The sequence below is a fragment of the Nicotiana attenuata genome, chromosome 6 (genome assembly GCF_001879085.1).
Source record: "Nicotiana attenuata strain UT chromosome 6, NIATTr2, whole genome shotgun sequence".
Taxonomy (NCBI): domain Eukaryota; kingdom Viridiplantae; phylum Streptophyta; class Magnoliopsida; order Solanales; family Solanaceae; genus Nicotiana; species Nicotiana attenuata.
This window is the reverse complement of record NC_031994.1, coordinates 19,635,320-19,707,408: the sequence shown is the minus strand read 5'-3', so window position 1 is coordinate 19,707,408 and position 72,089 is coordinate 19,635,320. Positions and strand designations below refer to the sequence as shown.

At 37.7% G+C, this 72,089-nt stretch overlaps 4 protein-coding genes across 4 annotated transcripts in view; 1 reads left to right on the top strand and 3 right to left on the bottom strand.

The window, feature by feature from the left end:
- Positions 27,833-28,685, top strand: LOC109228196. The gene has a single exon (XM_019393363.1). The coding sequence runs from the start codon at positions 27,920-27,922 to the stop codon at positions 28,394-28,396; it is 477 nt and encodes a 158-aa protein (XP_019248908.1). The 5' UTR covers positions 27,833-27,919; the 3' UTR covers positions 28,397-28,685.
- LOC109226678 (CASP-like protein 5A1) lies at positions 29,916-37,794 on the bottom strand. The gene is made up of 3 exons (XM_019391504.1): positions 37,412-37,794; positions 35,136-35,268; positions 29,916-30,393 (listed from the first exon to the last, which is right to left on the bottom strand). Exons 1-3 carry the CDS (start codon positions 37,612-37,614, stop codon positions 30,202-30,204), a joined length of 528 nt encoding a protein of 175 aa, XP_019247049.1. The 5' UTR covers positions 37,615-37,794; the 3' UTR covers positions 29,916-30,201.
- On the bottom strand, positions 39,935-41,298 carry LOC109227670 (polyubiquitin-like). The gene is made up of 2 exons (XM_019392869.1): positions 41,287-41,298; positions 39,935-40,643 (listed from the first exon to the last, which is right to left on the bottom strand). The coding sequence occupies exons 1-2, from the start codon at positions 41,296-41,298 to the stop codon at positions 40,176-40,178; spliced, it is 480 nt and encodes a 159-aa protein (XP_019248414.1). The 3' UTR covers positions 39,935-40,175.
- The window catches only part of LOC109226679 (ubiquitin-like), a 16,764-nt gene continuing 2,101 nt past the window's right edge, over positions 57,427-72,089 (bottom strand). The window contains exon 2 of the mRNA XM_019391505.1: positions 57,427-58,076. Within this exon, the coding sequence (XP_019247050.1) occupies positions 57,615-58,076 (462 nt within the window). The 3' untranslated portion in view covers positions 57,427-57,614. The remainder of the gene's footprint in view (positions 58,077-72,089) is intronic.

The window sequence follows — 72,089 nt, the reverse complement described above, 5'->3', positions numbered from 1 at the left end:
AAAGACCATGGATAGGAGTTGAACCGCTCCAGGTTCACCTGAGGACCTCAGGGTAGTGTTAAACCGGTGTGGAGTGAAGAAGAGGCCAGGAGATGATGAGAGGCCATCGTTTCCGGCGAGGGAGGTGGCCGGAGAGGGTAGACAGGGTCCATCGGAGAGGGGGAGAGAAGAGAAGGTTCTAGAGAGAACCAGAGATAGAGAGAAGGAGATAGAGAGTCCGGTTGAGAGAGAATGAGAGGGGGGAATGAGAGATGGGGGTAGTCATTAGGGTTTAATATGGTATGGGGGGATCTGGATCGTTGATTAGAATTGACCAATGGTCCAGATTGGACCAGGGATTGGGTCGGGTATGGTTTGGGTTTGGGCTTGGGTCTGGTGGGTTATTTAATTGGGTTTGGGGTTGGTTTGATTTAGGTTATAATTGAAAAAATGGGATTGGCTATTTGTCAAATACCTAATTAAAATTAGATAAATAATTAATAAAAATAGCTAATGATTAGATAAAATGAAATTAAAGCTAAATAGGTGAAATTAAGGTAATTAGCTAATATTTAGAATATAAGTGACCGATTATTAAAATAAAATAGCATAAAGTGTACCATTAGGCTATAATTGCAAAATTATTGTAATTATAGCCAAACAATGCCAAATTGGCTAACTTCTGAAATAGTTAAATCCTAATAGGATTAAAAAATGATGTATTGAGCTAAGAATTACTTGTAATGTAATTTATGAATAATTATTGGATATAAAGTACTGAATAAATTAGAAAATAAATTGATAGCAATATGAAAAATTATGGAAAAATACCAATTATTATAAAAAGTAATTTTGAAGGCATATATGCAAATTGAAAAAATAGTTTGAGAAAAAATTGGATATCAACACCGCCCCCAAGATTTTAGCTAGTTCGAGACCCGCAATCATGGCCTCGTACTCGGCCTCATTGTTAGTCAGCTTAGAAGTTTTGATGGATTATCTAATAGTGTTGCCCGTGGGCGACTTCAAAATGATACGTAGCCCGGACCCCTTCACATTCGAGGTGTCGTCTGTGAAAAGGGTCCACACCCCCGATGATGTACCTAATTTTAACAAGAGTTCCTTCTCGACTTCGGGTACGAGGGTTGGCGTGAAATCGGCCACGAAGTATGCTAAAATTTGAGACTTGATGGTCGTTCGGGGTTGATATTCGACGTCATACCCACTGAGTTTGACGGCCCATTTGGCCAATCGGCCCGATAGTTCGGGCTTATGCAAAATATTACGAAGTGGGTAAGTGGTTAATACACATATGGGGTGACATTGAAAATATGATTTTAGCTTCCTAGAGGCACTTATCAATGCAAGTGCCAATTTCTCTAAGTGTGGATATCTAGTTTCTACTTCTCCAAGAGTTCGACTTATATAATAAACAGGAAATTGCGTACCTTGCTCTTCTCCAACTAGGACACCACTTACCACGATCTCCAAGACTGCCAAGTACAAGTAGAGTTTTTCATCTGCCTTTGGAGTATGAAGCAATGGTGGGCTCGAGAGGTATCGCTTCAACTCTTCTAACGCATGTTGGCATTCCGGGGTCCAGGCGAAATTGTTCTTCTTTTTGAGTAGAGGGAAGAATCGATGACTCTGATCCGACAATCTCGATATGAATCGGCCTAAGGCAGCTATCCGCCCTGTCAGCCTTTGCACGACTTTAATGTTGTCCACGACGGTGATGTCTTCGATTGCCTTGATTTTATTGGAGTTGATCTCAATTCCCTGATTTGATACCATGAAGCCAAGGAACTTGCCCGAACCGACTCCGAAAATGAATTTCTCGGGGTTGATCTTCATGTTGTATTTTCTCAGTATCTTGAATGTTTCCTGCAAATGTGTCAAATGGTCCTCTGCGCGCAGGGACTTAACTAGCATGTCATCAGTATATACTTCCATTGATTTATGTGTAGCTTGGCAAGCCGTCCCTTATGGGTTGTTGAAGCCAGCCCCTTTGTAGGAAAACTTTTGCGACTATAAGCAAATTAACTGTTTGTGTAGCTTGGCAAGCCATTCATTATGGGTTGTTGAAGCCAGCCCCTTTGTAGGAAAACTTTCGTATATATGATTTAGTTTACTTTCTTGGAGTCTCTTGCTCTGTTCCTTATACTGTGGTATCAGAGCCAGGTTATCCTTTCGGGGGGGAGGAACAGTTTACTAAATATGTTTGAGTCATTTCCATCATCCTCTTCCCTTGCAAAAATGAATATGTCCCCTAATTTATATAAAACCTTGTCCAAAAAATATGATCACCTCCATGAAATAGATATCCTACCCGATGAACAGAAAGTATCCTCCACTAAACTACCCCCCCATAAACCCTTACTCAGCTTTTGCCAAAAAATCGTTTGCACCCTAGACCCAAATTCGTTACTTAGTCCAACACAGACTAAAAGGAGTCAAAGAATATGTTGCTGCCTCAAAACCTGACCAGCATCCTATTCTTGCCACTCGAGAGGAACAATTTATTACCCTCCAAATTCCGGATGATTTTCCCAAACAATGGAGAAATCGCGAATTTACCATATCCATTTTGGTTCTATCTGAATTGCTCTGACTTATCATGGAAGAAAAGGTCAACCTGTTGTTGCTCGACTTTCTCTTCTAGATACGAGATACTTGGAATACCAACATGCAAATTTGGGTACAACAGAAGTTACCTTGAATGCAGGGACTGTCTTCATAACTATCTTTCCAAATTTCAACATGTCCCTTTATGACCCATACTTAACAGAAACACTAAAAATCCATGTCCAAATCCAAGGTGCCCCACAAGCCAAAGATTCTATCCAAGCCACTCTTCATCACCAAATGGCGTGGCGGGTCCAAAATCATGCCATGGATCTCTGCCTTCCCGGAGGAGAAAGTGCTTTACTCTTGAATATTGATGCTACCAAAGTAAACACCATGTGCACCCAAATACCCAAACAAATTTTCAGAGATGATCTTGTCAAAATTCTTCCTGATTCTCGGATCACAAATTATGAAAAGCTAAGGGAACCAGAGGAATCTCTGCAATCTGGTGAACCAACTTTTACCAAAAGAAATGACAAAACCGTTTGCATAAGCTTTGATCATTCCTATCTCAAAAAACCCAATAAAACTATCTTCTCTTGCCAAATGATTCAACCAAAAGATACAATAGATACATATCCTGAACCTGACAGAGAGTTCTTCTAGAACATACAAAGCATCATGCAAGAACATGACTGGTGCCAACACTTTGACAAATAGGGTAAACAAGTTTGGTGGTTCAAATGCCCCTTTACAGGACACTACCCATGGGATCTTGGTTGCGACTGCCAAGACTATTTCGAAGATCCAATTGGAGAATATGATGAATGCCACCAGCGTCATTGGGAAAGATTCCGCCTCAATGAAACCAAACCAAAATCCAAGAGAAAGGGGAAAACCACTGAAAAACAATTTCGAGCCAAATATGAAAATAAAGATCCTTCAATTGGCTCATTAATCCATCCAGGTAAATATGAATTTCTTGTCAGTTACAAACCCCAGGAATGGCCAAAATTATCAGAAAGATTCACTCCAAGTTGGGAAGATAGTGAAACTACCCCAAAACCCAAACCACCATCAGTCGGTAACCCAGAATCCAAAAAGCCACCTGAACCTAAAACTCCCACACACTCACAAATATTCATGTTGAGCCCTTCAAGTTCTAGCCATTCTCAAGATTTTCCTCCACTTCAAACTTTTGAAAAAGAGGGTATCAGCCATGCTCCAAAAATCCCCAAGAAAAACATAGTACTACCTTCTGGAGAAAAACCCCCAACGAGTGACATCGAAGTAACAATGAACTGGCAGTCAGAAAATTCCATCTGCCAAAACAAAGTGCTCAACAATATTGGCAACACCATAAAAAACGTGGCCCATGCACAAAATAAGTTAATGAGCAAAGTGGAAACAATCGAGAAAAAGGTGGAGCAGACATCGTCTGAGCATGCAGGACTAATCAAAGCCATGAAACTAAGATTGGAAAATTTACAATATGAGATTTGTCTGCTTTTCCAGTTCTTCCAGCAACAACAAAAGGAGACGATTTCAATCAAGGAACAAATCCAACTTTTGAGAAATGACCGCTTTGAGTCACAAAAAACCCCATTCTTCCCTTCAAAATCTACGTTCTACCCCATGTCAACACAAGCATATTCCCTACCAAAATTGGACAATACTTTTTTTGCTTTTCCTACTACCTCACAGAATCCTATCTCTTTCACCTAACCCTTAAAAGAAGAACCTGAATTCGACATTGCAAAATGGTTTGGGAAAGGAAAGATGCTCTTTCAACCAAAAAACAAACCAAGAAAAGGCGAGACCAAGGAGAAAGTTCAAGAGGGTCCAACCCCGAAAGTCTGATGATTTCTAATCAAAAGACTCCGGACCTGATGTCTCCCAGCCAAGAAACATGTCAGAAGGAGATACTACATGGTCAGAATCTCTAAATTCATCAGACGATGATACTATGGAGGATAGCTCTCAATCAAGCAATGATTCCACAACAAAATCTTCCGAGGATAACGATCCCCCAATATTTGTGAGACAAACGAGAGACCCAGAAATATCTGAAGTAGATGAGGAACAAGAAGGCATGATGGATGAACCAATCACAAAAAGAAGATATGAGCCTATGGCGTCAAAACCAGTTGGAACTGGTTTCCACACTTTCACCTTAGATGACGTCAAGGTTTCAAAATGGCCTCAAAGGATCTAAGACTTCTATACTTGGATGGAGACCAAAAATTTGGTGGAACGAGAAAAGTATATCATCCTGTCAGAACTAACTTCACGGTTCTCAGATATTGGTGAATTCATTTGGAATTCAAGACAAAAATACTTTCCTTACATCCTAGGATTTTGCCTTCAATATCAGGATCCTACATGAAGTTTTCAGTAGAGATACTGGTCAAAGACGGGAGAAAATGCGAAGACAACTCTTCGAGATGAAGTGTGTGTCATTCGACAGAAATGACATTGACGGGCATTTTCAAAAAATGGTAAAGATATACTTTGAAATCGGCGGAGACATCAACTTGAAGAAAGCCTTTGTCTCTTCCCTTCCAAAGTTATTGGCAAGTCGAACCATGACCATCACTGAAGAAAGTTTCAGTCAATAACAGTCCCACAAGTCGGCTACATCAGGCAAGCTATTTTTGTAGCATTGGAAGACATTTGTACAAAGCGCTCAGCCCTAAAACAAATTATCAACCATAATCCAATGCTTGACAAAGCATGTTGCAGATCCGATATGATCACCGGCGCAAGATGTTCCTGACATACATCTAGGCAACAGAAAGGATTCAGGAGATTTAGATGGCCAAGAATTCCAGATGGAAAATTAAGGTCCAAAAGACGCACAAAATATTTCAGACGTAGAAGGCCAGAAAATTTTGACAAGAAAAACAGATGCTTTGTTTGCCACAAGATTGGACATTTTGCTAAAAACTGTCCCCAATCAAGAAGATCTGTCAAACTCCTTGAAAAGATTGAAGATTACATTGGCATACATCTCGAAAAAGAGGAGGACCTTGAATCCATATTCTCTGTGGATGATGAACCTAGTGAAGAAACTTTATTCTCTCTTGATATCTATGAAGATCAAGTCAATGATCACTACCAAATTTCAGAACCAGTGATCGAAGCCCAGGAAGAGATCAACGCTCTCGTAGTCATTCCTCAAGTAGAACTCAAAGTCTATTCATCCAAATGGGATAAACCAACTCGAGTTATTGCTTTCATCGACACTGGAGTTTCTTCCTCACTCATAAATCCTATTGTCCTTCCTGAAGATCAATGCGTGGCGCATTTTAAGGATTTCAACACTGCATCAAATGGAATCTTGACCACAACTGTCATTACAAAGCACCCGGTCACAATTGAGTTCTTTCCAGGATTGAAGTACAGAACCAAGTTGATAGGGTCTGATGTACCAGGAAAAGATCTTATTGTTGGATTCGACATTTACAGACAACTTAGAGATCAACTCCAGACCAAGGCTAATGGGATAGCTTTTAAAAAGCAGTTCAAACCTTATTTTGAGATTCCAAGGCTATTCCAAATCACCAACGACGAACAAATCAAAGAGATTGAGCAAAATCTCATTGAACATTCATGTGCTAAATCCCACAAGGATTTCATGAACAAAGGGAAAAGCCCATTGTGGAAAAAAGGAAGTGTTTTTTATCAAGCTCCATTTCAAGAAGAATGAAAACATCAACTCAACAAAAACCAGTCATTCAGGCATGAATCCAGATCATCTTCAGCTTGCAAAGAAAGAATGCGAAGAAATTTTGAAATTTGATCTAATAGAGCCATCGGATTCACAATGGGCATGCGAAGCATTTTATGTCAACAAAAGAGCTGAGCAGACAAGAGGAAAACTCAGGTTAGTCATTAACTACCAGCCACTTAACCATTTCCTCCAAGATGATAAGTTCCCTATCCCAAATAAACTCACTCTTTTCTCCCACTTAGCCAAGGCCAAATATTTTTCCAAGTTTGATTTAAAATCTGGATTTTGGCAATTGGGAATCCACCCTGAAGAAAGACCCAAAACGGGATTTTGCATCCCCGATCATCACTTCCAATGGAAAGTCATGCCCTTCGAGTTGAAAACTGCACCCTCCTAGTTCCAAAAAGCCATGATAAAAATATTCCAACCCATCCTCCATACCTCTTTAGTTTACATTGATGACATCCTGTTATTTAGTGACACATTGGAGGAACATGTCAACTTGCTTCGTCAGTTTGAGGTATTGATAACACACTATGGGATCATGCTTTCAGCAAAAAAGATGGTTCTTGCCCAAAAGGAGATTGATTTTCTTGGAGTGCATTTTATCCAAGGTGCATACAGTCCAGGACCACATATATGTCAAGAACTACTCAAATTTCCAGATACCAGCCTCACAACAAAACAGATCCAACAGTTCTTGGGTATAGTAAATTATGTGAGAGATTTCATCCCAAATATCTCTACATACATTTCTCTACTCACAAAGAGGCTCAAGAAAAATGCTCCATCATGGGGAAAGAAGCAAGAGGAAGCAGTCAGGGAAATAGAGGAGATTTTTAAAAATGTCAAGTCCCTCTATATCCCTTCAGACGGTAAGAAGATACCGCAAACTGATGCTAGCAATGAATATTGGAGTGCCGTTCTATTTGAAGAAAAAGATGGCTAGAGAAAAATATGCGGATATGCCAGCGGAAAATTCAAAGAGGCCAAGCAACATTACCACTCCATCTTCAAGGAAATCCTTGCAGTAAAGAATGCAATCAAGAAATTCAATTTTTTCCTGATTCACACAGAGTTTCTGATAGAAATGGATATGAAGGCCTTCCCAAAGATGATTCAGATAAATGCAAAAATTATTCCCGATCCTCAGATTCTCAAGTGGGCTCAATGGTTCTCTCCATACAAGTTTCAAGTCAGGCACCTGAAAGGAAAGGATAATATTCTCGCAGATTTTTTGTCTCGACCAGAAGAATTCTCAAAGAGATTTTTCCCAGCAAAACTGAAGTCAAAGAAAAAGCTAATCAGCCACATCTTCATGCTTTCAAATATACCAGGAACAAGTTCATTGAAGCTAACAGATCATCCACCGGAGTTGTTTAACCTCATGGATCCATTTGATCCGTCAATTATTATGGAAACAAGAACTTATTATGAGATCCAAGTTTTCTGGCGACATGGAGGATCCATTCTCAAGCCATATGGGGTCAATCCAGAATATCCATTCTGCCATATATTCATAGCTCAAGCCAAGGATTTTCCACGAGAACTATTATAGTTTTTCTGGTACCTATGCCATCAGTATCATATTTGCATAGAATTCAAATGCAACGTCTTCAACGATTTTGATAACATTGCACCAGCTCTTAAAGTATTTTGCTATGGTTCAAACCTAGAAGATATTAGATAAAATGTTTCAACGATTCCTACACAGCAAAGGTATTCATGTTCCATAGGCCAGTGAAGATTATTAATGGAAAAGTCCAGGCGCAAGCAGAGGCATCATTCTGGTGGAAATTTCCCGTGTCCATTTTATTCGTGGAAGAAGAATATAGCAAGGCACAAAGAATCCCTTTCCAGCAAAACAAGTGCATCCCGAGGGAGATATGGCCAAAAGATTGGGCAAGCTGGAATAATACCAGCAATCATCCTCACTGGGAAAGAGTCCGGGAAGCAACAAAAGAATATCAAACCCCATACGAAGTCATCCGAGAAAAGAGTACTCACGACATTCCCAGATTAAGGCTGCGGATTACATCTCTTAATCCAAAAGAGAAAAAGCACAGCGAAGAAGGACCGTCAAGTTTCAGGCGTTACTATACAAGGTCTTTGGAAAGATTCCTGGAAGACAACCCTTGAATCAATGAAGGATAATTATCTAAATCCCTGCTAATCGCACCATAATCCTACATTACCTACCAAAAAACCCTCAAAAATCATCTACCTGTTGATACCCAATTTTTCCCTCATATATTTTTATATATGTATACATACTTTCAAAATATTGTACATGCATTCACAAACATGCACAAGCGTTTTTAAAATTTTTCTATAATTTTAAAGACCTTAAATCAATTTATATTTGCATTTTTAATTATATAAATATTCAATAGTTATCCCTCGTATTATTTTATGATGACTTAATCATCTAAATTTATCATTTTATGCTCATATAAGTGTTCAAATATTTTTGATTGCATTTTTCTACAATTATATTTGCTTTTTAAGCCTATAATTGCATATTTTGCAATAATACCCTATCCATATGCATATACATTACCTATACAGAAAATAACTTTTCATATTTTCATAATGCTAAGTAATTATTTTAGATCACATTCATGCACAAAAATCATTTTTCTCATTTAATTAGCTATTTTTACAAATTTTTTACTAATTAATTAGGTATTTAACAAATAGCCCTTTTAATTCCATTTTAATTAAATTACACCAGCCCAATATCCCCAAGCCCAACTCTGCACCTACCCGACCCAAAGACCTTGCCTAATCGTGGCCGTTGATCTCTAAGATCAACGGTCCACGTTATTTCTTACCATTTTTAATTCTAAGCCTAACCCTAACCCCCCATTTCCCCTCTTTTCCGCCGTCATCACTTTCCCTAGCCTCTCCATTCTCTCTCAAGCACCCCCTAAAACCTAGCCATCGTACCTGTAAAACTCCCCGTCCATGGGGTTTTTGTGTATTTTTCGGCCCTTGCCGGCCTGTTACATCTTCTGGTTGTTCGACTTCATTTATTTATGAGAGAATCTCAAAGAAATTCAACCGGGTTTTGTCGAAATCTATCTCACAGGCCTGTCTTTGGCCATTCTCGTTTGTGAGTACTGCTTCTTGCCTATTTTTGGTTTGGATCTATGGTTTTGGACCTAGTTTCTTTCATCTCTCCTATTTTCGAAAACCCTAGTCTTATAACTACTTGAGTATGTCCAGATCCTTGTAGATCTGAAAGGTTTTAAGTGCTATTTGATATTTTTCCTCAAAAATCTCATACTTTTGTTATTACTATTCCGATTTTAGTGCTTCTCTGAAATTAGGGTTTTCGTCCCAAGTTTCTTCAAAAGGTTTTCTTTTTTTAAACTTTCAAGTGTTTAATCTGATTATCCTTTATTCGTTTGGTTAATTTTGTATATGTTCTTTAAACCCTAGGTCTTGTTCTGTTATTGCACTGATTTCTTCAATTTTCTTCCCGTTATTTGTTTCTGTCAACCCAATATACTGATTGATTTTTATTAGGGATTCGAATCATAGTTTCCTATTAAAATCAGTATTTTCTGTGATTTTACCTATTTCCTTATTTGTGACATTGATTAGTTATACTTGCCTTAATTAAACTATTAGTATTGTTTGGGGATCTGATTGACTCCTATATAGTATGAGATTGATTTATTGCCTTATTTGAGCCCTAGTTCTGTACCGTTAATTGACCCTCCCCAATTTAAGGGGTCTCTTTCAGATTTCTCTATAGGAATTGATTCCCTAATTGGCTAATTGATTTTATTTGACTACCCTTGTTTTACGAACTGTGATTTCTTCTTTACCTTATTTGTTTTACCTCACTAAATGCTATATATATTCTCATTACTGATTCTTCAAGACACTCTCTGCTACTTGTGTTCATTGCACTGCCTAGCCGGCTGAAAGCCAAGGCTAGACCACTGAGTTCTGCATATCTTTCATCTTCTATTTACCATCTTTAACAGGTATGCCCCTATTCCTAATGTCGTTCATTATACTATGAAGCTTGAACCTATGTGCTCTCTCATCTGCTTCTTTACTTCTGTTGAATCCATGTCTCTTCTATATTTCGATTAGCATGTCTACTTCTATGTTTAACTCTATATCCTTCATGTTTATTGCTTTAATCAGCATGTCTAGTTCTATGTTTAAGCTTAATCCTTTCCTGTTTATTATCTTAAACCAGCATGCTTACTTAGGCATTTAGACTCTTATCATTAGTGCCCATTGGCCTTAATTAGTATGACCACTTCTGTGTAATTAAATCCCTGCCCTGTTGATGAACTAGCATAACTACTCTTGCATTTAAGTTCTATGTCATTCCTGTCTACTGTTTTAAGTCAGTATGAATCCTTCTAATCTATCCAGTGCTATGTAATCTTGCTCTTTAAACTTATGTGCTTACTATCTATTGCTTCTAATTAGCATCACTAGGTCCTATTGAGTGCTATGGAATTTGGCTATCATAATAGGTCAATTTGCTTGGTGTTAATCAGCATGCTTTTATTTTTGATTAGATTCACGTGTCCTGTGTTAAGGATTTCTATGTTCTTAACCCCTGCTACCCATTATCTGTATAGTTGTTCCCAAGATGCTATATGCCCACCTAGTGTTGACTAATGAACTAAGCTAAATCTAGGCAATAAGAATCTTTGCTTTGTGACTATGTTTCTGTTTGTCTGCTGAAACCTTTGTTTTCAGAATGCTTCTAAATTGTTTCACTTCTGAACTATTTTCACTTCTGAGTTGTTTTCACTTCATAGCTGTTTTCACTTCTGAGCCGTTTTACTTCTGAGCTATTTTCTTAAAACTATTTCTACTCTTTCAAGCACTATCTTCCACTCCTACTCTTAGAATATCTAGGATCATGCTCCTCCAGTGTGAGCACTACCTAGGAGTCCATGAGACTCATCCGAACTCTGACACATTGGGGCTGGCCCTTCCATACTGCACAAAAACTATTTCACTTTAAAAGGAGTCTTGGTTTGAGCATTGCCCGGGGTCCCTGAGGCCATTGGGAACTTTGATGCATCATGATACTCTCTTGGATACTATGAGATGTTGGGGCACTTCATACTTGGTTGAAGGCCTGGCTTCCAGGATTACCTTTTTGGGCCTATCCAGGCTCCCTATTGTATAGCAGTTCCATTCTGTAATTCATTTATATTTGGTTTGTAATAATAATTCCTTGTAAAACAGATATTGGGGTTATTAGTAAAAAAGGGAGGGATTCTTATATATATTTTGTTGGGAACGGGTAGAAATCATGTCTATAGGTTGCTGCAATGTTTGTTTACTTATGTGCATTAGAAACCATGCCTATAGGACTCATCTAATTCCTTGAATCCTGAATTTTCATCATTAGAAAACCTGCTTCTAAGTCGTTACTCAATTTTGCATCGATAATCATGTCTTCAAACCTTCATGTGTACATTATCAATCATGCTCCTGGGAATTTCTTGTTGATGTCCGCTTGACAATTGATTGATGCTTTACTCGCCTAGAAACCATGCCTATAAGGTTTAAATCAAATCCTGCATTTAGATACCATGCCTATAAGGTTTAAAATCAGGTTCTACATTTTGATACCATGTCTATAAGGTTTAAATCAGTTTTTGCATTTAGATACCATGCCTATAAGGTTTAAAATCAGTTTCTGCATTTAGATACCATGTCTATAAGTTTTAAAATCAATTTCTGCAAGTTTCTGCACTTAGAACTCATGCCTATAGGATTTCAACATGTTTCAGCACTTAGAAATCATGCCTACCGGGTTTAAGATAAAATCAACCGCTAAAATCAGTAATCAATTTACTGCTTAGACACCTGGTTTATAAAAAAAATCCTGTCCATTTATCATTTAGGCAATCTTGTAGGTTGCTTGAGTTCTGGGTTTAAAACTGTTATTTTCCTGCTGCTTGAAATTGCCCAGATTCAAGAAGTAATAAAACCAGTAGGCAAACTGATTAGGTATTTGCTGCCCCGCTTTAATAAAACTGCTGCATGTGTTGTGCTCATCTAGATATCCTGCTATAGGACCTTTAAATTGTTTAAAACTGTTTGTTTAAGGCGTGCAATTGTTTGTCTATTTGTAGAGGTAAATATGAGCCTTTAATTGCATCTTTATTTGATAGTCCTATCTGACTTTTGTTTGTCGCTTAGTTTTCTCCTTTTTAAACAACATTGGCGTGTCTAGAACTTCCTTAAATAGAGGTCCTAAACACCTCCAGGGCCATAGGCGAGGGACGGGTAATCCACGCATATGGCACGTACTGGATACTATGAGAGCGCTTAGCTAATAATAATTAAGGGGTGGGTAATCGGGTAGTAAAGGATATGATGACCTGTGCGCTAATGCTATGTGTAGCACCCCAACTTGGGGACAATTACCAAGTATTGCACAGAAGTGATCCTATAGGCTAAAAAAACTAGGACCCCTTTTACCCCTTGTTTTAAACATAATATCTATTTGTCTAAATTGCTTTATTTGCCTATAAGACTAATTCACCTAATTCGAGTTTGGCTGGGACCCACCGTTGTGGACCTCGAGGGGTGCCTAACACCTTCCTCTCAAGTTTATTTCGAGCCCTTACCCAATCTCTGGTAATGCAAACCGGTTTATGAGTTATTTGCTTTAGGTGCCCTAACGCACCTTAAATCCGTTATGTGGCGACTCTTCAAATTCCATACCTTATTCCCAAAAGGAAAATGAGTTGTCCCAAAGAATGTCGAAACCCGGACTCCGTGAGGAAAAAGGGGGCGCGACAGCATGGCGACTCTGCTGGGGACAATTAAGCTCTTACCATAACAAACTTGTTTTTGTGAATTAATCTTGAACATGTTTTATCCTGTTAATACATGTGCATCCTTTCCCTTCCCCCCTTATTTGAATTAATTGCCTATTTTTTTTAAGCATTTATGATTTCCTTTACTACAGAAACTGACTTGTCTCTTTGTTTTGTTTCTTAACTATCTTTCAATTATTAAATGCCTCATTTATCATTTTCAAACGTGCAAATACACGATAACGTGCTATTTATTGCTGCATAAATCATGCTTAACATCATATTCCACTCGTGCGTAATCAATCTTATAGCAACACTTGATGAGTGTTTGCGCTCTTCCTATATATATCACTCATTAAATGCGGAAAGGCGTATTTGCGGTAAAACTAGTCGATCAGCGGTGCAGTCGATAGTTCCGTGCCTTTCCCCCTCAAGTTGTCCGCTTGGGGGTACCGATCTAGACCTTTATAGAAACCTTGCTCTGATTAATTGTACATGCATCATGGTCAAACCTAGCCGGATTAATATGTTGTCCACATAATAACCCTTTAAAACAAGCCTCATCCAAAAGTCCATCGGGTTTTCCATAATCCCAACAGATGCAACCACGATTGTGTGCATTAATTTGGAGAAATAAGTGCCAATATGCTAATCATTGTTGTATAAATAGTCGGATCCGGAGGGGGAAAGGGCCTAACCATATTTGTTTTGCAGAAAAGGAGGCACAAAGTCCCCCGGTTCGGCATGGTCAGTAACATGCCATCACTATTGCTAGATTGGTGGAAGGATCTTCCATCAAGTGACCAAAATCACGTGAAAAGGGGTCTTAGGAAATTTGCCTTCTTTGTTGGACCTCCAGCCAAACAAAATGTTGATCGAGGCTGCCACAATGTTCTGGGACAAAGAAAGAGTCGTGTTCCGCTTTGGAAACATAGAAATAACCCCTCTCTTGGAAGAAATAGGGAGATTTGCTGGGCTACCTTGGGATAGCCCTAGTCTATTGGTACCTGAAAATCGCACTACTAGGGGATTTCTTAAGATGATGGGGTTAAAGAAGAATGATGACTTGGAGTGCTTGAAAAACTCTTACATACCCTTCGACTTCCTCTATGAACGATACGGTCACAACAGATCTTACCATATCTTCGATGATGAATTCTCCATCACCTCCTTAGGTTGGATTCACCGTATGGTCTTTGTGTTCATTGTTTGTTTCTTGGGTATGCTGGTGTTCCTGATCCAAGGGGACAGAATCCACACCAGACTGGCCATGGTAGCCAAAACTTTGATGGAAGGGATCGAAAGGCAGACATATACCATTGTCCCTATGATCATTGCAGACATCTACCGGGCCTTAGAGCGCTGCCAGAAAGGGTACAAATACTTCGAAGGTTGCAATCTGTTGCTACAAGTTTGGAATTTAGAACATCTCCAAAAGGGTCATCACCGTCAACAGTTTCCACAAAGGCCGTGGAACGATCACATAGCCTTCCGTCATCCCAAGAAAATGACCTATCTCCCAGACAAGTTTGCTCAACTAGAGGATGCTAAAGGATGGGTGCAGTTTTTCAACAATATGACCGAGGATCAGGTTCAATGAATGTTTGAATGGTTCCCTACCGACGAGTTCATTATCAGATCCAGGGACGTTCCACACTTGGTGCTAATCGGGTTGAGGGGCATATACCCTTATGCTCCCCTTAGGGTTTGAGACGGGCAGGCAAGAAGCGGGTCATACCACGAGTTGCTAAAATGAGTCACTTCATAGCTGATTTTCAGGGTGATGCCATTCCATACAAAAATTAAGCACAACACATGTGGTACTTGAAGATCATCGTGGAAAAGGATACCATCAAGCCGGATCGGTATCACGCCGGTCACGTGTACTTCTACCCCTCATGCTTGGATGATAACATAGGGGGAATATTCGATCCAATAGTTGGTCTAGGAAACAGGGTCATAGACGAAGTTGCCGAAGCATAGGTGAAATATAACAAACTGCGCAAAAGAATTCGCGAGTCTGAAGCCGAGCATATGGAGCAACACAAGGCTGATATGGAAATGATTAATAAGTGGAAAGAGAGGGCTGTTAAATCCAGCGAAAGGCTGGAATATTTGGAGTACAGTCTGATGGAGTTGGAAGAAAAATGAGAAAGAGAGTCACCGATTGCCAGAACGTCGAAGGAAGTGAAGGAGGACATCTGGCAAGGGCATTCTTACTGCTGAACCTGCGCGAACTGGGGGATTTGATCGACAAGAGCATCCAGCCTGGAGAAAGTCGTTCTGGGACCAAGTAGATTAGGTTTACTTGCTTTTCAAATGTAATAAGGCCAAGTGACATTAGTGACTTATCTTATTTAGTGTCGTTTTGGGTCGTCTATTTTTACATTAATGAAATGAGGCAATTATTGGCACTGAAATTCTCCAAATATATTTGTCGCTAGGCCTACCTCGTGCACAACGGGGCTCCCAAATTAGGACACGAATTTATATTCCTGCAATATGTGTTTAAATACTGCAAACATTGTTCAGAATCCTTACTAACTTGTTTACCTTTTGTTTTCTTTATACTTTAGTATTCTCATCCCTAAGGTTGGTTCGCACATACTTGCATCGTCAGCATATCACACCAGATCTCGAGGCCCTCGACCTCCTCCTCTCTGAGTGATCCGAAAAGCAGAGGAAAAGCTAATATGGATGACTTGAGTGGTATACGAAAAGAAAATGCCGAGAATGCAGGAACATCAGACGGTCGGAGTACTCCAGCCCAGAATGACTTGGTTTTGCGGTTGGAACAAAAGATACTGGAGTTACAAGGAGAACTTGAGCAGGTCTGCAACCTAGAAAACCTCTCCCTCACTTTAAACGTCCTAGACGTTAACCAGCAAAATGCTCAAAACCCGGCACCTCTTAAAACTATGCCAAACCAACATCCACAAAATCCTCCCGTACCCCATCAGTATGCAGCTCCACCTCAAAACCCCAATCCTTTACCGATACCAACTCCTCCACAACACCACCATCAACCAACCCAGTACCCATAAATCACTACCTATAACACCCCTTAGAATACACCTCACCCTATTCCCGGTCCTCAAAACTCCACCAATGATCACCACTATACCCAAATCCCTGGCACCCACCAAAACAACCCCATATACGTGGAAACCGTACCTCACTCCATTCAACCAATGTCTTATACACCAGAATCCACTGAAAAGGACCTGATCATCAAGAACATGGCCGAGGAACTCAAGAAATTGACAAGCCGAGTTCAGGGTGTTGAAGGAGGTAAAGGGATAGAAGGTCTGAACTACGAGGATTTGTGCATACAACCAGATGTGGAATTGCCGGAGGGTTACAAAACTCCCAAGTTCGAAATGTTTGACAAAACACGTGATCCCAAGGTTCATTTGAGAACTTACTGTGACAAGCTCATGGGGGTTGGAAAAGATGAAAAGATCCGAATAAAGCTCTTTATAGGGAGTCTTACCGGAGATGCCCTGTCCTGGTACATAAGCCAGAATCCTAAGAAATGGGCCAATTAGATAAGCATGGCATCAGAATTTATGGACCGGTTCAGGTTCAATACGGAGAATGCACCAGATATCTTCTATATCCAGAACCTAAAGAAGAAGCCAACTGAGACTTTCCGCGAGTATGCTACTCGGTGGAGGTCGGAAACAGCCAAGGTCAGACCAGTACTAGAAGAAGAACAAATGAACAAGTTCTTTACAGGGCACAGGACCCATAATAGTATGAAAGGCTAATGGTTATTGAGAATCACAAGTTCTCCGATATCATCAAACTGGGAGAAATGATTGAAGAGGGTATCAAAAACGGGATGGTGACATATTCGAGGCACTACAGGCCACGAACAAAGCATTGCAATCAGGTGGCATACCAAAGAAGAAAGAAGTGGGGGCAGTAATGGTGGCCCAAGGCCCAAAATCTCCGCTCACATACCAAACACCTCTACCTACATACCAAACACCTCCACCCACATACCAACCCTCATCTCCCAGATATTCTCAACCCGCCACCGCCTATCACACTTATAACACCCAGCCAACCTACTATCATTTACCTCCAACTAGTCCATATTACTAGAAACCCCGACCTAACTTTGATCGCAAACCACCCAGACAATACACTGCCATTGCTTAACCCATCGACCAGTTGTACGAAAGATTGAAGGCTGCTGGTTATGTCATCCCTATTCCTGCTGTGGCAATGGAGAATTCATCTCAATGGGTCAACCCAAATAAAACTTGTGCATATCATTCCGGTATGAAGGGGCACACTATTGACGAGTGCCGAACATTGAAAGATAAGATCCTGAAATTGATTGATAACAAGGTCATACAGGCGAAGAAAGTTGCACCTAACGTTCGCAACAATCCTCTCCCAGATCATAGGGGTGATGGGGTACATATGATAGAGACGGCTGAAGAATGGGATCCTAAGGGGTCAATCGGGCTTATTCGGGAAGGCGATGACTTTAAACCTGCAGTCACACTCACCCCTATTGTGGTACAAATACAGTCGTCGATCGAAGTTAAGGTAACTGCATTGGGTCCATTTGAGGTAGAGGTAGCACCACCCGCAGCCACACCCGTTCCATTTGAGGTAGAAGTGGCCACACCTTTCACAATGATAGTAGCAACCACACCTCCTTTCAAGTCCAACGCCATACCATGGGACTATGTTGCAAAAGCCAGGAGAAAGGGAAAAGCAAAGATGGAAGAATCCGGGGCCGCACAGGAAATGACCCAAACTGGAAGGATCTATACACTCGAACATCTGGGATGATCAAGCAAGGAGACTTCTACTAAGAAACCTATTATTGAAACTAGGCCAGACGATGTTTGGAGGAAAGTACAGGTGAGGGAATACTCAGTCGTCGATCATTTAAACAAGACTCTAGCCCAGATATCCATCCTGTCGCTACTGTAAAATTTGGAAGCACATAGAAGTGCTCTGATGAAGGTGTTAAATCAAGCTTATATGCCCAATAATATCTCTAGTGGAGAAATGGCCAACATGGTAGGGCAAGTGCTAGAGAGTTATAAGATCACCTTCCACGAGGATGAACTACCGCCTGAAGGGTTAAGTCACAACAGGGCACTACATATCACGGTACAGTTTGAAGACAAATTCATTGCTAGGGTCCTAATAGATAGGGGCTCGAGTCTCAATATTTGTTCGTTGACTACTCTAAAAAGATTGGCCAAAGATTTCCACGAGATACGGGCAGGAAGTATGAACGTGAAAGCCTTTGATGGGTCTCAAAGGGCCCCGATTTGGGAGATTAACCTTTGCCTGTAGATGGGGCCAACTTGGTTCGATGTTGAATTCCAAGTGCTTAACATATCAGCTACATACAATCTTCTATTGGGTCGCCCTTGGATACATGCCGCTGGGGCCGTGGCTTCCATGCTAAACCAGGCCGTGAAGTTCGAACGGAATCATCAGGAGGTGATCATTCACGAAGATGGAAGTAACCCCATTTACAGCAGTCAAACTATCCCGGTTATCGAGAATAGAAGAAGGCTAGGAGGGGAAACTTATCACCACATTGAACACGTCAATGCAGTTGAGAAAGACAAATGGTGGAGTAACAAAATAGAAAGAATACTAGCACGGTCCGGGTATGAACCCGGCAAAGGGCTTGGGAAGAATCTCCAGGGCATTACCAAGCCGGTACAATTGAAACGTCACGGCACAACTTTTGGGTTGGGATACCCATACACCTGGCAGGAGTATAATGACTGGTCGCCACCATGGCGTGGTCCCTATTACCCTCTCAAGCGACCCGTGCCGCATCTGGGTCAGACTTTTCATCAGGCCGATACAATATGGGGAGCTGCAGAGGAAGAAGCTTTAGCTGGGCTGAGGAATTTGTTCCTGGACGATGAGGATATGGATTGCAATGCGATAATTGAGGAGGAGGAGGAGGAGGAGGAGGAGGAGGAAGGCCCTCACCATTCAGACTGTGGAGAAGGGAGCTATTCTCAGGAATTGAACTGCCACACCATCCCGGGCTCGCCGAGTCCTTGGGTAGCTTGGCATTTAGCCTAATTTATTTCTATAGCCATGCTAGGCAGTTCAGATGTTTTCAGTAATTTTGTTTTGAAGACGCATTTTGTTTCAAAATAATTGCTCAATTCATCGAGCCGTACTTGTTTTGGATATTTTTAAAATTTAATCAATGCATTGCTATTTATTATTCATTATTATCTTTCACATTTTCTTTCTACAGCGTTATTATTACTTTTCCTGATGAACCGATGATTGTGACATGTAATGAGACAACGCAATATAAGGATAGTGACTCAGAAGAAGAGGATGAAATACCTGAGGAAATTGTTAGGGAGGTTGAGAACTTTGAGAATAAACCTAAGTCCAACCTGGACGAGACCGAAGCAATAAATTTGGGAGACGCTGAAACCGTCAAGGAAACTCACGTAAGCATTCACTTATCACCGTCAGAGAAGGAAGAGTACATTCGTTTCCTGAAGGAATATGAGGATATCTTTGCATGGTCATATGATGACATGACCGGTCTGAGCACATCCATAGTGGCTCACAAGTTGCCTACCAATCCAATGTGTCTGCCAGTAAAGCAGAAACTCAGAAAGTTCAAACCAGACATGAGTCTGAAAATCAAGGAGGAAGTCACTAAGAAAATCAAAGCTAAGGTCCTCAGGGTAGTTAAGTACCCAACCTGGCTAGCCAACATTGTACCAGTTCCGAAGAAAGATGGGGAAGTCAGGGTGTGTGTTGACTATCGAGATTTAAACAGAGCAAGTCCCAAGGATGATTTTCCACTGCCAAATATACACATCTTGATCGACAATTGCGCCAAGCATGAACTCCAATCCTTTATAGATTACTTCGCGGGTTATCATCAGATCTGGATGGACAAAGAAGACGCAGAGAAAATAGCTTTCATTACACCATGGGGAGTGTACTGCTACAAGATGATGCCATTCGGTAAAAAGAATGCTGGGGCTACTTACATGAGAGCCATGACAACCATCTTCCACTATATGATACAAAAGGAAATAGAGGTGTATGTTGACGACGTTATCATCAAGTCCAAGAGGGCCGCATATCACATAGCGGATTTGAGAAAGTTCTTTGACAGTCTAAGGAGTACAATCTTAATTTGAACCCCAAAAATGAGCATTCGGGGTTCCCGCAGGAAAGCTGCCGGGATTCATTGTCAGCCGCCGAAGAATCGAGTTGGACCCGTCTAAAGTTAAGGCTATCCAAGAGTTACCACCACCAAAGAGCAAAAAGAACGTGATGAGCTTCCTAGGATGCCTTAACTACATCAGCCGCTTCATAGCACGGTCCATAGTTATATGTGAAACCCTTCTTCAAAATGTTGAGGAAAGATGCTGAAACTAGCTGGACCAAATATTGTCAGAAGGCTTTTGACAAAATCAAGGAATACCTGTCCACACCACCACTCCTAGTCCCGCCAGAACCTGGGAGACCTTTGCTACTCTATCTATCCGTATTAGATGGAGATTTCGGATGTGTTTTGGGACAACATGACGAAACATGAAGAAAGGAGAAAGCCATATACTACTTGAGTAAGAAGTTCACACCTTATGAAGCACGATACTCTCTGCTGGAACGCACTTGCTGCGCTTTGACCTGGACAGCTCAGAAATTAAGGCATTACTTTTGTGCCTATACCACGTACCTCATGTTTGCAACAAATTATATGTGATACAAAAATAAATTGCAATCACAAAATAAATATGACGAAACATAATTTTATTGATAAAATGATTGTGGGTACAATCTTATTTCTCCCTTGATTCTTCTCTCCTGATAATCTCCGTGATTCGAGGGCTGAAGCAGCGTATTTCTCGAATGTAAGGATGATGTAGAGCTCCTGGATGTATTTGATCTCCGGCTTCTTGAACTATTTCATTATCAAAAAGTATCCGGCCATATTTTGGTCTCTTTGTGAGTATCCCGTGAGTTTATGGGATTTTTGTGAGACCCCTCTTCAAGGGAATATGCATACCTTTATATAGGTGTGAGTTAGGGTTTAGGGTAGAGTAACCTCCAAGAAATCCTAATAGACTCCTAATAGACTCCTAGGATTTCTAGAGTCCTGTAGTATCTTTAATTTAGGATTTGGCTTGATCCTTAAAATTTCGATGTCTACAATGGCTTTCTGGGTTCTTTTTATATGAAAAATATTGTTTGGATTTCAAAAACTTCCAGCCGGAAGCAGGTTGTTTTTAGCTACTTTTTGCTTTTTTTTTTTTTCTTGAGGGTCTAATATGGCTTTAGAACTTGACTCCAGATTGGAACTGGACTTGGACGTCTGCTTAGGACTGTTCATGGAACTACTATCGAGATCCTTCGGACCAACACGAGAAGCACATGCAGAACGGGCACACAGAGAAAGCAATAATGGAAAATGAATTTAATAAAATGAAATCCGCTATTGTATGCATATTAATTTTGAGAATTGAGTAATAAGAACTACTTATATTAAGGATATAGTTGGAAATAACTATCAAATTTACTTAAAATCCTAAACTAATTGTTACTTTAGGACAATTTTTTTGAGCTAAAGTAACAGTTAAAATCGATTGAATGGAATATAATCCACAAACATCCAAATCATCCCTTATCAGACAACTAGATAAGAGCGAATACTTTATTTCAATTGTTATGACAAATGGGATAACATTATATACAAATATATTTACAGGCATGAAATGTCAAGACGTGATTGATATTGAAAGATTTAAAGTGCCTTATCTTTTACTTTAAAAAATTTCTTTACTTCTCAATAAATTGTGGTTCCTTTTTAAAAAGGTATTTTGCAGGACTAATACGCTAGTGTAAGTTTACTATAATGTTGAATTTGTCCTCCATTTTGTTATACATGGGATATCAGATTCCTAAAAAGTACTTAGTTGATTAATTGATTAGAGTGCACATTTTGAAGATCCATAATGTTGGGAGAAAATTATTCAATTCTTGGCTACAACATACTGCTTGCATAACTAAAAACGCAAATTTCCGACGGTAACTTTCGGAATTGTTATGATAAAAGTTTCGCCGATAATTTCTTTCCAACGAGTTTATTCAAAATTTACATTTTTTAATAGTGCAACTTAATCAAGGTTGAGAGTTGTAATTAAACCTCATAGAATGAATAATACTAATACTAATGATTATAATCTTAAAGTTCATAGCATTATTACTGTTACTTTTGTGTATTAATTAAGGTTGAAAATATATATGATTTAGTAATTGAGGAATTGGGATCTCGTACAAATTATAATGATCAAGAATACGACTGGAAAAGGTTACTTGTTAGTTTGGGAAGTTAGGACAAAGAGACAAAATACTGTTTGGAAATATTGTGCATGTCGTGTCGTCTGATAATTATTTTCAAGTCTAATACTTCAAGCAGTGATGATGATGATGGCCTGATGGGCTGTGGCCTACTGGGCCCCATGAAACATTAGGCCCACAAAACTACCCAATCACCTTTTGTACTTCTTTGGCCTCAAATTAAAGCTTCTCATTCATCCACGTATCACCTATCATTTCTATTGGATAACCTATATTATCTTCTTCATTAGGAGTATACTAATAAGAGCCCATTTATGTCACTTGATGCTAAATTGCTGATAAAATTTATGTATGAAAAGTATTTTTAAGCATTGACATTGATTTTCTTAATAAGCAGTTACGACTTACATGTTTGGAGAGAAGTAATAAATAAATAAATAATATGTTTAGCAGAAATTGTTAAGAGACTATTTTTTAATTAAAATGACTAAAACACTCTTAAAGTTTTTAAATTCTACGCTTGTTCTGAACATGGTGCAAGGTAAAGCGATGACAAATGACAACTTTTGACCTTGTTGCTGAAATTCAACAGGTTTACTATAGTTAAACAATATTGTTTGCGGAAAACAACCAAGTAATAGATGCACTTGTCAAATGGAGAATTTAATAGACAGAAGAACTTCATATTCAATCATAAAGTTTCTAAAGAAGCTATGAGACCTTATGGACTAGGGAAAGAATAGGTGCCCTTTATTATACACAGAATTTTCAAAAACTCTTTCACATCGCTTGGGATATTATGAAGATTTTTTAGTGACGAGAGAAGATGTATAGTATAACTTGAAAAGTTCTTTCTTTGCTCTCTAATTTTCATAGCTCATGCAAGATTGAGGGAACCATAATTTTTTAGGCTTGATAAATAGGTTTGTTCATTCTCAATATCAATTGCCACTTAATAAAATTAGTGGCATAAAGGCGAATTTAAAGTCTTTTTATTTTATTTTTTATTTTTGTTTATAGCGTGGTATTTCACGAGAAAGCTTTTAAGTTCACAACAAACATCTGACAGTTTATATTTATACTAGAAAGAGTTACTTCAAGTTAATATGATGTTAACCATGTGTTTGTAATACGTTACTTTGGATCTTCTTGTAAAAAATATTATTTACTAATATGAAGATTTGAGTAATTTAATTAAAGCTCTAAAATATTTTTACTATAAAATATGTAGACATGCTTTCTATCATTTTTAGTAAAGATATCGTACTTTATTTTCTTACTAATTTCAATACGGTCTAAGCCAAATTATTGCTATTAATAATTATTTTTATTCGACTCAAATAGTTTTTATTAAAGTATTCTTTCAAATTTTTCTGCTACAATTTTATGACGGGCAAGGGCAACACAAGGGTTCGACATCTTTTTCCTTTTATCAAAATTTTATAAGGGAAACAACGAAAAAAAATCTTTGACAAATGAATGGTAGGGTTGTCAAGTTATAATTTTCTCAAGACTTTATTCTTGCTTATTCCCTTTAGGGGACAATTTAAGACAAGATAGGCCTAAAATCCTAATCCTTTCAATCATCTCACATCAATCCATTCCATATAATGGGCCAGAGTGATTGCCATGCGAGCTTATCTCAAGATTAAAGTAGAGGAATTTTCAGAAATAATTATTGTTTAGTGGTTATTAATTTGCTATAGCTACTATTTACTTAATTATTTCCTATAGTTATATTTTTACTTGTTATAGACTATATTCGATGTATTCAAGATACTGTATTCATGAATACGGTAGCAAAGCTCGGCGGAAAACAAGGAAGTCCAGCTAAACATAGATTGTATTCATATGTATTCGCGAGCTGTATTCGTGAATACAGTAACAGAAATCTGCGGAAAAAAAGGTCTTCAGCTGTTTAAAACGGAAAGTGAATCAATTAACGCGATAGATTCCTAATATAATTCAACAAACTCAATTAAAACACGCAAAATTTGTATCTCCAGTTATAGAAAAGATTCTCAGCCGAAAAACACCCAAAAAACAGAGCAATCTTCAGAGATTCAATCCATCCTTTCTTTTTTTAGTAATATCTTTACTAAAATATTTTTTAGTGGTATCTTTACAAATAGATTTATATATTGAAATTATATAATTACATTGAACACAGTTAAATACATAAAATACATTGAATACATGAAGTATAGCAGGTCATCTATTGTGCAAAAATATATAAATACATATTGCAGATACATTTGAATACATATATACATCTAAATACATAACTTATATTAATATTTAAAAAAAATATGAATACATTCTACAGTATATTGAATACATACTGTTGAATATATACTGCTGGACAAAACAGTGAAACAAAGTGAAGCTTTGAAGTTATATAATTACATTGAATACAGTTAAATACAGTGAATATATTGAAAAAGTAGAAAAAACTAAAGATAGTGAATATAATGAAATACATGAAATACAACGAGATACATTGAATACAATGAAAATAAAGTATCTTTTCCCTTAACCCCTAAATCATCATCCATAAGTTATCTTCTCTTTTCTGCATCAGTAAGTGTTGATTCTTTCGAAGATTTCTTAAATTGGGCTTGTTTCTATGTCAGGTAACCCTCTTGTGAGTTGTTGAATCAGCCATTGGAGATGAAATTTTGAGTTCTCCGTCCCCAATCCACCAATATCCAAGCCGCCGCCATGTGGGGCATCGCTACCGGTACCGGCGCCCTCTGGGTCGTCCAGGTAGTGAACCTCTCATTTCTGCTTTGTAAATTTTGAGATCTGCACTTGTATTTCTCCAAATCTTTGTTTCTCCTTCATCTTTTTTTGTTTCGTTTTGTCTTGTCTTTCCATTCAATCCCGATACCAGCGAAATCTATCAACTTTAACACTTACCACAACTTTTTGGAGCAAAAAAGTTTGAAAATTTCGCGAGACAATGGAGATGAATCAGTGGAGAATCGTGGTTGTATTCATGGAGAAGAGACTGGCGTTGAGAGAGAGAGAGGGTGGAGAGAGATCGTGGTTAAGTTGTATACAGTAAGTAGGAGTGAGAAAAATATTACCCATCGTATTTAATGGCTAAACAGTAGGAGGTGATCATAAATACATAATTTGCTATAAAACCTAAAAGGTAGCTATAGAAAATAATATTTTAAAGGGATATTTATTTATAATAAATAAGGTGTAAAGCTTTGCAGTAGGAGGTAAAATTTCCATTAAAGTACTCTAATTAAGGAATCGTTGTGAAAATAACATGGACCATCCAATTTTTGGACTGGTAATAAAAAATAGCCAGCATTTGTAAAGTCATTGAAAAATAGCCACTGTTTTACTAAAACACGAAAAATTCCGGCATTATGCGGGATTATGGAGCTCGTACGTGTAAACTTCCAGCATATTACGTTGGAACTCCAGCACACAGAAAGTTCCAGCATAATATGCGAGATTATGGAGCTCCTACATATAAACTTCCCGCATATTATGTTGGAACTCCAGCACTGTATGAAATTCCAACACATTATGCTGGAAGCTCATATGTAAAAAAATTCGAACTCCGGTATGTTATGCTAAAATATTTCCGGATATTTAAGGGTATTTTTGTTCAGATTTTATTTTTACATGAAAAAGTGGCTAAATTTCGATTACTTTTGAAATTGTGATAATTTTTTATTTTTTTCTCGAATCGTCATTAGTTTTCCTAGACTCTATCTCTTCTTAGTTTTCTTTAATTTGAAATTATAACCTTATCCAAATAAAGCAGAAAGAAAAAATAAAAAGAAAGAAAGGGAATATCATAGGTAGCTTCTATTAAGTTTGGTAGCCATGAGTAGGGAGGGGTGTACAAAGAAAACCGATAAATCTCTCCAAATCGATAATTCGAGTCAATCCGGGAAAAAGAATTCGATGTGATTTGGTATTGAAAAAAAAATCCGACCATAATTGGTTTGGTTTTAACTAAAAAAGTCAAACCGAAACCAAACCAACCCGACATTACATTTATACAATTTTTAAAAATATTTATACATATAAATATTTATTATAATGTACTTTATAAATATTTCCAACTTAACATTCTTGAATGGTCCAATATGTTTTATAGCACATAAATGTAGTAACTCAAATAAAGTTCAAATCAATACTAATGCTAACAAAATAAAGTCAATTCAACATTAGAAATGAAATAGTGTTAGATATCTATTTTTTGTTTTGCATTGGTGTATAATGAAAATGCATAACTTTATCTTTTTCTTTAGTGATTAGTCATGTAATTAATACTACGTAGTGCTTATTAGATGTACTTATTTTAGCATAACTCATATAGTACTTTTATATTATGTTCATTTTATTATGGCTTATAATTTAGCAATATTTGTTTTATGCGATTTTATTATCTTTGTTATTGAATATTTTAGTACAATGCTATGACTCATCTCATTTTGTCGTGTTATTTTATTGTAAAATACATTATATAGTTGTATCCTACTAGGACTAAAAAAAAAATTTGGAGCACAAATTACATATTTTGTGCTATAAAGACTTTACCGAAAAAAATTCGAAAACCCGAAAAAATCCGAAGAATCCGAGAAAACCGAAATTGAAAACCCGACTTTATTGGTTTGATTTGGTTTATAGATTTAAAAATCCAACACTATTAATTTGGTTTGCTAATTAAAAAATTCGAACCAACCCTACCTATATACACCTCTGGCCATGATTATCAATCAACTTTTAAAGGGAAAACAATGGATAAGACTCGAAATTAGGTAAAGTCGATCGCCATTTTGGATTATTTTATCGATTCTATTGCATTTTATTTATATGATAGTATTTGGTTAGACATAAAATTTAAAAAAATAAAAAATGACTTTTGGCACATATCAAAATTATCGCTAGGAATTATGATTTTAAACATGTTATGATATTCATATTGCTATAAGATCATGTCCTTAAGAATAAGGTATAATTTTTTTTTACTCATAATAACATGACTTGTTGGGACAACTACCACCTGCTCATTTAAAATGAAACTGTCACAACGTACTACTCACTTAAAAGGATATTTTTGGTACTTCGCATATATTTAGCGTACATATCACAAGTGTTCTTTAATTCTTAAACTTAGTATGTAGTCAAATACTGTGATGTAAAATAAAAACAATGAAATAATTTTCTTATAATAGAGTAAAATAAGAGAGTATCGTATCAAACGAAAGAAAGAGACTTGTACTTTAGAACTTCTCCCATAAACTTAATAATACTACAAGAAAGAAATTAAAGTACTTTTTTTAGCTAAAGCAATGTTCGAAACCACCACTATATAAAGAACTTAAAAGTCTTATATCAAGTCCTTGTTTGATCAAACAAACAGATAAACCAAACAGACCTAAAATATAATAACAATACCATATATCTTTCTCAATCATTATCCAATATAGTAATTAATCATTTCCAATTAATGGCAATGAGAAAGAGCTACCTCTCTCTAGGAGGAAAAGAAAGGAAAAGTCCTATGCCTTGTAGTGCTAGTTCTCTACAATTCGAGTTTGATGAATCTGATATATGGAATAATACTAATAGTTCAGACGAAATTCTTCCTCAAAAATCAATACCTAATTCCCGTTTCTTGAAAAAATCAGCAAAAAAATCTGGAGGGAAGGCAATATCTGCAGCAACATCAATGCCAGTGAACATACCGGATTGGTCGAAAATCATAGGTAATGATTACAAGAATAATTGTCTAAGAGAGAGAAACGATAACGATGACGACGATGATGACGACAACGTGGACAGTAGAATTCCACCTCATGAATTATTGGCAAGGACAAGAGTGGCTTCATTTTCCATGCATGAAGGTATGGGAAGGACACTTAAAGGAAGAGACTTGAGTAGGGTGAGGAATGCTATTTGGAAGCAAACTGGTTTTGAAGATTAATTAACTACTTAGTTTTTATTTAATGGACTAATGTGTTATGGTTTAGTATGTCAGCCCAAAACAAACGGCTCTGAAACAAACAAAAAGGTGCGTGATCGGACTAGATAGGCTCAGGCAGCTTGACCTTTTTAGCTATGACTTATAATAAGTTGGTCTTATTCTCAAATCTCCATTTTGTTGATATCCTCTTTCCTTAAATTATGTAAAGTCATTGGATTTTTGTAATTGAAACTTCAATCAAGAGGATCAGTTTGTAGTTTCTAACTTTTTAATTCAATTTCGGAATATAAAATTGTCACCAAATGATTTTGTGTTTTCTTGATAAAGGTACTCCTTGTGTTTCACTTTTCTGTACTTTGTAAATATGTAAATTTTATATTAACATCTTTTAAGATTCTATAATTGAATTACGTCTAAAATTGAGTAATTTGACCTTACCCTAAACCCGACCTTCACATAAATTGGAACGAAGGGTGTAAATATTATTGTTCCGTTCTTGTTTATTTTAATTTGCTTATTATCATGATATGTTCATTGAAGAATACATGCAGCAACATCTTTTAGTTATTACTCCTATGTATGCTAATTCTTACTTCTCTTATTTAGAATATAAAAAATATACTTCCTTTTAGTAAGTTTTGAGAAAACGAAATGGAAAATTTCAAAAACGTTGTGAGAAATAAGAAAAAGAGGTTAACATGAGGATTATTGTTTCTTGTATTTGCCGTTATGCTCAGAAAGAACAAAGACGTCAAGAGGAGAGAGGAAATGGAGAAATATGTTTTATTAAGAACAAAAGAAGATAGAGAGAGAGAGAGAGAGAGATGAGGACGTGTAGACTTTTGTGTAATATCTAATGGTAGGTAAGAAAGCAACAGATTAGTTTAGACAATCCCTCGAAGCTAAAATCACACGCTAACTAACAAATCTGTCCCTCTTTCACTCCTTGAACTAACTTATCCTCTAGTAAAAGTAGAAAAAACTCTTCTTGTTTATTGCGGTATAGAATATTTTCTTCGCTAGGATTTTTTATTTGCATAGCAAATACAATAATGTATAACCAAAAAATTGATCTTTTTTGTGTTGTACGTCTGATTTCCACAGGACGAAGTCATTCTCGAAACATAAGATTATGAGGAACATCGATCTGTACTTTTCATATCCCTCATCTTGTTTTTGAACCATATATAATGTTCTTCCTCTGAAGGAAGCCTTGGAGCAACAGTAGCCTTGGAGCAACGGTAAAGTTGTCTCCGTGTGACCTATAAGTCACGTGTTCGAGACGTGAAAATAGCCAATGATGTTTGCATCACGATAGACTGCCTACAGTACACCTCCATAAGGGTGCGGCCTTTCCTCGAACTCTGCGTGAATGCAAAATGCTTTGTGCAGCGCGCTGCTCGTTTTTATAATGTTCTTTCTCTAAAGCTCCAGTAAAACAACAGAACCCTACTCTCCGGTATCGAGAATTGTCTCCAATTTTTTCATGAGCAGTTATGGCTACATATAAAACACTGAATTTGTTAAAAATCTGATGCTAAGATGATCGATTAATCAGTTAGAGGCTTTACAAGCAGTCTTTGGCACATAACTCAACACAACTTCTAGATATAGTCACCCAAGCTTGAAGATCTATTTAACTCTTGAAAATCGATGTTGGGCCTAAATTTTGACATAGTTTTCTACATTAACTTTGTCAACAAAGAGGTTATTCCTCACGAAAATGTCAACAAACTGAAATGCACTGATTTACATATGAGAGAAGTTAAGGTGGCCTGACTGCAAAGGGGGAGCACTGCAGCCAGCTATCGAGAAGCCAGAGACCAAAAGTTCATGAAAAAGGATGGTGATGCAGCAAACCAGCTTAAAAATGCCATTGCTGTAGCTGACATAAATCTCGTGCAGTGGTTCACTTTGCATTTGTCAAGATCATTGCTAATAAGGACTGTAATTCCAGCTGAAGCACAGGCAGCAGCAAATGTAAGAGTTGACGTGATCTGCACGACAGTGAAATCATGACCCTTAGTGATGATCGCATATTACAAAAATATTTCTACAAGTGGCCCATTAAAATCAGTAGATTGCGAATGATGTGATCAACATTCCTTCTAATAAATGTATACAAACATTATGCTTACAGTTGGATGAAGAGTAGAAGTGATGATCACATAAGATCAATCCACATGTGCCCCATTAGAACTCAATAAAATGCAAATAATTTGATTAAACAGTCCTTATTTTAAAGAAAACATATTAGCTTATATACCCAACATAAAAATCTTGGAAAACAACATAATCAAGGGTTAGGAGGAGAACTGGCCATTCAATTTCAATCTTGTGAACTATACAATATGTTAGCAGTTATGATGTATCCAAGAACAGACCATGCAAAAGACGATTTAGGTACTTCTCCCAACCAAATTACTACTACACCTCAAGCCCAAAGTAGTTGTAATAATTATAGTCCATAAATTTCACTCTATATTCGGATCCATTTATTCAAATGCTGTTAAGTACTTCATCTTTTAAAGCACATTAGGGTTTCTCCAAAGATAGATATTCTCTAAATCTCACATTTATCCCTACTCAAACCTAATATAAGTGTAATAACTAAACCTAAGTGCCAACTAGTTGGATAAACTATATGAATTTTTGCTTTCAATTCCACAGTGGACTCCTAAAGATAGAAAGTCTTTTGAGATATTTCCATGTATGAGATTCAGATCTACCTCATTAGTTGTTCCTTTTTACCATCTTTAATCACCATGCTTAAAGACTGAATTTGGTGGTCTATGTAGAAAATGATTAAAAACCCTCAATTTTTATCCTATGTATGCTACTTCAATCCCCCCTTATGGTAGTTACTGGTCGATATTTTTGCATGCCATTTTATTTATGGTTTATGTTTAGATAATTATTTATGTGATCTCTGCTTGAGTTACTAATGCTCTTTTGCTTTTTGTTTTTTGTTTTTGTTTTCCTGAGCCGAGGGTCGATTGGAAACAGCCTCTCTGCCCTTTCGGGTAGGGGTAAGGTCTGTGTACGTATTACCCTCCCCAGACCCCACCTTGTGGGACTATACTGGGTAGTTGTTGTTGTTTGTTGTTGTATGCTACTTCAATCCTCAGATAAGATCATTTCTAATCTTGTTGGCACATGCTAAGGAACCGGTAGAAGTCAAATGCTTATCAAAAAAAAAAAAAAAGATTACCATTCACAGGATTGGTTTCTCCAATAAACAAATTAATTTTGCTTGATTGCTATTTGAAAATTTTTACTAGGCCGTCCTTAGGGATTGGTTTCTCCAATGAACAAATTAATTTTGCTTGATTACTATTTGAGAATTTGTAATAGGTGCGAGAATTGGTCTAATTAAACTTAATAAAAGTTAAAGAAAGGAAGGTATGCTAGAGGTTAGGATTGGTTCAATTATATAAAGGTAGGAAATCTTGACTTCACTTGATGATTAACTTAAGATAATCAATTAATTCCACCTCTATTCAACTCTATTTACAAATTAGCATGTTTCTCTCGAATACACTCTTCTATCGTAGACGTCTAATTAGAATCACCAACACATAACTGCAACCTCTTGATTATCTGAACCAACACATACAGTACCAAAACCTCCTCTCTCAGTTAAGATTAAGACTTGTATTAAATCAACTATAAAGAGCTAAGTAAAAGTTAGAAACTAAATCTCCTTTTTCATTCAGATTTAGTGTAAACCAATCAACAGGAACCTATTAATGCAACACCAAAAGAACGATACAGGGCCCTTCACCGACTTCAATGAATGCTTTGAACAGTAAACATGGCATTAATGAGGGAATTACACATAGGTTAGAACAAAGTAGTCAAAAGGTCAAAAAGCGGCGCAATTAAAGTGTGAGCTTAGCGAAGAAAAGCGCTGATGAATAAAAAGCAAAAAATAGAAATGTAATCCAAGAAAATGAAACTATATACACAAACAATCAAAAGAATGGAAGAATTATAATTAAGCTATAGATGCAATTAAAATCATGTCAATCGAGTTCAAAGACCATCTTAAAGTTCTAATTTAGATTAGTAAATATAGTTTTGGGCTTTCAATGGCTAGCTGTCTTATACTAAAGTTTCAAAATTTTCAGTCATGACACTTTCTTAACGAAATGTATCACTTTTGTGTACTATATATGATGTCTAATGTTTGTGCTCTTAAAGATTGAGCCCATCGGTAAACTGTGCACAACTTAGCACCTTGATGGCTACACTAAAGTTCTAACTAAGTGAGGCGAAGCGTCAAACTTGGGCTTCAAGGCTTAAGTGTGCTTTAAGCGAGCTTCGGGGTTAGAATAGGATAGATTACACTTTAAATTAATACACCAGGATCCATCAATAAAGTCTACTCCATCATGGAGTTCAAATTCCCAAAGATATAAACAAGCTTAACACAAATTATAACTGAAACAAAAAGTGAAAACTACAAGGGAAGTTTCACTATTTTTTTGGCTCTACTTCTTAAAATAGCTTGAACTTGGGATAAAACATGGTGAAAGTCTCCTTACCTTGAGCCTCCTTCTCTAGGACAAAACCCTTACCAAAAACTGAAACTTCTCAATTTTTACGCCTTGGAAATTGCAATAGAAATGACATGTACAGCTGAAAAATCTCCTTCACGAGGCGCTGCAGCTAAGTTTAGTCTGAAAGCTTAAGAATTACGGCTCCTAGTTGCAGTGCATGATCCTACCAACTACTTAGCCTAGTTTTGCATTCTGCCTAAAGCTTCCATTTTCTTCATAAAGTTCTCTAATTACAGCCGTGGAGAAGTGTTTGCAGAGCCAAAAATCTTCATTTTCTTCCTTCCAAATTTTGTTCTTTGGCTCTCCAATGAACAAATTAATTTGTAATTTTTGCAGCAAGGAATTCTTGAAGCCACGGAATGGTTATTGGAGAGCCTAAGGAAGATATTTTTACCATGTTCTATTCTATTTCAAGGAGTAGTGACCAAAATTTGTGAAACTTCCCCTTTACTTTTCTCTCATTGTTATGGTTACAATTTGTACTAATCTTGTTTGTATCTTTGAGGATTTGAACTCCTAGATAGAGTAGACATTTGTTGGGATATTGATGGATCTTAAAGTATTAATTTGAGTTTAACCTTCTGTATTGTACCCTATGTGATTCCCTATTAATACCTTATTTATTGTTCAAAGCGTTTATGAGGTAAGTGAAGAGCCCTTTAGCCTTCTGTAATGAGTGTTGCATAAATGGATTACTCTTAATGCTTTTGTACTAAATCTTAATCGAAAGAGAAGATATAGTTTCTACAATCATGGCATTTTTAATACAGTCCTTAATCTCTTGCTCAAAATACAAATCTTAATCTGAATAGAGGGAGAAGTTTCGGTATTTTATTAATTCTGGTAATCAGGATAATCGAGAGGTCTTACACTTTTGTGGAACGAATCAAATATTTCAAGTCATACTTAATGCATCAAAAAGTTATAATTAGTCTCATAACCAAAAGAGGTGGTTCTGATCAAACATTCTATAATATATGAGTGTATTTGTAAGAAGTATTCTAATTCGTAAGAAGAATTGAGTAGGGGAAGAATTAAATGATTATCTTAACTTAAACATCAAGTTAAGTCAAAATTCCCAACCTTGTTATCATTAAATCAATCCCAACTTCGCATACTTTTCTTTCTTTGGCTTTTTATTAACTTTGGTTTAACTTTAGTGTTTTAGTTAAACCAATTCCCACACCTATTACAATTTTTCAAAGAGTAATCAAAGAATTAATTTGTATATTGGAGAAACTAATCCCTGAGGACGATAACTTTTTCAATACTACAATTGACTTGCAAAAAGGATAAATATACACAGTTACTTAGCACTTGTTACTTGTTCAACTTGTATGACTACATACACATACTAACATCCTCATTTTCGTGACATTCATCTTGTAGATATATCATTGGTGGTCAAACAATTATTCTACAGAATTCATCTCACTTATATTGGTATTATCTTTATGTCACATAACACCACTCCATTTTAACCATCTTATTTTAATTTTATGTGTACATCTTCATCTACTATGCAATTTTCCTATAAGATCTAGCTTAGATATCTGAATTTTCGGCATATAGGCACCACAATCTCAGTCAACCACTCTTTACCTTTGTTCTTTCAGTGGGGACTAAACTTGTCATGCATATATTTTTGTCTTAATTCAACTGAACCTAAAATCGTTACTTCCCGAAGTTCCAGCTTCCAGTTGACTCTTACCTAGTTTCATTAATTAACACAGAATGCATAGTCGAACTTTTACATTATTGGTTACCTTATTAATAACTAGAGACGACAAGTAGAGATCAAGACAGATCGCTGGTGAAAACACCGGCTAGTGAAGTTAAAGAGACTTAAAGGGAGTCATGAAAGGTAAAATGTATTTGAAGTTTCAAAAAAGGCCAACTATCAACCAATAAACTAAAGGTTTCAAAGTGCAACATCAGTGGTTATATAAGAGAACTTTGTTTAGGGTCAATGTAACGCTCCAACCAAGTCCCACTAAGACAGCTGCACATTTGTGATAATATAAACTGCCTCTAGTTTGACGTCATCAAGCAATTTGAAAACCTAAAGTCACCTACCAAAAGACATTTTGGTAGACAAGACAGGTTGATTACTGCGAACATAGAAAGCAACCTCAAAGGATGGATTGTGGATATATTTGCAAAATGATGTTTCTTACCCCATCGCCAATGGCAAATAAACTGACAACTGCTGTATTTCTAAAACTTCTTTTCACCAAAATTGCATATACATCGGCAATAGCAAGAATGAAGCTCCATATGATCTGTAATCCAACAGCAGCTACAAGGTAGCTGAAACAAACAAGGGGCCAGAATACTGGTTAGAAAGATTTTGATCAGTAAAAGATAATCTTATCAAAACGTCAACTGGAGAGAGATCCCACAAATCTGAACAGTGAACAGAATCTAAGAATTCCAGCATTGCATCATGTCAATAATAAAAAGAAGCATCACACCATTTTTTTAAATTCTGAATACATCAAATTTTCTCAAACAAAATATGTTCCTCCTTCAATTCCTTGTCATAATCCCTTCTCCAAACTAATGCAATTGCATTACCGGCACATGAACACAATATGGGGCATAAGCAAAATCACAAAGAAGAAAAGCAAATGGAAGCGCAACTAAATCAAAATCCCAGCTCTTTTCTGAAGAATATGCGTCAGGTAAATTTCTTGATTAAGCAAACACAAAAGTGTGCCAGAAGGACGAACTAAAAATATTATCTCCGACTTAATCCGTTGAATATTTACACCGTCCATGTGATAATAAGAATACAACACAAAGCATTCAGCTACTCCTGCATACACTAATTTAAGTAGGATTCCGTTGAATATTTACACCGTCCATGTGATAATAAGAATACAACACAAAGCATTCAGATTACTCCTGCATACACTAATTTAAGTAGGACTCTAAGCTGTGAAGCACGATATATGCCCTTTTTTTTCCTTTTTAAGATTTTCTAGATTAATCTCTTTGAATGAATTAAATACAGCTGGACAACAAGAATGTAGTCCAAATTAGAATAACACTAACTACTCTCCGCATGAGAAATAGAAAACCAGGGAATAGCTTTCTTTGAGTTAATACATTTGCTGAAACTATTTAAAGAAAGGCAGTAAGCACCTACAACTCAAAGAGGTAAAAGTTGTCATAAAATTTTTTGTCTTTCCAATAAAATGATACATCGCAAAGCAACTATGTGTAGAAACCTGCACTATCTTTTAGTACCATTTGAGTATGAAAGATTACGAACCATGGAGGGAAACTATCAAACCCTCAAGCAAATAAATAGGGCTACTTGCTAAATATCTTTCAGCAAGTACCGGGTGTGAGGCTAGCCTGATAGGGTTTTGTCTTAGATTGCTAGTGGTTAATATTGTGTTCACACTATTCTTTCGTTTTCCATAGCATAGGGCCTTATTTACTTGTTCTTGTTATTGCTTTTCATCTATTTTCTGGTTCTTATGTCGCTGTTATTATTTCTATATTTTCTGTTGATGGTGCTAATGTATTTGTCTCTTTTCGTCTTCTTGAGCCGAGGGTCTTTGGGAAACGGCCTCTCTACTCCCTCGGGGTAAGGGTAAGGTCTGCGTACTCACTACCCTCCCCAGACCCCACTTGTGGGATTTCACTGGGTGGTTGTTGTTGTTGTTGTTGCTGAATATCTTTCAGCAACTATTGAGATTCCACCAGAAAAAGTAAATAAGCACACAAGTCACAGAGAGGCAATGCACCCTATACAGTAGCATCTAGGGAGGCATTCCTTAAAATGAAAAAGAATGGATATTAAAAAAAGTTTGGAGGCAGTTCTGAAGCAACGATCATCGTATTGAATTTTCTGAAAGTTGATGCATTTCATCTTACCGCCTTTAAGATACTCCCTCAATTCTAATTTGTTTAGCTTTAGCATTGGCACCAGTTTCTTTTTAGACAATCCCAACAAAATAGGCACCTTTCTATATATCCAGTTAACTTTTTACATTCTCATTTTGCCATTGACATGACTTAAATGTAAGCACCATTTTGTTGTGCAGGGGGACTTTTGCTATTTTACCGTACCTAACTAAAGAGTCAAAAAGTCTATGTTTTTTTTAAACATCGTGGCAAGTCAAACTATAGCAAACAAACTGGGACATAAGGAGTGATAAAAAGAACTTATCTGCATTTTACAATGGATGCTTAAGACTTCTTACACACACCTGCTAGCATTTTGCAATCTCAAGTAAGCCTTTTTTTCTTATTTTTTTTATTCTTCATCCATATTTCTTCAATTCATCCACATAAATACTAGTATAATTTATACTAGCTCCATTTCAAAAATAATATCGGAGATCAAATAACCTAATTATCAATCTCAATTCCGACTTCTATTCATGAATAAAATTTAGAAACTAGATAAAATAGAGCTCTGTAAGCGTTGAGGGTATACCAGAAGGCAGTGACGGAGGGGAAATCAGAGGTTGTGAGCATGACAACGATAGAGATAACAGCAAACACCAGCTGACACAGCCGTAGCAATAGGCTGCCAAGTGTACCGGGCATGCCTTGAATATCCTTCATCCTCACTCTCGGCACCGCCGCGATGGTCATCGGCGGAACCTCCACCGGGTGCACCGCCGGCCGACTCATCATTTTTAGGTTCGAATTATAATTCAGCCATTGGAGAGGAATATGCGTAAGGAGAAGTAGTAGAAGAACCCTAAATGGAATTGGTAAAGGTAAAGGAAAAAGGAAGAGAGAGTGAAGCTGAGAATTTGTTTTTTGTTAGTGAAAGAAAGGGAGTTGGAACAGTAACCAAAAAAGGACATATGCCCACCCTTGCTTTGTGACACGAACTAAAGAGAAAATGACAAGAAGTGCAATTAGTAGGAAGGAAAATGTTTTTTTTTTTAATTAATATTCCTTCCGGTTTATTTTAAGTGATTTTTTGGTTTTTTTTTTGTGATTCACAATATTTAAATTTTTTTTTCAAATATAAACAAAGAATTAACTTCTTATCTTTCCAATGAGCAAAATATGGTTAATATGATCAATTTCATTGTTAATTAATATTAAAATGTGAATTTTTTAATATGTGTGAAAAGAAACAAAAAAAAAATCACTTAAAGTGGACTGGACGGAGTAATATCTATGTTCCCAATCATTTTTGTTTGGTTAGATACAAAAGTTGGTGACATATAATAATATAATGGTAGTGAACATGTGGAATAAGGACTTATTGAGAATAAAACAATAACAAGTGTAAATCAGAAAATTTAGAAATATTTATAAAAAAAAATTGATTTTTGTCCATCTAAATAAAGTTCAATCTTCGAAGGTAACCAAAAATAATTTCTTCAAAAAAATATTTTAATAGCAAATTTCCGTAAATACAATGAAGACCACTTGGTTTGCTTTTGCACTCGCACAACCAAGCCAATGAAACTAATGGTGTTTTACCAGAAGACAATTATCAAATGAACGTACATGTCAAAGAAAAAAATCTGAGATGAACTTGAATGTGTAAATTGATCTGTCAATGAATCAAATAAAGTTTAGGGTTAAAAGACCTCTTTGTACAAATTGCAATCTTGCGTGAATGGAAGATGTTTTGTATATTAAACTATCTTTTTTTGATATAGGAGTTGCAACATTATATTTCACATGAGACCTCTTCACAAGAGTCACAATATTTCATGCATAACTAATTAATCATCGTACTTTTTAGAAGAAAAGATAACGTACCATCATGCATTTTCAAGAACGAACGTATAATTTCGAACAAGTACATATGCACATTCTCTAGTTATGCTTTTCATATTTGAGATATATCCTCTCATAATTAATTCCCCATTATTTCCGGTAATAAACAAGTCGTTATCATCCTGAAAAATCTCATGTTTTAGGTAAAGGTATCGCATGATTTGAAGGTTTACTAAGTAAAGAAAGATTTCCATGTTCGCTTATAAGTACAATGGTAGACAACATTGCCTTCGCGAGAGCAACATGCTGAGATTTCATTACCTCTTAAAATGTTTCCTGACCAATTATTACACTATAATTTAGTGGTATATGACATTCTATAGTGCCTCTTGTCCGTTCAACTAGGAACATGAGGAAATTTGGTACTATGTTTTCTTAACGACGATGGTATTAGGGGTGTACAAACCGAACCGGAAAATCGCACCAAATCGAAAAGTCAAACCAAATCGATTAAAAAACCCGACTAGGTTTGGTTTGATTTGGTTTGGTATTGAGTAAAAAATCCCGAGCCAAACCGACATATAAATATATAATTTTTATATATCCTTTTAAGGTTTTATATAGAATTTTCTTTAAAAAATATCTAGAATATTTGGGAATATCTTGCGGGATATAATATTTTAATAGATAATATATTTGTCAATTTTTTATATTTTTACTAAACATATATTTACTTATCAAAAATTTAACAAAGTAAGATTGAAACAATATTTAAGTAACAAAAAACCCGAAAAATCCGACAAAATCGAACCAATCCAGACCGATATAGTTGTTTTGGTTTGGTTTGGTTTTGATAAAACCCGAACCAACCCAGTCCATGTACACCCCTACCTGCTACTATGATTATTTTATCAGGTATCTGCTAACTTCTAACAATACAGATACCGAACAATTCTGTGTCCTAGAAGATGTATACATTCAATCTCCTTTACCCCCAAATTTTCCCCTTTGATTCAATAACCTTTACTATTGCTTTAAAACCCCCAAACATTTTTTTCTAAAAAAAAAAAAAAAAAAAAGTTCCATCAATTTTTTTCTTTCAATTATGATGCAACATCATCAAAGACAATAATATATCAACACAATTGTTTAAACTGAATCATAATAATTGCACGATAAAGCAATTACAAAATCCTGCCACATTGAACCAATAATGTACCTAAACTATAAAGCTTTATTTTTCCCATTGGAGCCAAGAACCAGCAAAAATGGTTCAATCACCAGAAACTTAAGCATTACACCAAAACAGTCTTTTGAATATTTGCTTCTTGATATAAAGAAAGTTGGATTAGAGCCAAATGATAGACAACGTACACAACACTATATTCTCAATCTTAATTTGCTTTACACCATCAATATTCTGAGAATTCTCTACCTCCAAAACAAATAGTACTCTTACCAATCAGATTCTAGACAAGGATAGATATATATCAATCAGTAGTTTCATCTTTCTATCGTCGTATAAGATGAAGTACCCAATTTTTTCTAATGTGATAATCAGAAAGACGTTTATCATTTTCAAGATGGCGACCATCTAACAACAAATGTAACCTATCCCTATAATCTCCTTTTTCTTGGACCGTTTTTATAATATTTCCAATTTCAAACAAAGTTCTGACTTCTAGGGTTATTATTTCTGCCTTATATGTCCTAATAATTATTGGATAAACTTCATCTTCTCTATAACCTCCGCAAAGACGCAACACAAGATGGAGTGTGGATTCCTTTTGAATATTGTAATCAGCAAGTGTTCGACCATCTTCCAGTTGTTTTCCAGCAAAAATCAACCTTTGTTGGTCTGGAGGAATTCCTTCCTTGTCTTGAATCTTTGTTTTAACATTGTCAATGGTGTCTGAGCTCTCAACCTCCAGTGTTATGGTCTTTCCAGTAAGGGTCTTAATTAACGAAGATTTGCATATCTGTAATTGCATGCAAAGAAAAAGTATTCAGCATTATATTGTGGTAAAAAATGTGTTGCATTCGCCCGGGTTCGTGCAAGATGGGGGAAGGACCGCATCCCAAGGTAATGTGATGTATCTCCACTGCTCGAACACGTTCAATATTAAAAAATGATTGATGGATGAGGAACTAGATTTAAGAAAATAAACGATATATATCAGAATCTAGATTTGACTATATGACACAATTATTAAAGACTTTCGAACAATTCTCTCATACCAAATAACTCATCATAAAAATATGTAGACATTTTATATCGAATCAATTAGGTTAATAGAATCTCGTAGAGCTATATTAATCTGCGGATTACTATAAACAAAATTGATATGAGATTTGATCGAAACTAACAATGTTGTTACGTACTATTAGATATATTAATAGAAGACGAGACGTAGAGCATCAACTTTGATTGAACTATCAGATGATCTAATCAATACATAAAATGCGCTTATTGTCATAATTAAAAAGAAAGGTAGAACTAATATTTAGAAAGTTAATATGGAGAGTTAAAAGAAACTTGTTGAAATTTTGTACTTTTATGTAGCAGCTTAAACATAAGAGAAATGAAACGTTCTAATTAACATGAAAAATAGATGATTATACTTTGGACTCCATTCTTTTTTTAGATGGATAGAGGGAATAAACGAAAGTGAAATGAAAAAGATAAGAAACAATTGATAGAGATGAGCAATGAAAAAACTTACCTTTAAAGCTTGAGAGAGAGAGAGAGAGAGAGAGAGAGAGAGAGAGAGAGAGAGAGAGAGAGAGAGAGAGAGTACTCTTTCTACAACATGAAAATAAAGTAATCATTTTATTGAAATAAAAAAAATACTTTATCCACATCATGCAAAAAAATACTCATTTTGTTGAAATAAAAGAAACTGCTTTTTCTACATCATGAATTTTTATTAAAATGAAAAAAATACTTTTTTATATAATAAAAAGAAAATATTCATTTGTTAAAATGAAAAAAAAAAATCTATCTATAACATGAAAAGAAAGTACTATTAATGATATTTTTATCTAGGGTGGGGGTGGGGCGAGGGCTGGGGTGGGGTAGGATGGGGTGGGTAGGTTGGTGGGGATGAAAAATAGGATGGGGAAGGTTGAAAATGAGTTTTGGAAAATATTTTCCATTCTCTTGATAAGGAAAATATTTTTCTCCAATTGGAGGATGACTTGATGAGGAAAATGTCTTCCAAAACATTTAAGCCAACCAAACATGGAAAAATTGAAAAATATTTTCGAGAAAATTATTTTCTTTCATACCAAACACACCCTTAATGTTTGTGTTGATGTATATTCTGTTCTCACTACTAGAATTCCGGAAAAAAGCGACCAGCAAAAGCGACCAACGTTGGTCGCTTATTGGCCAAAAAGCGACCAAAAAGCGACCAACCACGCCTGGTCGATATTAAGCTGGTCCCTTTACCTTAGGGACCAAAGTTAGCGACCACCGTTGGTCTCCCAGGTAAAAGGATCAAATTTTTCGGGCAAAGCATATAGCGACCAACTTTGGTCGCTCAAATATTTTAATATTATATATTTGGCGATCAAAGTTGGTCTCCAAATGTAAATAACGTTTTATTTTTATTTATTTTTAATCATATTAAGCGACCAACTTTGGTCGCTATATTAATAAATGTTATAAATTTTTATTTATTGGGCGACCAATATTGGTTGCCAATGGCAAGAATTAAATTTTTTTTTTCACTATAAGCGACCAACCTTGGTCGCAAAATTACCAGAAAATTATTTTTTTTTTAAGTGAATAGCGACCAACTGGACACCAAAGTTGGTCGCTTTTTTGGTATATTTTTGGCAGAAACTGCCTGTTTTGGCTGCTACACCACCTGCCAGCTTATACCAAATATCCTAAACAGGCATTTTATGCCAGCAACAATAACAACAACAACAACAACACTAAAACGCAACAAAATATAAGATCAATAGAACTAAAATATTAAGCTAACAAAACTAAGTTAACGTTTATTACAAGCTCATTTGAAAACTAGTTCTATTGTCTAGTTCAAAGTATATAAAGTACTCAAGGAGTATTCTTTTAGCATCCTCGTTCGAAAGTTGGATTGCCTCGGCCGACTCGTTAGGTGGCTGACTTCGTATGATTCCCCCACATCAGCTCTGAAGCGAACCTATAAGAAAAATTATATTGAATTAATATTTCAAAATTTATATAAAAGTAAATCAAAATACTTAATGATAAGTAAAAAACTTACATGTATAGTCGAGGCTCGACCCTCGACCCACCTTTCTGAATCAGTCTCTTTCTTCTTGTTTACAATACGAGTTTCATTGAATAGCTCATCTTACTTCATTGGCATCATAAAGCTGTCCGGTGGCTTTTGTGATTATCCTTATGGTACTATTACTCGGGATGAACTTGGATACAGAGAATAACTTGGATACAATAGCTGACAGGGTGTGTCTTTTGTTTAATTGTTGTTCTCGTTAGCGACAATGATGTTGAGACTGCAATGACATGTGTTTCAACTAGAGATGGTATAGGCAGGAATTTTAACATTTCCTAAGTAGATAAAAGAAATATTATAGAGGAATTCTCTACTTTATTTTCCAAGAAAAAAAGAAGTTTAATTGAGAGTGACAAGGGTGATGGTGATGGAATGTTTACCGTTGGTCATGGCAGTTCCCATAAAACGGGGATCATAAGACTCTATGATGACAAAGATTATAGGAAGTTTTGTTCTCAACTTTCTATTAAGTCTGATCCGTACAATCTTAATGGGATATTGTGTCATGACCCTAGTTCACCAACCGTGAACATGTCATGACGGCACCTGGTCCCCATGACCAGGCAAGCCTAACATTTGCGAAAATATAATAATTGCGGAAAAATAGAGAAAATCAAATCAAATATCTAAAGGAAACTGTACTGAAGGCCGCTTGGCAAGTAAAACTCAATATCACAAGTCTAAAACAATTTCCGAAACCCGGAAACTCACGGGCAACACAGGCTACAGAAGTGTATAGTAAAGGTTCCAAACTCCAGAATTTCTAACAACCGAAGAAGGAAAACTAAGTACTAAAGATAAAGTAAGAGGGAGACTCGTTGGTCTGCGGACGCAGCAGATCTACCTCAAAGTCTCCGTAGTCCTCCTGCCTCACTGATAGTGCGCCTGAGTGGAGGTACCTGGATGATCTGCACATGAAAAACATGCGCATGAAGGGCATGAGTACACCACAGCGGTACTCAGTAAGTGCCAAGCCTAACCTCGGTTGGGTAGTGACGAGGAAGGCCAGGGCCATACTGAGACAAAATATAGTAATAACAATAATTAACAGTATGATAATCTGACAGAAATAATAAATACAGCAGTGAAATAAGACAGATTAAACAAGGCAATAGCAAATACACAAGAACGGAACAACCACAGAATAAGTACAGCTCAACACCAATGGTAACAATGAGGACTTCCCAGGATACCGTCCTGTAGTCCTTTTCTCAACTGTCCAGTGGATCTCCCGGGATACCGTCCCGTAGTCCATCATATGTGTATATCCGAAGGATCTCCCGGGATACCATCCCGTAGTCCAACTATCAATGTGCAGGGGGGATCTATCGGGATTCTAACCCGCAGTCCCAAAGTAAAAGTGCAGGGGGATCTACCGGGAATCGAACCCGTAGTCCCAAAGTAAACAAACAAGGGGGGGAGCTACCGGAATCCCACATCCGTAGTCCTAATGTAAATGCGCAACCACAACCAGAAGATATTCAGAAATGAAGTACAAAAGACAAACATCAGGTAGTACTAGCCTAGCATACTTCACGTAGTACAGTCAAGGCAACTTAAACAATTAGGCAAGTTAAATCAACTAAACATGCTTTTCTAATCTAACATAGGTTATAACTGCAAGTAAAACAAGGCAAATATGAAGGAAACTCAGTCTCAATATCTTAAGTAAAAACCGGATTTTTCAACAATTAGCTCAAGTACGCGCTCGTCACCTCACGTACAAGGCATTCAATTACCAAATATCACATCCTAAGGGACAAAGTCCCCCACACAAGGTTAGACAAGCCACTTACCTCGAACCGGCTCAATATCAACTAGAAACCACGCTCTTGCCACGAGTATCCGACTCCAAATGGCCCAAATCTATTCAATTCAATTACACATTGTAAATAATATTGCAAACAACTGATTCCGCTAATAAATTTACAGCTAGGGCGCAAAAATAGGTAAAATGACCAAAATGCCCCTCCATCCAACGTCACGGAATCGAATAATTTTCATATTTTCAGAACTCTCGTACTCTCACGAGTCTAACCATATAAAAATCTCCCAAATCGGAGGTCAATTGCCCACTCAAAACTCAATAATTAGGTCTATGAAGTTTCTTCCAATTTTCCCCAATTTTGACCTTGAATTCGAATTCTAACGGTGGATTTAACTATATAATGATGAAATATAACAAGAAGGGACCAAAGAAACGTTACCCAGTGATCTTCACTTCAAATCCCACTCAGAATCGCCTTAAACCGAGCTCTCAATTGATTTTTGCAACTTATGAACTCAAACCCTCGACATCTCTATTTCTGTCTAGGGGTTTTCACTTCTGCGGACAAGGGACCGCTTCTGCGGACCACGAGCCGCTTCAGCGGTTCTTCATTAAAGTCAAGATTTCCGCTTCTGCGGCCCTTCACCTCACCTGCGGTTGCCGCTTATGCGGATTCATTACCGCTTCTGCGGTTTCAAACAAAATTCCAAGGACCGCATCTGCGACTACTATCTCGCAGGTGCGTAACCGCTTCTGCGGTTAAACTTCCGCACCTGCGGAAACTGAAGAAGCACTCGAATTTCGCTCCTGCGGTTGCCTAGCCACTTCTGCGCTTCCCAAGCCGCAGAAGCGGAAATACCAAATGACAGAACCTTCAGCAATCCATTCAACTTCAAAATTTTCCGTCAACCACCCGAAATCATCCCGAGGCCCCCGGGACCTCAACCAAAAGCACCAATACCACCTAATACCTTATTCAAACTTGTAACAATCCTTAAAACACCTAAAACAACACCGTAAACCCGATTAAATCAAAGATTCAAGCCTAAGAACTACAAGTTTCTTCCAAATACGCTTTCGATCAAAAACCTAACCAAAACACGTCCGAATGACCTGAAATTTTGCACACACATCCCAAATGACATGACGGAGCTACTGCAACTTCCAGAATTCCAATCCGACCCTCGGATCAAAAACTCACTATCGAACCGGAAACTTCAAAAATTCAAACTTCGGCATTTCAAGCCTAAATGAGCTACGAGCTCCCAAAATACATTCCGAACACGCTCCCAACCCCGAAATCACCTAACGGAGCTAACGGAACCATCGGATTTCCATTCCGAGGTCGTCTTCATACTGTTCCGACTACGGACCACTTTTCAACACTTAAGCTCTCATTTAGGGACTAAGTGTCCCAAAACTTTCCAAAACTCAACACCGAACGTCCCGGCAAACCAAAATAGCAGAAATGAACTTAGGGGAAGCAGTTAATGGGGGATCGGGGCGTAAATTCCAAAAACGACCGGCCGGGTCGTTACATCCTCCTACACTTAAACATTCGTTCGTCCTCGAACGAGCATAGAGAACATACCTGAAGTAGTGAAAAGATGAGGGTACTGGCTGCGCATATCCTGCTCGGTCTCCCAAGTCGCCTCCTCGGCCGGCTGACCCCGCCACTGAACCTTTACTGAAGCTATGTTCTTTGACCTCAACTTTCTGATCTGCCTGTCCAAAATAGCCACTGGCTCCTCAACATAGGATAGATCCTTGTCCAACTGGACTGAACTGAAATCCAACACGTGCGACGGATCACCGTGATACCTCCGGAGCATCGAAACATGAAATACCGGATGAACTCCGGCCAAGCTGGGAGGTAAGGCAAGCTCATAGGCAACCTCCCCAACTCGCCTCAAGATCTCAAAAGGGCCAATAAACCTCGGACTCAGCTTCCCTTTCTTTCCAAACCTCATGACGCCCTTCATAGGCGAGACCCGAAGCAGAACCCGCTCACCAACCATATATGAAACATCACGAACCTTCCTGTCCGCGTAACTCTTCTGTCTAGACTGGGCTGTACGGAGTCTGTCCTGAATCACCTTGACCTTCTCCAATGCATCCTGAACCATCTCTGTACCCAATAGCCTGGCCTCACCCGGCTCAAACCAACCCACCGGAGATCTACACCTCCTGCCATATAAAGCCTCATACGACGCCATCTGAATGCTGGACTGATAACTGTTGTTATAAGCAAACTCCGCCAATGGCAAGAAATGATCCCAAGACCCTCCAAACTCAATCACGCACGCACGGAGCATGTCCTCAAGAATCTGAATAGTGCGCTCGGACTGTCCGTCCGTCTGGGGGTGAAATGCTGTGCTCAACTCCACCCGAGTGCCTAACTCCTGCTGCACAGCTCTCCAGAACCGCGATGTAAACTGAGTACCTCTGTCTGAAATGATAGAAACTGGAATACCATGCAAACGGACGATCTCCCTGATATAAATCTCCGCCAACCGCTCCGATGAATAAGTGGTACACACAGGAATGAAATGAGCGGACTTGGTCAGCTGGTCCACAATAACCCAAATGGAATCAAACTTCTTCAAGGTCCGTGGAAGTCCAGATACAAAATCCATGGTGATGCGCTCCCATTTCCACTCTGGAATCTCTATCTGCTGGAGCAACCCACCCGGGCGCTGGTGCTCATACTTCACCTGCTGGCAGTTGAGGCATCTAGACACATAACCAACTATATCCTTCTTCATTCGCCTCCACCAGTAGTGCTGCCTCAGGTCCTGATACATCTTCGCGGCACCTGGATGGATGGAATACCGCGAACTATGGGCCTCTGCTAGAATCAACTCTCGAAGGCCATCAACATTGGGCACACAAATCCGGCCCTGCATCCTCATTACTCCATCATCTCCAATGGTCACATCTCTAGCATCCCCACGCTGGACCCTGTCCTGAAGGACAAACAAATGAGGGTCATCATACTGCCGCTCCCTGATACGGTCAAATAGGGAAGACTGGGAAACCACACAGGCTAGAACCCGACTGGTCTTCGAAAGATCCAATATCACGAACTGGCTGGCTAAGGACTGAACATCCATCGCCATAGGCCTCTCTGAAGCTGGTAAATATGCCAAATTCCCCAAACTCTCCGCCCGGCGACTCAAGGCATCCGCCACCACATTGGCCTTGCCCGGGTGATATAGGATAGTGATGTCATAATCCTTCAGTAGCTCTAACCACCTCCTCTGATGCATATTGAGATCCTTTTGCTTGAGCAAGTGCTGCAAACTCCGATGATCAGCATAGATCTCACAAGGCACACCATACAGGTAATGACGCCAGATCTTCAAGGCATGAACAATGGCAGCTAACTCAAGGTCGTGGACAGGGTAATTCTTTTCATGTACCTTCAACTGTCTGGACGCATAGGCAATCACCCTACCGTCCTGCATCAACACTGCTCCAAGGCCAACTCTCGAGGCGTCACAATAGACAGTATAAGACCCCGAACCGGTAGGCAACATCAAGATAGGGGCTGTAGTCAAAGCTGTCTTCAGCTTTTGAAAGCTCGCCTCACACTCCTCTGTCCACTGAAATGGGGCACCCTTCTGGGTCAATCTAGTCATAGGGGCAGCAATTGATGAAAATCCCTCCACGAAACGACGGTAGTAACTCGCCAAGCCAAGGAAACTGTGAATCTCAGTAGCTGAGGACGGCCTGGGCCAACTCTGCATGGCCTCTACCTTTCTCTGATCCACCCGAATAACCTTACTAGAAATCACATGGCCTAAGAATGCCACAGAACTCAGCCAAAACTCACATTTTGAGAACTTGCATATAACTTTTTCTCCCTCAAGGTCTGTAGCACGGTCCGCAAATGCTGCTCATGATCTTCCCGACTCCGAAAATACACGAGAATATCATCAATGAAAACAATCACGAACGAGTCAAGATATGGCTTGAATACGCTGTGCATCAAGTGCATGAAAGCTGCAGGGGCATTGGTCAGCCCAAATGACATAACAAGGAACTCGTAATGGCCGTATCGAGTCCTGAAGGCAGTCTTCGGGATATCAGGCTCCCGAATCTTCAACTGATGGTACCCTGAGCGCAAGTCAATCTTAGAAAACTCATGTGCGCCCTGAAGCTGGTCAAACAGATCATCTATACGAGGCAAAGGATAACGGTTCTTCACTGTAGCCTTGTTCAACTGGCGGTAGTCAATACACATGCGCATAGAACCATCCTTTTTCTTCACAAACAAAACAGGAGCACCCCACGGTGAAACGCTGGGTCGAATAAAACCCTTACCAAGCAATTCCTGCAACTGATCCTTCAACTCCTTCAACTCAGGAGGAGTCATACGATACGGAGGAATGGAAATGGGCTGAGTGCCCGGCAACAGATCAATGCCAAAATCAATGTCCCTATCAGGCGGCATGCCTGGAAGATCAGCTGGAAATACATCGGGATAATCCCGTACCACTGGAACAGAATCAACAGAAGGGGTATCAACACTAACATCTCTCACATAAGCCAAATACGCGACACACCCCTTCTCAACCATGCGCTGAGCTTTAAGAAAAGAGATAACTCTACTGGGAGTGTGATCTAAAGTACCACTCCACTCAATACGCGGAACACCTGGCATAGCCAGCATCACGGTCTTGGCGTGACAATCAAGAATAGCAAAATGGGGCGACAACCAGTCCATACCCAAAATAATGTCAAAATCCACCATACTGAGTAACAATAAATCTGCTCTGGTCTCAAAACCACGAATAGTAACCAAACATGACAGATAAACGCGGTCCACAACAAGAGAATCTCCCACAGGAGTAGAAACATAAACGGGGGCACTCAAAGAATCCCGAGGCACACCCAAATGCGGAGCAAAGTAAGTAGACACATAAGAGTAAGTAGAGCTGGATCGAATAGAACCGATGCCTCTCTGTGACAAACCAGTATAATACCTGTGATGACGGAGTCGGAGGCAACAGCCTCAGTGCGAGCAGGAATATCATAATATCTGGCCCGGCCCCTCTCTCGAGGGCAACCTCTATCTCCCCGACCTCCGCCCCTAGCCGGCTGGGCAGGTGGGGTAGCTGCTGGAGCTGTTATCAGGCCTGAGAACTCTGAGGAGCACGCTGCGGCTGAGCAGTCTGTGAAGATGCACCCCTACCAAGTCTGGGGCAGTCCCTAACCATGTGGCGTGTATCACCACACTCAAAACAAGCTCTGGGAGGACGCGGTGGCTGTGACTAGCTGGGACTAGGCCTGCTGGGCTGACCTTTGAAAGCACCCCGCGCAGGAGGCACGCTAGAAACTGGAGGTGCATAGTAAGGCTCCTGAGGTGCAGGTGGAGCTGGAGTACTGCCGGTTGCTGGAAGAGCTGAAACAACAGGGCGACCCGCATAACCCCTACCATAACGACCTGCTGATGGGGTACGGGCACCAGAGTAGTGACCCGACTCTCGAGACCTCTTGGCCTCCCTCTCTCCTCGCTCCCTGGCGAGCATACCCTCTATCCTCCTAGCAATGCTCACTACCTGCTGATAAGGAATGTCCATCTCCAACTCTCGAGCCATGCTGGACCTGATGGGCGGAATAAGGCCCTCAATGAACCTGCGAACTCTCTCTCGAACTGTAGCAACCAAAGCCGGTACATGCCTGGCCAACCTGGTATAACGGATGGCATACTCTGAAACTGTCATAGCACCCTGGCGCAAGTGCTCAAACTCTGCGCGCCATGAATCTCTGAGGCTCTGGGGAACAAACTCTCCCATAAATTTGTCCGAGAACTGGGTCCAAGTCAGTGAAGCAGCCTCGACTGGACTGTCTAACTCATAAGTACGCCACCAATCATAAGCGGCTCCCCGAAGCTGAAAAGCAGTGAAAGAAACCCCGCTGGACTCCACTATGCCCATAGTACAAAGAATACGATGACACTCCTCCAAAAATCCCAAGGCATCATCTGATGCTAAGCCACTGAACACTGGGGGATCATATTTCTTAAACCTCTCAAGTCTCCGCTGCTCGTCCTCTGAAGCAGCTGACCCATCCNAAAACTCACTATCGAACCGGAAACTTCAAAAATTCAAACTTCGGCATTTCAAGCCTAAATGAGCTACGAGCTCCCAAAATACATTCCGAACACGCTCCCAACCCCGAAAGCACCTAACAGAGCTAACGGAACCATCAGATTTCCATTCCGAGGTCGTCTTCATACTGTTCCGACTACGGACCACTTTTCAACACTTAAGCTCTCATTTAGGGACTAAGTGTCCCAAAACTTTCCAAAACTCAACATCGAACGTCCCGGCAAACCAAAATAGTAGAAATGAACTTAGGGGAAGCAGTTAATGGGGGATCGGGGCGTAAATTCCAAAAACGACCGGCCGGGTCTTTACATATTGGCGATATATTCTTCTGAATCCGAAGAATATATCACCAATATCTCACTAAGCTTGTACGGATGAGACTTGGAAGAAAGTTAAGAACAAAACTTCCTATAATCTCTGTCATCCTAGAGTCTTATGATCTCCGTTTTATAGGAACTGCCATGACCAACGGAAAATATTCCATCACCATCAACCTTGTCACTCCCAATTAAACTCTTTTTCCTCTTGGAAATTGAAGTATAGAATTCCTCTATTACCTCTTCTTTTATCTACTTAGGAAATGTTAAACTCCTACCTACACCATAACTATTTGAAACACATGTTCTTGCCTTCTCATCATCGTTGTCGCTAATGAGAAGAACAATTAAAGGCACACTCTGCCAGGTACTGTGTCTTAGTTATTCTTGGTGGAAGTTCCGTTGCATGTCTAATATTACCATCAACCCCTTCTACAAAATCCTCCCGCAATCTAAAATTCCAATACATAAATCAAAATTTTAATTCATATCCTAAAGGTTCAACTCATATCCACAAAAGTTCAAGTTATATCCTAAAATTTCAATTTATATACTAAAATTCCAATACATAAACCAAAATTTCAATTCATATCCTAAAGGTTCAATTCATATCCACAAAAGTTCAAGTCATATCCTAAAATTTTAATTTATATACTAAAATTCCAATACATAAACCAAAATTTCAATTCATATCCTAAAGGTTCAACTCATATCTACAAAAGTTCAAGTCATATCCTAAAATTTCAATTTATATACTAAAATTCCAATACATAAACCAAAATTTCAATTCATATCCTAAAGGTTCAATTCATATCCTAAAGGTTCAACTCATATCCACAAAAGTTCAAGTCATATCCTAAAATTTCAATTTATATACTAAAATTCCAATACATAAACCAAAATTTCAATTCATATCCTAAAGGTTCAACTCATATCCACAAAAGTTCAAGTCATATCCTAAAAGTTCAACCATAACAAGACTTAACATAAACCCTAAAAATTTAGGGTTTCTTCTCTTCAACCCATTTTTCCCAAATTAGTAGGTAAAACTAATTATTTTAGCTACTAATAATTATCCTAGATTTAATTTAGCTAAGAATAATTAATTTTTACAAATCAAACTACAAAGAATTAAAATAAATCTGTGTATTTCAAAAAAAAAAGGAAAGGAGAGAGAAACCTACCTGGACAGTGGCGATGGAGCTGCTGCTGCCTCCGGCGGGTGGAGGGTGGTGGGCACGGCGGCGTCGATGGAGGGAGACGGAAGGGGATGGGGGGTTTGGGTGTGAGAGAGAGAAGAGAGAGAAAAAAAATAAGAGAATATGAGGGGAAACCCGTTTTTTAGCTACTGTATTTACAGAAAGCGACCAACTTTGGTCGCTATTTTTGGTAGCCAAAATGTATTGACTATTTTGACCAAAATAGCGACCAACATTGGGCCCCCAAGTTCTGACCGTTTGACCATAATAGCGACCAACATTGGTCGCTATATCTAAAAAAAGTAAATTACTTTTAATTCAATTTAATATTATATATATATATATATATATATATATATACACATATATTACATATATATATTACATATATATAAGCCATATTCGATATAATATTACCTAAATCGCCTTTTGAATAGAAGGAAGTGGGAGAGCAGAGGTTATTTCGGTAAACCGATGCATGAGCTGAGGCTCCCATGTCCCACTGACCCCCCGAAAAAGTAAGGGCTCTTTACTAAAATTGCATTTCCTGCTGTAAAGTCTTTGGGCGTGGTGAAGCAAGGGGTCAGTGAGATCGACCCCGATCAGTGCAGTTAGATAGTTAGAGTTAGTAGTTTCTTCAACAATTCTAAAAAGAGGAGTTGCTCTTAGAGTTAGGGAGCGAGTGGAATAAACGAGTTCAATACGCTGGATAAGAAGCGTAGTATACGAAGCGATCACTAGAGCGAAGGAGTGTAATAGGCAGAAAGGACTACTAGAGCTATATACTTTGAGAACGAGTGGAATACCTGAAACAAGAGAGGGTAGGTAGAGCACTTTCGCCTTTTAAGCTTTGCTTTCTCGATCCACTACTATCTTACTAAAAAAAAAACTCATATCCAAAGCAGCTTTTCACAAGCACCCCACCCCATACAACTAGTTGGGGGGGGGGGGGGGGTTGTTCGCCTTTTGAATCAAACAAAGTAAGTAGTAGGGGCTTCATAGCAACTTTCATTCTAAAGGAAAGCGAAGAACCAACCTTTAGTCAATAGGAGCCCTACTTCCCTCTTTCCGACCTCATCACTTCAATTCAAGGGCAAACCTATTTCCTAGTCACCAGGCTGAGCGCATTCTGCAAATCGAACATGGTAAAAAAGATATGATGATTAGTGGATTTAATTACGAGTAAGGAGTATTTTACCTTTTATTTCGATCCCTAGAGTAAGATTCGTGTCATGGAAATCATGAGAGGAATGAGTTTCCTGGCATGCGCTTAGGGCGAAGAATCAAGGTCTCCTTTAATAAGAACAATCTAAATGTGACACTTTCACGACGAAATACCGGGAATTTTTGATACTAGAGTCCCCCAGGCGGTACGCTAGAGGGTGACGAAGGAACACTAGTTCTATTGGCTCTAAGCCCGCATTCTTCCTAGCAACCGAGTCGATGTCAAAGAACCCGAGCGAGGGCCTTCTCTGTGCATTCATGTGCAGCTAGGGGAGTATGCTTATACTTAGTGCATAGTACAGCGTAACTATATATATTATACATACATACATATATATATATATATATATATATATATATATATATATATATATAAGCTATATTGATATAATATTACCTAATACGCTTATACTTAGTGCATAGTACAGCGTAACAATATATATTACATATATATAAGCCATATTCGATATAATATTACCTAATACGCTTATACTTAGTACATAGTACAGCGTAACTATATATATTACATATATATAAGCCATATTCGATATAATATTACCTAATACGCTTATACTTAGTGCATAGTACAACATAACTATATATATTATACATATATATATAAGCTATATTGATATGATATTACCTAATACGCTTATACTTAGTGCATAGTACAGCGTAAGTATATATATTATGCATATATATATAAGCTATATTGATATAATATTATCTAATACGCTTATACTTAGTGCATAGTACAGCGTAACTATATATATTACATATATATAAGCCATATTCGATATAATATTACCTAATACGCTTATACTTAGTGCATAGTACATCGTAACTATATATATTACATATATATAAGCCATATTCGATATAATATTACCTAATACGCTTATACTTAGTGCATAGTACAGCGTAACTATATATATTATACATATATATAAGCTATATTGATATAATATTACCTAATACGCTTATACTTAGTGCATAGTACAACGTAACTATATATATTATACATATATATAAGCTATATTGATATAATATTACCTAATACGCTTATACTTACTGCATAGTACAGCGTAACTATATATATTACATATATATAAGCCATATTCGATATAATATTACCTAATACGCTTATACTTAGTGCATAGTACAACGTAACTATATATATTACATATATATATATATGCCATATTCGATATAATATTACCTAATACGCTTATACTTAGTGCATAGTACAGCGTAAGTATATATATTATACATATATATATAAGCTATATTGATATAATATTACCTAATACACTTATACTTAGTGCATAGCATGCTAGAGTATATTTTAGTCTATTCATCTCTTGTGTTACAAAAGTGTTAACGGCTTGCATTTATATTATTTAGATAGTAAATACAAAAGTGATTTTTAATTTTGACCATTGTTGACCTGAAAAGAGACCAACTTTGGTCGCTAATTATACTTAAATTTTAAATAGCGACCAAAGCTGGTCGCTAAATTTAAATCAGATTTATTTATATTTTATATAATATTTAAAATAATAATATAATTATTAAACGGGTCCCATATTAGCGACCAAAGTTGGTATCTATTTTATAATTATATTTATTTATATTTTATAATTTTTTTAAATAATAATATAATTATTAAAATTTAATAAGTGGGTCCCACTATAGCGACCAACGTTGGTCGCTAATCTTAGTATTTCTTTGACCAAGCAAGTCTGACCAGTCCGGTCAATATTTTGACGAAATTATTAACCAAATAGCCACCAACTTTGGTTGCTAATGTATTTAAAATAATTATTTTATTATTTTCTCCAATTTAGAGACCAACGTAGGTCGCTTTTCTTGACAGACCAACTTTGTTCGCTAAAGTTTGGTCGCTTTTTTCCGGAATTCTAGTAGTGTCTTTTTTGAATTTTGCGTTTTTAATAGCAAGCAACTCTGTAAAAAAAAAACAGCCTCTTCCTAGGGATAATAAAGACAATTTCACAACCCGGAAGCTTCTTAATCTCCAATTAGTAGCCGAATTTGAGTAGTCACATTAACACAAGAATACTTAGAAATTGCTTCTATTGAAATTTCTCAATGCTAGAACAAGAATTTCTCGGATATTAAGAAGGAATTTACTTCTTTTTTTTAAAGTTGCCCTTGGAGTAAAGAGTCTGAGAGTATTTGTTATATTTCTGATGAATTAAGGTTAATATGGTCAATTTCATTGTTAATTAATTCTAAAAGGTAGATTTCTTAATATGTGTGTAAAAAACTAAAAATCAATTAAAATGGATTGGAAAGAGTACCATTTAATAAGTTGATGGAGATTAAAAGTGTGCCAAAGTCAACCTAGGGTTTGCTGATGGTCTAATTCTTTTCGGTAGAGGAGAACTGCAATCAGTAAAGATACTCCATCAGCATTTTCAAGTGTTTTCTGCATCCTCAGGTCTAATTGCAAATCCAAAAAAAATTGTATTTACTTTGGTGGAGTGAGCATCATGACTCAGCAACAAATTCTGGGCTCATATGCTGGAAGAGCAATGTTACTTGAGAGTGTTCTATTTGCTATACAATATTCTGGGCTCAGATATTCATTTTGTCAAGAAAAATCATCCAGTTCATAGAAACAATTTGTAGGAGATTCTTATGGACATGAACAGTTGAACCTACCAGAAAGACTTTGTTTGCCTGGGACAAACTGTGTGCCCCAAAAGTAGTATGGGGCCTTAATTTCACCAATGTGGAGATGTGGAACAAAGCAGCTATTTGCAAGCTCTTATGGAATAGTTGCACAAAGAAGGAGAAACGGTGGGTACAATGGATACATTCATACTACATAAAAGAAAACAGAGCCTGGAATACAGAGCCCGATAGTGCATCATGGATCATCCAAAAGATATTCAAAGCAAAAAACTACTTTGAGGATACTGGTTTTACAGAAGAGAATGTGCAACAGATAGAGAGAATAGAGATTCCTATGAGACAAATATACAAAGCCATGCAAGGAGAGTTTCAGCAGATGACATGCTAGTGTGCAACAATCAGGGATTACCCAAGTGGATATTCATACTACGAGTTGCAATACAAGACATGTTAGCGACAAAAGAAAGATTAGCAAGATGGTGGATTATTTTCAGATCAGACATGCTCACTGTGTCAAAGAGGGAATGAAACATTGCAATACCTATTCTTTGACTGTTAAATCTCAGGAACTATTTGGCAGCATCTACTGAATTGGCAAGGTATACAGAGAACAACGAAAGTTTGGCAGGAGGAATTGAAGTGGTTAGAACATGTTGGCAAAGGGAAGAGTGGAGGGGCAACACTATGCAGAATGACATTAGCAGCTACAATTCACCACATTTGGCAAGAGAGGAATAATGTGATATTCCAGAAGAAGAAGAAGAGATCAGCCAATGTCATTCTACGATCTATCATTCAGGAAATACATATTAGTGCCACTTTATTCTCTACGCTAGGACGAACCATATCATCACTAAACTGGTACCCTGATGTAGGATAGAAGATAATAGAAGCAAGAGTCAGGAGATGGAAAGTAGCACAGTTTTAGATAATTCCCAGCTGGGGCTTCATGTCCAGCAGGAGTACTTATCTTAAAAAGTTGTAAATATTGGTAAATAAAATCTTTTTAATTACCAAAAAAAAGTGCTCCTATTTGGTAATCTAAAAGGATTAAAAATGCTTAGGGTTATATTTTAAGAGTAATAAGAAGAAACTATACTCAAACTTAAATAAAGAACTATTTGTCTTAAAATCTAATGAGACTTGTACTATATAAAGAGGAAAAAAAAAATGACATTTTTACCCAAATCATTACTTTCCATCATTTTTTCTCTCATTAATACAACACCAGGCAATAATATCAACAATCATTACAATCCTAGATACTACTTAATTAAGAGCAAAAAATTAGCTAGCTTCTGCTAATCTTGAATTTTTGCTTTGACATCAACTACAGCATTAATTAGAGTTCTCTACCTCCAAAATAATAGTCCATCTTTCTAACGCCGTATAATATGGAGTGTCCAATTTTTTCTAATATGATAATCAAAAAGAGTTTTCTCATTTTCTAAAAGTTTACCATCTAAGAACATATGTAACTTATCCTTATAATCTCCTTTTTCTTGGACCATCTTTTTCACATTCTCAATTGTATAATTACTTGTAACATCTAAAGTAATTTTTTCTCCTTTATAAGTCCTAACAAAAATTGGATAAACTTCTTCTTCTCTATAACCTCCACGAAGACGCAACACAAGATGGAGAGTGGATTCCTTCTGAATGTTATAATCAGTCAGTGTTCGACCATCTTCAAGTTGTTTTCCAGCAAAAATTAACCTTTGTTGATCTGGAGGAATTCCTTCTTTGTCTTGAATTTTTGTTTTAACATTGTCAATGGTGTCACAGCTCTCAACCTCAAGTGTAATGGTCTTTCCTGTGAGTGTCTTAACAAAGATTTGCATCTGTATAATTGCATGCAATGAGAAATTAAAGTATTGGACATTATAGAGAATCATTAGTAAATTAAGAGAGGGAAAACTAAACATCACAAACACTAACTTATGACATGATAACATATGACTAGGAACTACATCTAAGAAATATAATATATATTATAAGATTCATATTAAAGGGAGCCTTGGAGCAACCGTAAAGTTGTCTCCATACGACCTATAGGCTACGGGTTCGAGTGAGCCGTGGAATCAGCCACTAACGCTTGCATCAGGGTAGGCTGCCTATATCATGTTGGGTTTTTTGTATTTAATATATTAAATACATAAAAGAAGGTGAATGGGAAATGGAGGAAAATGAATTTTTTTGAGTGAAATTTTAAGTTTTCCCCCTTGGCAAATGGACATTGTCCCATATTGGAAGAGGAAGAGGTTTTTTATGGGTATATAAGCAATTGCTCTTCTTCTAGCTCAAAGAGTTGAGAAGAAGGCAAGCCTCGCGCCGTCGTCGTCGTCGTCGCTCGGCTCGGCTTCGGCTTAGGACCAAATTTATTTGTTAATAGTAAAATTAACAGAAATGTTATTAAATATTTATTTTAATAACAGAATATTAATATAAATAAACATTAATATTAAATCCAATTCAGTTATCCAAATTTTAGTTTTCTATTTTTGTAACAGAAAATTAACTACCCTTCAATTTTCCCTCTTTATTTTCCCTCTTTATTGTTGAGTAAATGGCCATTTATGTAATGGCATTTATGCTGTGGCCATTTTGCATAAACAGCCATTCTGAAGAGTTGCACCTCTTCAGATTTCAGCCCAACTTTGGCTATAAATACAACACTATTCTGCCCAGAATTTCACTACGATTTTATGAGTTTCTCCTCCTTCTTCTGCATACTTTTAGCATCAAAAAAAGCAATAGTAAGTGTGATTTGCTACCGAACTTTGTGTTCGCTGAAACACTAGGGTTTGAAGTACCACTACACCAGTGTGTAATTCGTTCTATCCTGGGAGGAAATAATCCATAACCTTGGGTACTAGGAGGGGATTAAATTCCTTAAGGAAACACTGTGAATTCAGTGGGCTCGAATTGGTTTTCTGTTTTATGTTTCATTTATATTTTCAGTAATTATTTTACAAATACTAGTCTACTAACAAGTTATTTATCCGAATCCAAGGGTCTATTGGAAACCGTCTCTCTATCACTACAAGGTAGGGATAAGGTTTGCGTATATATTATCCTCCCAAGACTCCATTATGTGGGATTATACTGGGTATGTTGTTGTTGTTGTTATTGTATTGGCCAACATAAAAAGGTTTTGTTGGACTAACCTTTACATAAATAGCCAGTTGAATTCACAGTTTATTTTACTTAGCGGGTAAATATAGATTACTCACTGATTGTGTGTGTATATATATATATATATATTCGTCGAATATTTTTAATTTAAATGGTTGGATGGACGGCTATATAAGTTAACTCTTCTCAATTTTTACCCTTCTCAATTTTTCCTCTATTGTTCTTCAACTAAATGTTAATTGATTTTTATTCGTAATTCTTCTCTTGACAAATCACAAGTATGTCTAATTATCATGAATATGAATAGGACGAAAGTGAATAGGCCGAGATTATTATAGAAATTATAATGTAATAGGATGAACCAAGTTGAAGAGGACTTGATCTCGAGTTTCACCATCTTGAACCCCAAATCCATCTCCAAATTGGTACATGACATGTGCCATCCGTGCTTCATTTATTACATGCTTGAGAAGTTTTCGATGTGATGTAGAAAGAGTATTGAAATGGTAATTGATCTTTTTCCACAATGCAATATTATGTACAGATCCTCCGTCGAGCTGGAATTAGTTTTGACGGACATTATTATCTTTTCAAAAGCTTCCTTGGTTTCAACTTCGAAGTAACAACTGAGTCCAAGTTTGTCAATGCTGTCTATAAGTTCTAGCAGGTCCAGTGAACTATTTTTTTGTAACGCCGTCATGTTAACTAAAAGGGAGAGAGAGAAAAAGAAAAAGAATAAAAATAGAATGGGAGTCCTTAATTCAAAAAAAACAAACAAACGTTGTAAACGACGCAAGATTAGATAACTATTGTGTGGAATGTGTGGACTTGGAAGTGACGTTCAGTTCACCTTCTAGACTTGAAGATTCCTCAAGTGATCAAGTTTTGACAAGTTTGTCTGACTCGAGATACTTAGCCCTCGTCTGACCATAGATTATGGCAACACTACAATTCTATGTATTTATAGCTATCAATTTTCAGTTACAAATATGAAAATCGTAGCTAATACCTATCAATAACCACAAAAATTAAAATTTCACAACTATTTATAATTTCGTAAAATTTATTAGCTACAAAATTAAATTGGCAAACCTAATTCTTTATTTCTTCTATAGTTGCTAATTACGGTGGCAATAATGATCTGAATAGCTACAAATTTATTGCTACAACAAAACTTCGTAGCTAATGGTATATTTTTTGCCACGCGTTTAAAGTTATTATAGCAATAACAACCTTATATCCACAAAGAATTACTTGAAATAAAATGTTATAGCTAAATAGATCTCTTTGCTTCAAGCTATAAAAATCCATAGCAATAAGTGGCTTAACAGCTATAAACTTATTCATACAATTCAATTTTGTAGCTAATAGAAAGTTTTTGCCACGTGTTTGAAGATATTGTAGCAATACTAACTTTTTTAGCCACAAAAATTACTTGAAATTAAATATTGTAACTAAAATATTTTTACTTCAATTATAAAAAATTATAGTAATAGCTGGCTCAATAACAACAAATTTATTTTCAGAATAAAATTCATCGCTAAATATAAGCTCTNGAAGCAATAGACGCATTCAAGCAATACAAAAATGAAGTTGAAACGCAACTTAACAAGAAAATCAAAATGATAAGAAGTGATAGGGGTGGTGAATATGAATCTCCTTTTGAACAAATATGTTTAGAATATGGAATTATTCATCAAACAACGGCCCCTTACACGCCCCAATCCAATGGGATTGCAGAAAGAAAGAATCGTTCATTAAAGGAAATGAACACTTTATTGATAAGTTCTGGTTTGCCACAGAACTTGTGGAGGGAAGCCGTTCTTACGGCTAGTCGAATACTAAATCGAGTACCCCATAGCAAAACACAATCCATTCCATATGAAAAATGGAAAGGAAGGAAGCCCAACTTGAATTATTTTAAAGTGTGGGGGTGTTTGTCAAAAGTGTAAGTTCCTAAGCCCGAAAGGGTAAAGATAGGACCGAAAACTGTTGATTGTGTTTTCATAGGATATGCGACTAATAGTAAAGCATATCGATTTTTGGTTCATAAAATCAGAAAATCCCGACATTCATAATAATACGGTTATAGAATCAGATAATGCTGAGTTCTTTGAAAATATATATCCATATAAAAAGGAATGTGAGTCGATTGGTGAAGGATCTAAACGACCTCGGGAAGAAACAAAAGAAAGTACACTTAACCAGGAGGATCCAATACGTAGTAAACGTCAAAGAACGTTGTGACGACCCAAAGGGTCATCACCTGTTCTTAATTGAATTCTGTGTCCCCGAGGCCTTGAAAACCTCATTTAGAGTTACCTTGATTTGCGTGCACAGTCCGGGCGCGTATCCGAAAAGCTTAAATATGAAATTCTGTGAAAAATGCTACGTTTTGATGTTAAAATGAATAAATTTCACTTTGGTCAACATTTTGGGCAAATGGACCCGGACCCGTGATTTGACGGTCCCGGAGGGTCTGTAGGAAAATATGGGACTTGGGCGTATGCCCGGAATCGAATTCCGAGGTTCCAAGCCCGAGAAATGAATTTTTTTGTAAAATTGTTTTCTAGAAATGTCTAAGAAAATTGGAAATGAAATCTGATTAGAAAGCGATGGTATCGGGCCCGTATTTTGGTTCCGGCACCCGGTATATGTCATATATATGATTTAAGATGTTTCTGTGAAATTTGGTGAAAAACGGACGTCGTTTGACGTGATTCGGACCTAAATTGGAAAGTTTGATGTTTTATGAAGTTTGAAAGAATTCATGGATTTTGAGGTTTAATTCGATGTTTATAATGTTATTTTGGTGATTTGATCGCACGAATAAGTCCGTAGGATATTTTTGAGGTTGTGTGTATATTTGGTTTGGAGCCCCGAGGGCTCGGGTGAGTTTTGGTTAGGCCATGGGTTGCATTTTTGAACTTAAAAATTTGCTGGTGTGATTCAGGTCTGCAGGCTTCGCAAATTCGCAAATGCGAGCTCGCAAATGCGATACTTCCATCGCAAATGCGAATACTAGACCTGGGCAGGCCTGATCGCAAATGCGACCAATTGGTTCGCAAATGCGAATACTAGACCTGGGCAGGCCTGATCGCAAATGCGACCAATTGGTTCGCAAATGCGAAGGTCCTCTAGTCAGCCTGGGGTCGCAAATGCGACCCTGTGTTCGCAATTCCCCAGTCGCAAATGCGACTTTTGTTTCGCTAATGTGAAGGTCCAGAAATTTCAAAGGGTTCGCAAATGTGAACCCTGTTTCGCATTTCCCACATCTGCAGAGGTCGGGGTTTGCAATTGATAACCCCTGTTCGCATTTCCCATATCAGAGACCTGCAATTTTACACTTAAACGATTTTGAACCCCATTTTTCATATTTTCTCAAACCCAAACACACTTAGGCGATTTTTCAAGCACAAGTCTTCCTCCAAATCAATTGTAAGTTAGTTTTTACTCATTTCTTTCAATCATTAACATCTTTTACATGATTTCAACCTAAAATCAAAGATTTTCATGGGAAAAATTGGGTGTTTTGGGTAGAACCTAGGTTTTTCAAAAATTGGGGATTTGGACCTCAATTTGAGGTCCGATTTCAAAACAAATTATATATTTGAGTTCGTGGGGGAATGGGTAATCTGGTTTTGGTTCGAACCTCGGGTTTTGACCACGGGCCCGGGGGCGATTTTTGACTTTTTGGGTAAAACTTTGGAAAACTCATTTTCATGCATTGGGGTGATTTATTTAGCGTTTATTGATGTAATTAAGTAATTTTTGATTTAGACACGAACGAATTGGCGGTGGAATCAAGGGGTAAAGCTATAATTGAGACTTGAATTGTGTTCAAGACATCGAGGTAAGTGTTTGGTCTAACCTTAGCTTGAGGGATTAGGAGTTGAGTCCTATTTGCTATGCGGTAATTGTTGAGTACGACGTATAGGCATGGTGACGAGTATCAATACATTGGTGTCTAGCATGACCGTGAGTCTTATAATGTGATTTTCATGATTTCGTTGAACGATCTATGCTTTAGAAGTGATTTCTATTTGTTGTGAGAAGTAAAGCAGTAATTGTGACTTTTGAACATCATGGAGCATTGGCTCGAGTTATATTATGAAATGTGAAAGTATATGAGATGATTGAATCCTTTGGAGCATTGGCTCAAGTGGTAAAGTGAGTTATGAAATAAAAGTGAAAGCAAGAGAAATAGTTCTTAAATGTTCCCTTGCCGGGATATTATTGCTTTGTGGATTATCTCCCTTGCCGGGACGTTGAGATTGTTAATGTTGTACCCTTTCCAGGATTTAATTGGTTAATTGTGTTCCCTTTCCGGGATTTCTATTATTATTTTGTTTATTCCCTTGCCCCTCGTTTGTGATTGTTGTTTGGGTGAGGAAGAGTGTTAAAGCACGAAGGGTGAAGCCGTGCATTGTTTGTTATTGTGAGGAAAGAGTGTAAAGCACGAAGGGTGATGCCGTGCCGCACGATGTACCATTCCGTGCCGATCCTATTGATTATATGTGAGGAAAGAGAGTAAAATCACGAAGGGTGATGCCGTGCACATTTTATCATATAACTGCTTTGGTGAGGAAAGAGAGTAAAAGCAAGAAAGGTGATGCCGTGCACTTGTCCTTGATTTCCCTGATTCTTGCTGATAATTGAGTTGTGTTGATCTTTACGTTTATTGTACTGATTTTCTGTTGTTACTTGACTTTATGGTGATGTCATTGATTCTCTTGCCCTAATTGCCTTGTAATTGTTGCTTGGGTGAGGAAGAGTATAAAGCACGAAGGGTGATGCCGTGCATTGTTTGTTATTGTGAGGAAAGAGTGTTAAAGCACGAAGGGTGATGCCGTGCACTTATTGCCGTTTGTTATGATTTCTTGTTGTTATCAGTTCAAATGCATTAATTGTCTTATTCCACTATTACTGTGTTTCTTTATGTTGACATTTTCCTTTATTGTGTTACTTGTTATTATTGGATCAAGGTATCTTAGCGCAACATTATGCCTTGAATTTTATGCTATAATTGCTACATGTTTATGTGACTTAATTGCTACTTGACATTTAGTATACTGAATATTAAATTGCCTAATTGCTCCTTAAAGTCCATAATTAACTGCTGCTTGTCATTATTTGTTTTCCTCAGTGAATCATATTTATTGTGTACTTGTTGTCTTATGAATTCGTATTAATTGTTGCGTTTGTTGGAGTAAATTTCATTTGGAATAACTGTTGATATAATGAAATGGGAGCGGGTGGTATGCCTACCACGAGATTTAATGAAATGGGAGCGGGTGGTACGCCTACCACGAGATTTAATGAAATGGGAGCGGGTGGTACGCCTACCACAAGATATAATAAAATGGGAGCAGGTGGTACACCTATCACAATATTTAATGAAATGGAGCGAGTGGTACGCCTACCACAAGATATGAGAAATGGGATCGGGTTGCACGCCTGCAACGAGTTGTGAACCGAGAGTGAAATCTGCCTTGTTTTCTTTATCCTTGTTAGAAGTTGAATTTTGGTTTCCTGATAATTCTCTTGAGATTCTGCTTTATCTGTTATTTCCCGAAGCATGTTTCCCCCTCCCATCTTTGTTTGTTTATTTCTGCTTTACTTTCCGCTGTATATTATACAACTGCACAGGTTTTTTTGGTGGTCTGGTCCTAGCCTCGTCACTACTTCGCCGGGGTTAGGCTAGGCACTTACCAGCACATGGGGTCGGTTGTGCTGATACTACACTCTGCACTCTTTTGTGCAGACCCCAGTGTTGTAGATTTCGGACCGCAGTGAGATTGCTGGATCTTATTCATCAGGCGACTCGAGGTAGTCCTGCAGGCGTTCGCAGGCCCTGGCGTCTCCTTTCATCTACTTTCCTGTTTCTTTGATGTATTTCCAGAGACAGTGTTGAATTTATTTCTTTCAGACCTTTATGTGTAGTATTCCTAGACCGTCTGTGAAACTGTGACACCAGTTCTGGGTAGTCGAGACTCAAGCAGTTGTAGTAGATATTCATGCTCAGATAGCTTATTGTTTTTCTTCTGCTTATGTTAAATTCCGCTGTTAAATGTTATATCTTCGTAATTGTTAAAGAATATAAAATGGGTAAAAAGTTAAATTGTTCAAATGATTGGCTTGCCTAGCTCATATTAGTAGGCGCCATCACGACTCCCGAGGGTGGGAAATCCGGGTCGTGACAAGTAATTGGCGGTGGAATCAAGGGGTAAAGCTATAATTGAGACTTGAGTTGTGTTCAAGACATCGAGGTAAGTGTTTGGTCTAACCTTAGCTTGAGCGATTAGGAGTTGAGTCCTATTTGCTATGTGGTAATTGTTGAGTACGACGTATAGGCATGGTGACGAGTATCTATACGTTGGTGTCTAGCATGACCGTGGGTCTTAAAATTTGATTTTCATGATTTCGTTGAACGATCTATGCTTCAGAAGTAATTTCTATTTGTTGTGAGAAGTAAAGCAGTAATTGTGACTTTTGTACATCATGGAGCATTGGCTCGAGTTATATTATGAAATGTGAAAGTATATGAGATGATTGAATCCTTTGGAGCATTGGCTCAAGTGGTAAAGTGAGTTATGAAATAAAAGTGAAAGCAAGAGAAAGAGTTATTAAATTGTTCCCTTGCCGGGATATTATTGCTTTGTGGATTATCTCCCTTGCCGGGACGTTGAGATTGTTAATGTTGTACCCTTTCCAGGATTTAATTGGTTAATTGTGTTCCCTTGCCGGGATTTTTATTATTATTTACTTTATTCCCTTGCCCCTCGTTTGTGATTGTTGTTTGGGTGAGGAAGAGTGTTAAAGCACGAAGGGTGAAGCCGTTCATTGTTTGTTATTGTGAGGAAAGAGTGTAAAGCACGAAGGGTGATGCCGTGCTGCACGATGTACCATTCCGTGCCGATCCTATTGATTATATGAGAGGAAAGAGAGTAAAAGCACGAAGGGTGATGCCGTGCACATTTAATCATATAACTGCTTTGGTGAGGAAAGACAGTAAAAGCACGAAGGGTGATGTCGTGCACTTGTCCTTGATTTCCCTGATTCTTGCTGATAATTGAGTTGTGTTGATCTTTACGTTTATTTTACTAATTTTCTGTTGTTACTTGACTTTATGGTGATGTCATTGATTCTCTTGCCCTAATTGCTTTGTAATTATTTCTTGGGTGAGGAAGAATTTAAAGCACGAAGGGTGATTCCGTGCATTGTTTGTTATTGTGAGGAAAGAGTGTTAAAGCACGAAGGGTGATGCCGTGCACTTATTGCCGTTTGTTATGATTTCTTGTTGTTATCAGTTCAAATGCATTAATTGTCTTATTCCACTATTACTGTGTTTCTTTATGTTGACATTTTCCTTTATTGTGTTACTTGTTATTATTGGATCAATGTATCCTAGCGCAACATTATGCCTTGAATTTTATGCTATAATTGCTACATGTTTATGTGACTTAATTGCTACTTGACATTTAGTATACTAAATATTAAATTGCCTAATTGCTCCTTAAAGTCCATAATTAATTGCTCCCTGTCATTATTTGCTTTCCTCGGTGAATCATATTTATTGTGTACTTGTTGTCTTATGAATTCGTATTAATTGTTGCGTTTGTTGGAGTAAATTTCATTTGGAATAACTTATGATATAATGAAATGGAGCGGGTGGTACGCCTACCACGAGATTTAATGAAATGGGAGCGGGTGGTACGCCTACCACGAGATTTAATGAAATTGGAGCGGGTGGTACGCCTACCACAAGATATAATGAAATGGGACCGGGTGGTACACCTACCACAAGATTTAATGAAATGGAGGGGGTGGTACGCCTACCACAAGATATGAGAAATGGGATCGGGTTGCACGCCTGCAACGAGTTGTGAACCGAGAGTGAAATCTGCCTTGTTTTCTTTATCCTTGTTAGAAGTTGAATTTTGGTTTCCTGATAATTCTCTTGAGATTCTGCTTTATCTGTTATTTCCCGAAGCATGTTTCCCCCTCCCATCTTTGTTTGTTTATTTCTGCTTTACTTTCCGCTGTATATTATACAACTGCACAGGTTTATTTGGTGGTCTGGTCCTAGCCTCGTCACTACTTCGTCGGGGTTAGGCTAGGCACTTACCAGCACATGGGGTCGGTTGTGCCGATACTACACTCTGCACTCTTTTGTGCAAACCCCAGTGTTGTAGATTTCGGACTGCAGTGAGATTGCTGGATCTTATTCATCAGGCGACCCGAGGTAGTCCTGCAGGCGTTCGCAGGCCCTGGCGTCTCCTTTCATCTACTTTCCTGTTTCTTTGATGTATTTCCAGAGACAGTGTTGAATTTATTTCTTTCAGACCTTTATGTGTAGTATTCCTAGACCGTCTGTGAAACTGTGACACCAGTTCTGGGTAGTCGAGACTCAAGCAGTTGTAGTAGATATTCATGCTCAGATAGCTTATTGTTTTTCTTCCGCTTATGTTAAATTCCGCTGTTAAATGTTATATCTTCGTAATTGTTAAAGAATATAAAATGGGTAAAAAGTTAAATTGTTCAAATGATTGGCTTGCCTAGATCATATTTGTAGGCGCCATCACGACTCCCGAAGGTGGAAAATCCGTGTCGTGACAAGTAATTGGCGGTGGAATCAAGGGGTAAAGCTATAATTGAGACTTGAGTTGTGTTCAAGACATCGAGGTAAGTGTTTGGTCTAACCTTAGCTTGAGCGATTAGGAGTTGAGTCCTATTTTCTATGTGGTAATTGTTGAGTACGACGTATAGGCATGGTAACGAGTATCTATACGTTGGTGTCTAGCATGACCGTGGGTCTTAAAATGTGATTTTCATGATTTCGTTGAACGATCTATGCTTTAGAAGTAATTTCTATTTGTTGTGAGAAGTAAAGCAGTAATTGTGACTTTAGATCATGGAGCATTGGCTTGAGTTATATTATGAAATGTGAAAGTATATGAGATGATTGAATCCTTTGGAGCATTGGCTCAAGTGGTAAAGTGAGTTATGAAATAAAAGTGAAAGCAAGAGAAAGAGTTATTAAATTGTTCCCTTGCCGGGATATTATTGCTTTGTGGATTATCTCCCTTGCCGGGACGTTGAGATTGTTAATGTTGTACCCTTGCCGGGATTTAATTGGTTAATTGTGTTCCCTTGCCGGGATTTTTATTATTATTTTGTTTATTAGCTTGCCCCTTGTTTGTGATTGTTGTTTGGGTGAGGAAGATTGTTAAAGCACGAAGGGTGATGCCGTGCATTGTTTGTTACTGTGAGGAAAGAGTGTAAAGCACGAAGGGTGATGCCGTGCCGCTATGTACCATTCCGTGCCAATCCTATTGATTATATGTGAGGAAAGAGAGTAAAAGCACGGAGGGTGATGCCGTGCACATTTTATCATATAACTGCTTTGGTGAGGAAAGAGAGTAAAAGCACGAAGGGTGATGCCGTGCACTTGTCCTTAATTTCCCTGATCCTTGCTGATAATTGAGTTGTGTTGATCTTTACGTTTATTTTACTGATTTTCTGTTGTTACTTGACTTTATGGTGATGTCATTGATTCTCTTGCCCTAATTGCTTTGTAATTGTTGCTTGGGTGAGGAAGAGTGTAAAGCACGAAGGGTGATTCCGTGCATTGTTTGTTATTGTGAGAAAAGAGTGTTAAAGCACGAAGGGTGATGCCGTGCACTTATTGCCGTTTGTTATGATTTCTTGTTGTTATCAGTTCAAATGCATTAATTGTCTAATTCCACTATTACTGTGTTTCTTTATGTTGACATTTTCCTTTATTGTGTTACTTGTTATTATTGGATCAAGGTATCCTTGCGCAATATGCCTTGAATTTTATGCTATAATTGCTACATGTTTATGTGACTTAATTGCTACTTGACATTTAGTATACTAAATATTAAATTGCCTAATTGCTCCTTAAAGTCCATAATTAATTGCTCCCTGTCATTATTTGCTTTCCTCGGTGAATCATATTTATTGTGTACTTGTTGTCTTATGAATTCGTATTAATTGTTGCGTTTGTTGGAGTAAATTTCATTTGGAATAACTTATGATATAATGAAATGGAGCGGGTGGTACGCCTACCACGAGATTTAATGAAATGGGAGCGGGTGGTACGCCTACCACGAGATTTAATGAAATGGGAGCGGGTGGTACGCCTACCACGAGATTTAATGAAATGGGAGCGGGTGGTACGCCTACCACAAGATTTAATGAAATGGGAGCGGGTGGTACGCCTACCACAAGATATGAGAAATGGGATCGGGTTGCACTCCTGCAACGAGTTGTGAACCGAGAGTGAAATCTGCCTTGTTTTCCTTATCCTTGTTAGAAGTTGAATTTTGGTTTCTTGATAATTCTCTTGAGATTCTGCTTTATCTGTTATTTCCCGAAGCATGTTTCCCCCTCCAATCTTTATTTGCTTATTTCTGCTTTACTTTCCGCTGTATATTATACAACTGCACAGGTTTATTTGGTGGTCTGGTCCTAGCCTCGTCACTACTTCGCCGGGGTTAGGCTAGGCACTTACCAGCACATGGGGTCGGTTGTGCTGATACTACACTCTGCACTCTTTCGTGCAGACCCCAGTGTTGTAGATTTCGGACCGCAGTGAGATTGCTGGATCTTATTCATCAGGCGACCCGAGGTAGTCCTGCAGGCGTTCGCAGGCCCTCGCATCTCCTTTCGTCTACTTTCCTGTTTCTTTGATGTATTTCCAGAGACAGTGTTGAATTTATTTCATTCAGACCTTTAAGTGTAGTATTCTTAGACCGTCTTTAAAACTGTGACACCGGTTCTGGGTAGTCGAGACTCAAGCAGTTGTAGTAGATATTCATGCTCAGATAGCTTATTGTTTTTCTTCCGCTTATGTTAAATTCCGCTGTTTAATGTTATATCTTCGTAATTGTTAAAGAATATAAAATGGGTAAAAAGTTAAATTGTTCAAATGATTGGCTTGCCTAGCTCATATTAGTAGGCGCCATCACGACTCCCGAGGGTGGGAAATTCGGGTCGTGACAAACGTCTACTTCATTTGGACAAGATTTTGTGACTTTCTTATTGAAAAATGAGCCTCAAACATTTAAAGAAGCTATGTCTTCTTCGGAATCCTTGTTTTGGAAAGAGGCATTCAATAGTGAAATAGAATCCATATTGAACAACCATACATGAGAATTGGTTGATCTTCCTCCAGGAAATAAACCGTTGGGATCTAAATGGATCTTTAAGAGGAAGATGAAAGATGATGGCACTATTGACAAATTTAAGGCAAGACTTGTGGTCAAAGGGTATAGACAACGAGAAGGTCTTGACTACTTCGATATATACTCTCCAGTTACAAGAATTACGTCCATACGAACATTAGTAACGTTAGCTGCAGTTTATGGTCTTGAAATTCATCAAATGGATGTTAAGACAGCCTTCTTAAATGGAGAGTTGGAGGAAGAAATCTACATGGAACAACCTGAAGGGTTTGTGTTCCAGGTAAAAAAGAAGGTCTGTAGACTTGTTAAGTCCCTTTACGGATTAAAACAAGCACCCAAACAATGGTATGCGAAATTTGACCAAACAATGTTATCAAATGGTTTTAAAATAAATGAATGTGATAAATATGTGTACATTAAAAATGTTCCAAATCACATAGTCATTGTTTGCTTATATGTGGATGATATGCTGATAATTAGTAATGACATTGCCAACATAAATGCAACTAAGCGCATGCTAACTGGCAAGGTTGATATGAAAGACTTGGGAGTTGCTGATTTAATTCTGGAAATTAAGATCCATAACACTTCTCAGGGTCTGGCATTGTCACAATCTCATTATATTAAGACAGTACTTGAAAAATTCAAGCACTTGGGCTTTAAAGTTGCAAAGACTCCAATTGACGTGAATCTTGCATTAGCAAAGAACAAAGGCCAAAGCATATCACAATTGGATTACGCTCGTGTGTTGGGTTGCTTAATGTACATCATGAACTGTACACGACCAGATATAGCTTGTGCTATAAGTAAATTGAGTCGATATACGAGCAATCCAGGTTAATCTCATTGGATGGCCATGAAACGAGTTTTGGGGTATTTAGTACATACCCAGGACTTTGCTTTGCACTACAATAAATATCCTGCGGTCATTGAGGGATACTGTGATGCAAATTGGATCACCGGATCAACTGATTCCAAGTCCACAAGTGGATATGTATTCACTATTGGTGGAGGAGCGGTATCTTAGAAGTCGTCCAAACAAACTTGTATTGCCCGCTGTACAATGGAGGCTGAATTCATTGCCTTAGATAAAGCCGGTGAAGAAGCTGAATGACTCCGGTATTTCTTGGAAGATATTCCATTTTGGCCCAAACCGTTGGCACCAATATGCATACATTGCGATAGTCAAGCGGCAATTGGAAGGGCTGGGAGCGTTATGTATAACGGTAGATCTCGTCATATACGACGAAGACATAAAACCGTTAGAAAATTACTCTGTAGAGGAATTATCACGATTGACTATGTAAAGTCAGGTGATAATGTGTCGGATCCACTTACAAAAGGCCTAACTAGAGAGGTAGTTGAGAAGTCATCAAGGGGAATGGGACTGTGGCTGAGAACAAGTCATAGTGGCGGTAACTCTACCTAGAAGACTGGAGATCCCAAGATCTAGGCTCAAGGAGATCAAACAAAGTCATTAATGACGGTTCAACATTGTCAACTAAACTT

Bases quoted from the DNA above. Each gene is read 5' to 3' on its own strand.
- LOC109228196 (XM_019393363.1), top strand. From the start codon at position 27,920: ATGGCAATGAGAAAGAGCTACCTCTCTCTAGGAGGAAAAGAAAGGAAA.
- LOC109226678 (XM_019391504.1), bottom strand. From the start codon at position 37,614: ATGATGAGTCGGCCGGCGGTGCACCCGGTGGAGGTTCCGCCGATGACC. The intron at 35,269-37,411 runs GTATACCCTCAA...TGTTTGTTTCAG, and splicing joins CCCTCCGTCACTGCCTTCTG to CTACCTTGTAGCTGCTGTTG. The intron at 30,394-35,135 runs GTAAGAAACATC...ACTGTCGTGCAG, and splicing joins TATTTGCCATTGGCGATGGG to ATCACGTCAACTCTTACATT.